The sequence below is a fragment of the Danio rerio genome, chromosome 19, assembly GCF_049306965.1.
Source record: "Danio rerio strain Tuebingen ecotype United States chromosome 19, GRCz12tu, whole genome shotgun sequence".
NCBI classification, from domain to species: Eukaryota; Metazoa; Chordata; class Actinopteri; order Cypriniformes; family Danionidae; genus Danio; species Danio rerio.
In genome coordinates this window covers 25,670,223-25,742,311 of record NC_133194.1, presented here as the reverse complement: position 1 = coordinate 25,742,311, position 72,089 = coordinate 25,670,223, and the positions used below count along the sequence as shown (strand labels likewise).

The window sequence follows — 72,089 nt, the reverse complement described above, 5'->3', positions numbered from 1 at the left end:
ATTTATTTTTTACTCAGTAACGCATATGATTTAAAATGTAGCGAAGTACAATACTTTAGGCAAATCATACTTAAGTAAAAGTAAAATTACAGATTTTAAACTCTACTCTAAAAAGTACAAATTCCCCCCAAAAAAACTAATTAAGTACAGTAACGTGAGTAAATGTAATTCGTTACTTTCCTCCTCTGTCTATGAATTATGACACAGCACAGCTGCCACTGTGTCAAGTAGTTTTCTAACGTTACTTGCCATTTTCACTAGCCACAATTTTGTTGTTGAGAAAATATATTTTATATGCTTAAATTTGACTTTTCATTATTGTACAATTTTTTTTATTTTACTTGATTTAGGACAATTAAAACGTATCTAATCACCCAAAGTATGATATACCAGCTAGTATAGATTAGTCAAGATAGTCAAGATTTGAGGTAGTTCAAAGCCTTTTATCAAAGATGATATAAAACCAAAACAACCCAGCTAACATAAGACCAACGGGCCACTGGCGGCCCGCCGGCGACAAAGTCGGCGGTCCACCGGCGGGCGCCGCCCGCGGTCCACCGTCAATTTGCTCATCGTTATTCCAGCGGCCCACCAGCGGCTGCCGCCGCTTTTCCGACGGTGGTCCGCCATCGCACCGCTGGTTTTAAATAAGTGTCTGCTGGCGGCCCACGGTCGGTCCACATGTCATTTTTAAATATTATATTAGCCTTTACAATTGTATTCAATATAAATATGTCCAATAATGAAATCAAGTACAAAATACTAATCATTATAACATTTATTTATAATACTGCATAACGAACATACATTAAACACTTAATGAAATGTTTCAAAAACACATAGCCTACGTTAACAAATATAAAAAAATAAATATAAAATACATACAAATATAATATAACAACATGCATACAACAGTTACATTTTACAGTGGTTTTATAAGTAATGTTAATGGTTTAAATGTGAACTAATATATGAACAATACCTGTACAGCATAATTTATGTACAGCATTTACTAATGCATTAATAAAATCAGTCATGCTTGTTACATCCATTCTTGTCTTAGGACAGCTTTGTAACATTTTTGTGATCTACTTCAAATACTAACTAACATTATGTTTGATAGGGTTTGAACTCTATTCACTAGTTCACACTTATTGATTGGGATCATTATGGGGCATCGGTAAGAATGCACATAATCCAGGAGTCCAGTCAGAGGTATTTAATGGGTTAATTTAAGTATGCATGTGTGTAGTTTACTCATAAGCTTGGCTGTGATACATCTGGCGACTCAAATGCCTTTCACGAGCCCTCTCACGAGTCCTCTGTAGCACTAGAGCGAAACTACAAGTTGCGGCAGTCTCTGGGGGCGGGACTAAGGCATAGCTGTCAATCAATTCTAAACTTCTATTAAATCCCTAAACATTTTCAACAATATACCTGTTGTATCACTAGACATTATTCATTAAAATAGATTACTTTTAAGCAATACAATAACAATGGTGCATATAAGATTAACTGAAAAAAGACACTTTAACTATTTATTTAATTACTTTTATGACTTATTATTTGAAAGCAATACATACTGTGTTGCTGCAGAGTGTAAAATAAATCTGCACTAAAATTTAGAACAAACAACATTTTAGCTCATTCATTATAAATTACAAAAGTAATTAAAGCAAATGTACATTTTGATATGTAAATGAATAGCACACGGATGTGGGGGTGAAAGTAAAGTATATTAAATATCATAACAGCTTTCATCATCAGAATCATTTTCTTTCTGCTGGTCTCTCTGAACCATGAAAGCTGGCCTTTGAGACCGAATGCTTTCAATGTGCCACAAATTGATAGCTGAGTCTGGATCAAAGTCTGTGATGGAAGCAGAGGATAGCTGCACCGTGAGAAGGTCTGACAATGTCTGACTTAGGAAACCAGCCTGCCAGTCACTTTTGACATTCTTTATGGCACTAAATCCCCGCTCAAAATCTGCTGTTGAAGCAGAGATGCAAAGGATGAGATCAATCCAATCAAAAGATGTTTTGTAGAGCACTGAAGTCCTGGTATAGCCTCGACTTTAGAACTGTCTATTGGACCAGGACTTCACCCACCTTTACACCAGATCTCAGCAGCACAGGTTCAAAGTGATGCGTAATGAGTGTATATGATATATATAAAATTATGTAGAATATTTTGTTTGAATTGGTCACTTTAAATATAAAAATTTTAACTCACTAGCATTTCTGCCTGCCTCTGGCCAGTATTGGAAGTTGGTAATCCGCATGGCACGCTGAATCTCATGACTGACATCTCCAAGCCATTGTCTTTGACAGCAGGTCTATCAGGTGGTCTTTGAACTTATTAGGTGTGGTCATCACATGGCTTTAGACTGACACCCTCATATCAGTTTGTTCCCAGCGTGGTCTTCAGTTTAGAAACAGGTCTACAAATGATGAACGAGAGAGAAAGCAAGAGTGAGAGACTTTAAAGGACTTAAGATATTAGTAGCAGTAGTTTTATTTTAAAATGATAAACATACACTTAACAAGTGATTAAATCATAAGAGTCTGTTTTATGGCAATACCTTGATTTGTATTTAAACATTAAATCCAAGGTATAGAGGACAGGCATTCATGGACTTCGGCCACAGTCACAGAGGAGTGCTGCATAGATTGGGACTGACTGCTGAGCTGGGTTAGAACATCACGAAGAAAGCAGGTGAATTTGATGACAGTGCCATCCTTCATAATATGGAGAAAACCTCTGGCTTTTGCCTTCTGCAATTCATTTCCAGCAACTTCAGGTGACTGTGTCTGACATAAATGCAAAGAATGTAATAAAAAATCATTACTAATCTACTACAATTAACAAACATTTTTTTTACCACAATGTATTAATTTCAGATCACAGTCCCCTTACCATGTCTATCGATCTCTCTCTTCCTAAACAATGTTACTCCTGGCGTCTCAATCCATATTTATCAAAGCAAGATAAATTCATAGAATACATTGATACTAAACTAAAAGACTTTATAGAAACCAGTGATAATGGGGAGGTCTCCGACTCCACACTGTGGGTAACCTTAAAAGCATATGTTATTTCTTGTGAATCTGTTTCTAAAAGAGAAAGAGAGAAACGACTTAAGGAAATACTGTACAAAGTATTCCTCCTACTCACGAATTGGCATATCTAACGTCGAAGTCGTTTAAAGATTATAATAAAATAATAAACTCAAATATGAATATAGTTGTATTCTGGATCACCAAATAAACAATCTTTATTTAAAAAGGAAGTAAAGATATTTTGAAACAGGTGATAAGCCTGATAAGCTTTTAGCGCGTCAGCTTGAAGGAATTCAAGCTTCCAGGTCCATCCATAGTATTAAGTTCAAACACGGCACCCTTTTAGTTAATTCCAGTAATATCAATGCCGAAGAATTCTACAGGGAGCTTCATACCTCCAATAACACGTCCACTCATAATAATTTATCAAACTTTTTGAATCTTTTGATATGGCTAAACTTAGTAACAATGCAAGGGCAGATTTAGGCTCTGATTTTACCAAGGAGGAGATAGATGCTGCCATAAAGTCATTTCCATCTGGTAAAGCGGCAGGGCCAGATGGATTCGGCCCTGAATTTTATAAGAAATTTAGTAATGTTGTCTCCCCTCTGCTCCTTAGGATGATACATAGTTTCAAAAAAGATAAGATTTTGCCCAGTACACTATACAAAGCTAACATTTCTATTTTTTTGAAGAAAAACAAAGATGAAACTGACCCAGCCAGTTATAAGCCAATTGCGCAACAAATATTGGATAGAAAAGTGATCACTTAAGTGTCAGGCATGCAACTTAATAAACATTTATCATCCATCATTCATCCCGACCAGACTGGATTTATCCCTGGAAGATTCTCTTTCTTTAATGTACATCGCCCTCTTAATACAATATTTGCCAATCATGCAAAAACAACAGGGGCGGCAATTTTATATTTTGACGCACAAAAAGCTTTTAATCAAGTTTAATGGCGTTATTTATATCATTACAAAGGTTTGGATTTGGTCAAACGTTTATGTCATGGGTTAGATTAATATACGCCAAGGCCATGAGTTCAGTTTTGACTAATACAGACAGATCACCTAAATTTCCTTTATGACGATCAGTACTACAGGGTTGCCCTCTCTCTCCTGCCCTTTTCGCTATTGCGATTGAGGCCCTAGCCCTAAGCATAAGATGTCACATAGAAATTACAGGCCTTCAAATGGGAAACAGAGAAGTTCTTATTAGCCTTTATGCAGATGACATTATACTGTATCTGTCAAACTCTGAGCATTCAGTCCCAACTCTTTTGAATCTTATCAATTCTGTTGGAAAAATATCAGGATATACAAATCAATCTGTCCAAAAGTATATTCATGCCCCTTTCTGACATTTATGACCCTGACTTCCTTGAAAGTATTCCATTTAAAACAGTTATTGATAATTTCACTTATCTTGGGCTGACAATTTCTAAAGATTCAAAATTAATATTCAAATTAAACTTCGTATAATTTCTTTCGAATCTTAAAAATAATATTAATAACTGGAAGATTTTACCCCTGCATGTCTATGATTGGTCGCATAAAATCAATTAAAATGGTTTCTCTTCTTAGATTTTTATGTCTTTGTCAAAACCTCCATATTTTCCTTACCGCAGCTTTTTTCAAAGGGTTGGATTCTTTAATAATGTCTTATATTTGGTACTATAAAACACACAGAGTGTCAAAAATCCATCCTCAAAAGCCTAGTTCTGCAGGGGGCTTGGGTATGCTAGTATTTAAACATTATTACTGGGCCGCTAACACTAGAGCTTTAATGTTCTGGCTGGAGGACGCACCAGTGACCCCTCTGAGGTTTAAGCTATACACTCTCACTAGTTTTGATTGTATGTTTTGTGACTATGATGTGTGTGTACGTTTTTGTCTTTGTGTTTATTTTGTCTCTTTTCTTTGTTGTTTTCTTTTATATTGTCTTTTGTTTGTCTAAAGTCCGAGCCAATGTTTGTTCTTGTTCTGTGTGTGTGTATATATATATATATATATATATATATATATAATGTAGCGGCTACGTGAAGTAACAGCTGAGAGGCTAAACCAGAGACATGTTTTGTGACGCAAACATCAAATGTACACAAGGCAAGAAGTCGTTCAAATGTCATCACTCGTTTATTTTCCAATATAAAACATACCTTGATCTTTTGACAGTGTAGACTTTGATTTGGGCTTAAGCTTGATTTCGTTTGAGCCTGTTTGTGTTTGTTTGGTCAACAAAGAGTACCGCGTCCCCGTTCACCCCCTCTCTCTCTCTCCTTCCTAAGTTGTGAATGAACAGGTGCCACCTATAAGCGCACTACGTAACCCGGTGACCCTCCACCACAATCACGTGACACGTTAACCATTTCATGTCTACTACAATCCAGCCCCTAATTATTACATAATAATTACATTAATATAAATAGAGACATGAAAACATTCAAAAGGGAAAATTCTTGATCCTTCTTGCTTCAAGGGAAAACAAAAAGTAAAGTGTTCATGTTATATCGTCTTCCGTTTCTTGTAGAAGACAGAGTTTTGTTATTGGTCTGTCGAGACAGCTGTATTTGGTCTTCACTTGTACATGACGGACAAATCCTCTTTTGTCAGGAAAGGTTTGAATTATACGTCCTAGCGGCCATGAGTTCCGAGGTGCTGTGTTGTCAACTAGAAGCACTATGTCTCCTACTTTCAAGTTGCGCTTGACTTTTAACCATTTTTGACGCTCTTGAAGCTGTGTTAGGTACTCCAGTACCCACCTTTTCCAGAACAAATCTGACATGTACTGTACCTGTCTCCATCGTTTACGAGCATATACTTCGTCCTTCTTAAATTGTCCTGGTGGTAAGGATGGAGAAGTCCTCAGAAGTAGCAGATGATTCGGTGTTAACGCTTCTAAATCCGTTTGGTCAGTGGATGCTTTGGTTATTGGACGACTATTAATAATAGCCTCCACTTCACACAATACCGTTTGAAGTCCTTCTTCATCCAGATTCTGCGACTTCAAGGTAGAATTTAGGATTTTTCTCACAGATCTAATTAATCTCTCCCAAACTCCACCATAATGTGATCCAGTAGGGGGATTAAATGTCCACTTGATACCTTTCTGCAGAAGAACATTGTTGATCTTACACTGATTCCATTCCTTTATGGCAACTCGTAGTTCTTGTTCGGCTCCAACAAAGTTCCTTCCATTATCTGATCGAATTTCCTGCACTTGACCACGTCGTGCAATGAAACGGCGAAGTGCATTTATAAAGGAATCAGTATCCAAGGAAGGTGCTACTTCGATATGTACTGCTCGAATGGCCAAACAAGTGAAAATAACTCCATATCTTTTCACTACACTTCTTCTGCTTTTTACATTAAAGGGTCCAAAGTAATCTACCCCTACACGTGTAAATGGTGGTTCATTGGGAGTGACTCTCTCCGATGGTAAATCTCCCATCTGTTGACATCCTGGAAGTGCATTCAATCTTCTACAAGTAACACACTTTGACAATACTCTTCTTATTGCAGTACTCACACCAGTAATCCAATATTTCTGCCGCAATTTCGACAGCATATAATTGCGGCCACCATGACCTACTTCTTTGTGGATATGTTGCAACAGAATTTCTGCAATGTGAGAATTTTTTGGCAGGATGATTGGATGTTTAGAATCTTCAGGCATTGATGCCCTACTTAAGCGTCCTCCAACCCGCAGAACATTGTCAAAAATGGGACAAAGTCGATAAAGATAGCTACTCTTCTTTATACTTTCACCGACTTTCAGACTAGCAATTTCATCAGAAAACGCCTTCTCTTGAGAATGTCTGATAATCTCCACTTCAGCCATCTCAAGCTCTTCTAGAGACAGGTACGGTTGTACAAGTTGGCTTTTGAAGTTCTCCATTTCTTTTTCCAAAGAGGTACTATGTTGTTCATTCAAATTTGAATCATCAAAAGCAGTTCTCAATTGTTTCCTCTTACGACTAAGGGACAAAAGTAGATTCTTAAATCTCAAAATCCAAGCTACTGCTTTCTTCAAGCGGAACCAAGAAGAAAAGTGATTGATTAATTGTGTGACAGCATCATCCTCTCCTCTGAGCTGTATAGAATTAATCTCAACGCCTTTTTTGATTTCAGAATCGTCATCTTTGAGCCTTTCAAGTTCATTGAGGTTAACAGGCCACTCACTTTCAGGAAGAAGAAGAAAGTCAGGACCTGCTGTCCATGTTTTGTTCTTAAGGAACACATCAACAGCTGATCCTCTGGAAGCAACATCTGCCGGATTTCTTGCTGAATCTATGTACCTCCACTGTGAAGCATGTGAAACCTTAAGAATCTCAGTCACCCGGTTGGCTACAAATACTCTGAATCGAGTAGTCTCATTCTTAATATACTTAAGAACAGAAGCACTGTCTGTCCAAAAGACAGAATCTTGGAGCTGCAAATGCAGTTCTTTCTTCCATAACACATCCATTCGGCTAGCCATGGTAGCAGCAATGAGCTCCATGCGAGGAATTGTAACACACTTCATTGGGGCTACTCTAGATTTCCCCATTATAAAAGTGCAATGAGATTGAAAATGTTCATTATGCAGCAACAAGTATGATACAGTTCCATATCCTTCTTCACTCGCATCCGAAAAATGATGTAACTGTGCCTTAACAATATCTCCAAAATCTGGAGGTTTCAAACATCTAGCAACTTCAAAGCACTCCAAATAATGAAGCTCTTGAAGCCAGCTGGTCCACCTTTGAGCAAATACATCAGGCAAAGCATCGTCCCATCCCAGATTAATTCTACAGAGTTCCTGTAAGATTTTCTTAGCTGACAATACCACAGGGCTAACAATTCCCAAAGGATCGTAGATGGAACTAATGGTAGATAATACACCTCTTCTGGTTAAAGGACTTTCTTTCAAAGCTACCTTGAACTTGAATACATCTGACTGGATGCACCACTGCACTCCCAACACTTTCTCTACTGAAGGAGAATCCCAATCCATTCTCAAGTTTTTCATTGACTTTGATCTCTCAGCTTCTGGAATAGCATCTAACACTTGAAGACTGTTGCTTATCCATTTTGTGAGCTTAAATCCACCCTTAGCGCATATGGATACAAGCTCCTGGTACAAGGTTTTTGCCTGTTCAACTGAAGCGACTGAAACAAGACAGTCGTCAACATAAAAGGAATGTAGAACAGCTTCTACTGTTTCCTTGCTGAATTGTTCCTTATGATCTTCTGCACATTTTCTAAGCGCAAAGTTTGCGCAACTAGGAGATGATGTAGCTCCAAAGAGGTGTACCAGCATCCTAAAGTCAACTGGATCTCGTCCCAAATCCCCATCTGGCCACCAAAGAAACCTTAATAAATCAACATCATCAGCAGGCACTTTTACTTGATGAAACATTGATTCAACATCTGCTGTAATTACTATTGGCTCCTTTCGAAATCTTGTTACTACTCCAACAAGCGAACTAGTGAGGTCTGGTCCTTGCAAAAGCTGAGCATTAAGTGATGCTTGTTGAAACCCTGCTCCACAATCGAACACCACACGGATTTTATTCTTGGTGGGGTGGTAAACACCATGATGTGGAAGATACCAAATTTTACCATCTCCACGAGTCATCTCCTCTACAGGCACTTTTTCTGCATAGCCTTTGAAGACCATATCACTCATGACAGCCTTATAGTCAGCAAAAAATGTAGAACACTTTTGAAATCTCTTCTTTAGATGTGAGGCACGTTGCTCTACAACTTTCCGATTGTTTGGCATATTGATATTTTCTCTCAAAGGCAAGCCAATTTCATAATGCCCATCAACAAGCTTGGCCGAATTTGATACCATATCCATAAATTTTTGATCCTCCTTTGAATAGCCAATTTGCTCCTCATTTTTGCATTCTGGAAAGTCCATTTTAAACTGCTGCTGCCACATATCTTCCAACTTCACCACTGAAATTCGGTTGACCGTGACATTTGGCTGTGCATCAACTGACATATGCTCACCATTTCCACCGAGCGGTCCATTCACTGTCCAGCCCAACATTGTCCTGATAGCATACGGCCCATTATCTACACTGCGGATTACATCCAGTGGTTCCAATGCTTTAGGAACATTTGTACCAATCAACAGCTCAATTCCTGCATCAATCTCAGGCAAATTGACATTCTTCAAATAAGGCCACCTTTGAATATCTCTTTGTCTGGGAATATTTCCTTTGTGAACAGGCATACTTTCCTGTGTGTAAACCTGATGCAAGTCACAGAATTCATCTCCATTCAAGCCAGCTACCTCCATTCCTGACAGAACATGAGTAGATACCACCTTTTCTTGCCCCATAGTTCTTAAAAGTATCCGAACTTTAGTTCCTGTGAGGTTGAGCTTCCTCATTAAACTCTCTGTGCAAAACACAGCTGTACTCCCTTGATCCAAAAAAGCATAAGCAGTAACAACTTTGCTTCCTTTTTTAGACTTTATCTGTACAGGAACTATTGGGAGTTTACAGTCCTGATCGCCAGCCCCAGTAAGACCACTAGATACTAATACACCATCTACTGCTGTTTTTGACTTCTTGTCTGTTATATCCTGTGTGTCTTTTTCTTTAGAAAAGATGTGCAGTACAGTAGGATGTCGAAGACCACAAACATTACAATGAAGACGTTTCCTACATGTCTTACTAATGTGCCCAATGCCCAAACAGCCAAAACAAACCTCACTTTCTTTTAAGAAGCCAATCTTCTCTTTGTGAGATTGTTTACCAAATTGAGGACACACTTCCAATGTGTGTGCACCATTACAGCAGAGACATCTTTTCTTATCCAACGTCACATCTTTTTTCTCTATACAACAGGAATCACTTTCTTTCTTTACAGCATCTACAGTGGTAGCAAAGCTGGTTCCTCTTATACCAGGACGAGAAAACAATTTAGATCTTTTCACATTTTTTCTCATTTCATTTGAGGGTACATCCTGTATATTTCCAAACACTGGGTCAGTTATAATTTTGACTTGATGTTCCAGAAATTTCACAACATCAGTGAATGAAGCTCTGCAATTACGTCTTTCTTGCAGTTCACAAACAACAGTTCTCCATTTGTCTCTGAGTCTGTATGGCAATTTTTTGATAATTATCATCATGTTAGAAGGCATGTCCAGATCACACATGTATTGCACCTCATTCATAACATTACTACAACCTCTAAGAAATAGAGTGTATTCTTGCAGTGCATCAACATCCTCAGTTTTAATTTGAGGCCATGATAGAGCTTTATTCATATAAGCAGATGCCACCTTCTGCTCATTGCCAAAATGCTCCTGTAACAAGACTTTAGCTCTAACATATCCCCTGTTCGGATCAATATATTGACAACTCTGTACCAACTCTCTTGGAAGACCCATAGTATATTGTTCAAGAAAATACAAGCGATCACTGTTGTTATCAGTCTTGCTTTCAACACTGTTTTCAAAGGCTCTTATGAATGCATGATACTGTAGAGGATCGCCATCAAACACTTCCAGATCTCTTTTGGGTAAGGATGATAAACATTGTTGTTTCAACAGTAATGATGTTATTTCATTTTGCTTTCTCATGATGCCCATTATGTTACCTTGTTCGTCAGAGTTTTGAACATGTGAATTCATAACATTTCTTTGCCCTCTATGCTCTTCAGTTTGGTGTCTAGATGATTGATGTTCCACTTGATAAGACTGCAAAGTTTGATGTTGTACAGTTTTCTTTTTAGGCTTTGCTCCAGTGTTCTCTCGATCTTGAAATAATTCACTTACACACCTTTGGGGTACAAATGCTTTAGCACTGGCATTAAGACCTAGCGTTTTCCTTTGTTTTTGCTCCAAACTGGAATGTTTCCCTCTTGAACGATCAGACTTTGAACTTGACACACTTTGAGATTTCAAGACATTTAATTTAGCCATTTGCACTTCAATTTCTTCTTGCAATATTAATTGTTCCTTCTTTTTTCGTAGTTGCTCCTGTTGATCCTCCAGCTCATGTTTATCTTTTAACATTTTTTGACGTGCCTTTAATGCAGCCAACTCAGACTCTGCTTTGAGACGAACTGAAGAAGTAGATGATACCAAAGGACCATTATCAGCAATTGAATTTTGATTTCTGGAAGTTTTACTGTCAATATTAGACACGCTGTCAGTGGGTTTTACATCATCTTGTATTTCATCTGATGTGGTAATAGATGTAACATAGACTGGGACCTGTGAATTAGAGCAATCTTCTTGCATTACTCCAGCATCAACTTCATCTGAGTTGTCTTCAATCTCCTCTGATCCACTTAACCAGCATTGAACAGCATCCTTAAATGTTTCACAATATTTCATGATACTCAAAAACCATTCATTTTGTTTTTCCTGTTCATCTTCTGGAAGTAGCGAAAGTACAGCATTATGATGTTCACTGGCATTTTCACAAAGTTGAAGAAGATTCTTAAACATGTGTTGCACTTTGGAGGCATTTTCCCTATTGTGCATCAAAGATTTAATCTCTGGTATGAGCCCTTTAATGTGATTCACTTTCTTCTTCCTTTCTTTTTGAAGACCCTCAATTTTATTTGACAAAGCCTTTGCAGTTAATTTAGTGTGCCTTTTACTGCCATCCACTTCCAAACCAGTGACGTCATCAACACCCGCTTCATTCATGTTTTTTTTTCCAGCAAGCCAACGATACTTCATTCAATAAAATCCTCCAATAACATCACAACGACGCACGAACTTCACAAACATCGCGGCATTACACCAACGAACAAACAGCCAACAACAAACTGCCAACACCAGAGCTCTGGACAAAACAACCGGAAACAAACAACAAACACCGCGAATATCCCCGATGGATAAACAAACGTAAACAACTGCGTCCAACCAAACTGCACAGCTGTGCGAGCGAAAGCCAAACAGGCTTACCTTCTTAGCGATGTTTGTGCCACAGAATAGGTTTCAGTTTGCGTTGCAATTCCTTCAGCTGTAGGATTCTCTCTCCAATCGTGCAGAATCTTACACTCTTTAGCGCGAAGTTCAATCATGCGTCAGATGATGCGTCGCCAGCAAATATTCTTTGTTGACATAATGTAGCGGCTACGTGAAGTAACAGCTGAGAGGCTAAACCAGAGACATGTTTTGTGACGCAAACATCAAATGTACACAAGGCAAGAAGTCGTTCAAATGTCATCACTCGTTTATTTTCCAATATAAAACATACCTTGATCTTTTGACAGTGTAGACTTTGATTTGGGCTTAAGCTTGATTTCGTTTGAGCCTGTTTGTGTTTGTTTGGTCAACAAAGAGTACCGCGTCCCCGTTCACCCCCTCTCTCTCTCTCCTTCCTAAGTTGTGAATGAACAGGTGCCACCTATAAGCGCACTACGTAACCCGGTGACCCTCCACCACAATCACGTGACACGTTAACCATTTCATGTCTACTACATATATATATATATATATATATATATATATATATATATATATATATATATATATATAAATGCTTAAAATAAAGTAATTAAAAAATATATAATATAAATATAAAACAAAAATTTTAAATAAACATTTTTAAACAAATGATTTAATTAAACTAATGGATTCGTGTTTTCAACCTCTCATCTGACAAATTCTTACATTTAGGAAATAATTCTATCATAACTGCCTACCTGTATTAGCCTACTATACTTGCTCTAGGTGGAGCACAAGTCCCTTGTATCCTCTCAAAATGTTATGAATGGCTCAAAGAAAATGTGAAACCCACTGTGCTCCTCCTATTCTTGTTGGCATCAGATGATTCATACCAATCTCATCATAGCTTTTCCTCAACTGTGCCCTGTTAAGAGTGCTCTTGTGATAGAAAGCATCCAGGCTGTTAAGCATTTCATCCACTTTCCTTGCAAGACTGTTTTAGGACATGGCATTACTATATGCCAGTTTCAACCGATGAGACATGCAGTGTATACCCAAAATGTAATCTCGGTCTCTGCGTATCTGGCTGACAGCACCTTTCTTAACCCCTGTCATGACGACAGCTCCGTCCATCCCAAAAGCTATCACTTTTTGTAGCCATTGCCCTTTCTCATCTTCTGTCCCAGACACAGTCTCCATTATTAAATGTATGGCCTCAGCAATGTGGCTGCTATCTGGTTTGTCCACCGATTGGATACCTACAAAACGCAGTTCCATTTTCCCTGCTACTGCCCACCTGACGTACTGTACACTAGCTCCTCTTCCAAAACACCACTGTCTGTTGAACCGTTGGACATTACTGACAAGAATTTTGTGGTGGTTAGAGCTTCTCTCAGTTTTTCTCTTTCGGCCTAGGCAATGTAATAGGTGCGCATGCTCAAGTGACGTCACTGTCTCCGTTCGGTCGCCTACTGCATGTGCTTGAAGTTTGGACTCGCTATTTACTCGCAATTTAGATCTTAATCATAAAATTCTTCCTCATTCGCTAAGTATTTGTCTCTCCTACTTAGGGTGAATAAACCCTTAACACATTTATACAAACAAAACTGCTTTAAACGGTCTGTCCCTCGAGCATCCGCCTGTTGTTTGTAGCTTTAGAATGCTAGCACCGCTGGTCAGCTAAAGCTACCGACCTCTTTTACCATACACTTTTGACTTACTGGCCTTGCTCTTTACACTATAAAATGTTGCTTGTGTCTCTGTCTTTGTGTGCAGGAGAAGCATCGATGGAGGTGTTGGAGCTGGAGCTGTAAGAAGTGGAGTCCCAGATCCGTGCGCTTACGGTGAGGCGGACGCGGCTGCAGGAACAACGGGCGTTGCTTGTTGTGCCTAACGCTAAGGCAGCCTCATCATCTAAGGTAAGTGGAAATTACAACCACATCACTCCCTCTACCTCAACCCCGCGTCCTTCTCTGTCTAGGCCCAGCGCACCCGGGGTGCGGCTCGGCCAGGCGCCGTTCACGCCGACACCCGGCTACCACGGCGCCTGGGTACAGCTGCGTAAGGTGCTTGCCAGATCCCGGGGCAGAACATCTCCTCCTACCGTGTTCGAGATCTCCACGGGGAACCGCTTCTCCCCTCTCCGCGAGACGGGTCCCGATGTGGCCATCATCGGTGTCTCGATCGTTCGTCATGTCCGTGCCGCCTCCTCAAAAGGTAATAAAGTACGTACTTTCTGCTTTCCTGGTGCCCGTATAAGAAATATTTCTACACAGATTCCAACTATCCTGGGCGCCACCATCTCTAAATTAGCAAATAATCGGTCATCCTTGGAACAAACTGTTCCACCGCAAATTAGTAGTGATGACTTCATGAATTTTTTCAGTGATAAAATAGAAGGCTTTAGACAAAAAAAAAAATAGGTGATGCCAAACTTTCTGCACCGCTTATACTCCAAATCCTGTAAATATTTCATTGAATCATAATAATAACCTACACTGCTTCAAAATCATAGAACAGGAAGAGCTAGATAAAATTATAAATAGCTCTAAACCAGCTACGTGTATGCTGGACTCAATTCCAACAAAATTACTGAAAGAGCTGCTACCTGCTATAGGAGAACCTCTTCTTAACATTATCAACTCTTCTTTATCTATAGGCCATGTTCCAAACTCTTACAAGCTAGCTGTTATTAAACCTATTATTAAGAAACCGCAACTAGACCCCAACAACTTAGCTAACTATAGGCCTATTTCAAATCTTCCATTTATGTCTAAAATACTAGAAAAAGTTGTTTCTACTCAATTATGCTCCTTTCTGCAGACGAACAATATTTTTGAAGTGTTTCAGTCAGGTTTCAGGGCTCATCACAGTACAGAAACCGCATTAGTGAAAATAACCAATGATTTACTCTTAGCTGCTGACCAAGGGTGCGTCTCGCTATTAGTTTTACTCGATCTTAGTGTGGCATTTGACACCATTGACCACAATATCCTCATAAATCGCTTAAAGTCTACAGGTGTCCAGGGACAGGCTCTACAATGGTTTAAGTCATACTTAACTGACCGTTACCAGTTTGTGTATACTAATGGACAGCCTTCACAAGTCAGCCCAGTAAAGTATGGGGTGCCTCAAGGATCAGTTTTAGGCCCTTTGCTGTTTACAATTTACATGCTAACTCTGGGAGACATTATTAGAAGACATGGGATCAGCTTTCACTGCTATGCAGATGATACTCAATTATATATTTCAACTAAACCTGACGAGACGTCCCAACTAACTGAGTGTATCAAAGACATTAAAGACTGGATGACCAACAATTTTCTTCTCTTAAACTCCGACAAAACAGAATTATTACTTATTGGGCCTAAATCTTGTACACAGCAGATCTCGCAACTCAATCTACAATTAGAGGGATACAAAGTTAGCTTTAGCTCTACTATAAAAGATCTGGGTGTCATATTAGACAGCAATCTAACTTTTGAAAACCATATATCCCATGTCACAAAAACTGCCTTCTTTCATCTGAGAAATATCGCTAAATTACGAAATATGCTATCCATCTCAGATGCAGAAAAACTAGTCCATGCTTTTATGACTTCGAGGCTGAATTTCTGCAATGCTCTATTTGCTGGCTGCTCAGCGCCTCTATTAACAAACTTCAATTAGTACAAAATGCAGCTGCCAGAGTTATTACCAGGTCTAGAAAATATAATCATAACACCCCAATTTTATCCTCCTTACACTTGCTGCCTGTTAAGTTTCGTATTGAATTTTAAATATTACTTCTCACCTATAAAGCTTTAAATAATCTAGCTCCTGTTTATCTAACCAACCTTCTATTTCGCTACAATCCAACTCGCTCTTTAAGATCTCAAAACTTAGGGCTTCTGGTAGTACCTAGAATAGCAAAATCGAGTAAAGGAGGTCGAGCCTTCTCTTTCATGGCTCCTTCACCCTGGAATAGCCTTCCTGATAACGTCCGAGGCTCAGACACACTCTCCCAGTTCAAAACTAGATGAAAGACCTATCTGTTTAGTAAAGCATACACTCAATGCATCACCTAGCGGGTTCCCCACAGGCTTCTGCATCTTGCTTATATACACTATGAACAGCAGCTACGCTAATTATTCTCTTTATTCTCTATTTTCACCTGGGGAAATTCATCCCAAGGTCCTCAGATTATGCAGAGTCACTGATTGGATCCAAGACCAGCGACAAGATGATCCCAAGGTTTTCATATCCGGGACCAGGCCGTATCCTGAGCTGCTGCTGCGCGGATGGTCATGGGGAGTGGAGAACATGAGTCTGATTCCAGCGACGCTCCAGGGACAGACGAGTCTTTGCTGAAGCCATCTTCCAGCCTCCACCGCGGTGACTGAAGCTCTGTACAAGACTTTTGGCCAGCGGAGAAATTAAAATGGTCGTGCCCAACTGAGTCTGGTTCTCTCAAGGTTTTTTTTTCTTCACTCCTATCAGGTGAAGTTTTTTCTCCCTCTCCGCTGTAGCCACTGGCTCGCATGGTTCAGGATTGGTAGAGGTATGCATCGATGAATTTGCTCTTCAGTGTTTGAACTCTCAGTAAGGATTTTAAATCACACTGAACTGAGCTAAACTGAACTGAACTTAAACACTAAAAACTGAACTACACTGTTCCAGTTACTATGACTATTTATGTGAAGCTGCTTTGACACGATCTACATTGTAAAAGCGCTATACAAATAAAGCTGAATTGAATTAAATTGAATAAACAAACTCCTTAGCTCTAATAGAGTTTCTGTAAGTACTTCCAACTTTCAGGCTCTTTTTCTCATCCATCCTAAAGCAAATACAAATTGACTAATATTAGACTAACCAAGCTTTGTTAGATTAAACTAGCTTTTACACCCTTTAAAAAATAAAATACTTACTCGCACATCCATACGTAGACAGCGTGTGCGTTCCAAAACAGTATCCTCATCTTCTCGAGTTCGGCAGACTTCATGACGAGGAGGGATTTCACTGCCACACTACTTTTAAGAGAAGCCGTCTTTGCCCAATTAGGATACTAAGAGTATGCCCGACGGACACTTCATGGTTCTTGATAGTTTCAAGTTTGAAATTATTTGTGCCAATCACAAAGGAAGCCACCTTCACCTTCTCACCGCCATACAGCCTACAGCCCGAGCAGTACATCATTTCCCTGTCAGGGTCATGCACTAGCTATTCCCGACCCAATTTCCATTTGTCGTTAAATTGTATTTTTGTTTTTGTTTCAACTTGTTGATCATTACCAAGTTTTCTTTTTGTGTTTCTCCTGGTTTAGTTACTCCCTTTATGCGGCGCCACATAACTAACGTTAACTACTCGTTCAGTTAACTTTGTGTGACGTTAAGTATTGCGCATGCGTGAACACTGCTCATGGGAATTGTAGTTTTGTAGTCTCACATTGCAACTCGTTTTTATGTCACTTTACTTTTAAGAAGACTACAATTTTAAAAAAAAATTCAACCTGCCAGAGTGGTTAGTTAGAGTGTCTGTCTAACCCGCCACCGCTGAAATCTACCTGTATTTGGGGGGTTGGTGGGTGTTAATGTAAAGCCCTGGTAACATATAATTTTAACCAATGCTTAAAGTCTGAGCGGAAACACGATTGGTGTGACAGCATGTAAAGAGATATTATTCAAAACCAAGGACTTGAGAAATTAATGGATCAAATATTTTTCCGGCTCTAAATGCATTGGCTTCTGTCTTTCAAGTGATGAATGAATGACTCAAACCCGAGATGAACAGATCAAATCCTTTTCCGGCTTTAGCACAGTTCTGCACTCACCAAGCAGCACTGAACACCCTTTCACTGCTGCTGCTACTGGCCAGGATGCACTACTGATCTGGCTAATTTAGCATGTTGTTTGTTAGGATTGTTTGTTCATCTTTTCAACAGTCAAGAACATTCCAACATTTCATCTTGCCTGTCAGCTAGCTGTACAATCAGATTTAGTGCTGTAACGTAATACGCAGTGTATGAGCGACTGCTGAAATGCCTTAACGGCTTGAATGACTGTTTTTATTGATCTGGCAGCTCTGTCATCATTTGCTTCACCTTTGCAGAAATGGATTTTAATATTGTAACAAACAATTGGATTACTTTCTCGCACTAATCGAAATGCATCACACGACTGTTCATTTACCGCGAACTAGCAACATTGTTAGGTCTAGCTGCAAACAATGCAGGGATTAACCTGGACCCGCCATGACTAGCTGCGGCAATGTGCCACTGGTGCTTTCCTCCTTTCATGTGCGACTCGACGGCTTTAAGCCCCATGGTCCCTAACAAAAAACTCTTTTTAAATAAAAATACAGAATACCTCAATAACCGCGTAATGACAGCATGCAGGTGCAGACGGACATAAGTGTCTGTAGCCGACCTACCTTAATAAGTTAATAAATCACGGAGACTGTCAATTCTCTCCTGTTTCACACATAATACATTGATCAGCTATTAGATGTTTTACGGTGGACCACTGTGCTTCCCTATAGTCATTAAGCACACCCGCTGAAAATTTAATACCTACAGCAACTTTACGGTAAATTTAAGACAATTTAACACCTTCATTTCCCGGATTTTAATTTAAGACTTTTTAAGTACCCGCGGGAACCCTGGTGCATGCACGAATAAACAAATCACTGTAACACTTTACAATAAGGTTCATTAGTTAATGCATTTACTAATATGAATTAATCATGAAAAACACATGCACAGCATTTATTAATCATATTTAAACATTTACTAATGCATAATTAACATCCAAGTCCATGCTTGTTAACATTAGTTAATGCACCATGAGTGAACATGAACTAACAATGAACTACTGTATTTTCATTAAGTAACGTTAACTAGCATGAACAAATACAGTAGTAAAGGTATTGTTTATTGTTAGTTTATGTTAGTAAATGCATTAATTAACATTAACTAAAAAACCTTATTGTAAAATGTGACCCAAATCACTTAATTCAAGTCGTTTGTTCTTTCTTTTAGGTGAGTTCGACTTCATGCAACACTGCATAGATTGTCTTAAAGTGGTGCATGCTGGTTAAAAATTTAGTCTTGAGTTGATACTGTATCAATGCCATGTGACTGTCACATGTGGCATCAAAGTACCAAGACAGATGACGGATTCAGCCAGTGCAGCTTCTGAAGAGCGACTGCAGAACCTGCGAGGACGACACCGATAGTTCATGATTGGCCGAGTTCACCGCATGAAAACAACCACGTGTGTTTCGGGTTTATTATTGGACAAATTTAGTTTCACAAATTTCAAAACAAACAATTAACTTTTCATACAGTCTCTATCTTGTACACATCATGTTTATTAAAAGACTACAAATGAAGCGCGGTTTCAGCCGGTGATCAACGAGATTAGCCAAGCGCAGGCAAAGCAGTGAAACTGGACAGCAGAAATAAGGGAAAATAAGAGAGTAATATAAACAAAAATGAATAGGCCTTCTACTTGTTTGAATATGCTAAAGCGGGGGTTGCATTTATGTACATTTATGGATATAAAGCTTTCCAATATATTTTAGTGTAAAACCCTAAACAAGGTGTTTTGATTAAGTCTTAAACAATGATTAAGATTGTTTTGGATAAAGAAAGCATTTTCAAAAGCCCTTTAATCCAAAAAGATTGAACACTTTTAGTAAACATTTCCCAGAAAGAGCAGGTACATCAATGTCACTTTTCAAACTTGTGGATAAATGGCTTGACAGGAAAAAAAAAGTATAATAATCTAAATCAATTTAAAATGTCTGTGCAGTGTCAATCCGTACAAAATTTCTAAACAGCATGCACTGCTTTAAGACAGATTTCGATTAATCTGCGCAGCACTGCATGAAGTCAAACACACCTATTGGCTTATGTCTTTATTATGAAGAACGAATGACTCAAACCGAGGACTCGAGAGATATATGGATCAAATCCTTTTCCGGCTCTAAATACATATGATTGGCTTCTGTCTTTTATGTGATGAAAAAATGACTCAAACTAAGGATTTAGGAGATGAACGAATCAAATCCTCTACCGGCTCTAAATGCATAGGATTGGCTTCTGTCTTTCACGTGATGAACGAATGACTCAAACCGAGGACTCGAAATAAACAGATCAAATCTTTTTCTGGCACAAAATACATATGATTGGTTTCTGTCTTTCATGTCATGAATGAATGACTCAAACCGAGGACTTTTTAAAAAATCTGTTTTAAGTTGAACATACAAACAAAATAGTACATACTTACAATATGTCATCTCAAGGTTGAGTAATAAAATAGGCAAACATAATGTGCATCTTAAGAACAAAAAAAAACTGTTTTTTTTTTTGTTTTATAAATTGCAATAAAATAAATGAAATAAAAATAAAAAAGAGGCTTTAAAAATTAAATGATAAAAATGCAGAAAATAGATAAGCTTAAGGGCCTTTTATCATTCACTTATTTTACAGATTTGCAAAGAAGTTTTATCTCATTCAACCACTGTTTACATAGGTGTAGTTTTTTTTAATAATTTATTTATAAGGATTTTTTATACATTTGCACAAAACAGAAAAAACAGTCAACAACAACAAAACAAAATATACAAAAAACATCCCCAACACAACTTTCCCTTTTGTGGCTTTAACAGAAGATAAACATAGCAGGTTACAGTGAGATGAAAGAGAAATGATTTTAAAAAATAATGAGGCGGTCATTATATGGGATTAAATATCCTCCTGCTCTAAAAATTGTATTGTACAAAATTGTCAAAGTATGTAAGAAAGAGAATCCATGTTTTAAAAAAAAAAAAAAATATATATATATATATATATATATATTTTTTTTTTATAAATTAGATTTTTTCAATCTGAATAAAATATATCACGTCTTTAATCCATCTACTATGTGTTAGGGCATCAGTTTTTTTTTTTTCCAATACAGAAGAATAAAACTCCTTGCCAATAGCATGGTAAAAGCTATTACTCTACATACTTCTTCTATAAGCACAATATTTTCAGGACTGGTTCCAAAAAATGCCAACAGGGGTTCAGGTTCTATAGGAAAACCATACATACAACTAAATGATTGAAAAATATTTTTCCAAAACCTCCCTAGATTTGGGCAGAATCAAAACATGTGGCCAGCTGTGGCATGTGAATTTGACCATCTACTGCAAGCTGGACTAATAGTAGGATAGATCCTAGACAACTTTAAATTGGTAAAATGTAACCTGTGAAGTATTTTAAATTGAATAAGGGCATGTCTAGTACAGTGTGATTATGAGTGTACTTTATTTAAAATACCATTCCATTCTGAATCGGTGAAGTCTCTGCTCAAGTCAAGCTGCCAAGAGGTTTTAATGTTCAAGACTTTGAAGATCTATTGTACAAATTAAAGAGTATATAAGAGAAATTAGTCTACAAATCTACATCAATTACTGAGGCAGCAGGAAATTCAGGAAAGGATGTAAATTTTGACTCAACAAAGCTTCATATTTGCAGAAATCTGAAAAAATTGATTTTGGACAGAGAAAAAATATGGGCACGCTCTTCAAAGAAGCAGAAAATATTATTAATGAATAAATCTTTCAGGCATTTAATCCCCTTCTCCTCCCACACCTGAAATGAGTCCATACATGATGGGGCAAATAAACAGTTAGGGGCAATAGGACCTGCAATAGAGAGAGCCTGAAAGCCAAAATGCTTTCTAAACTGTGGCCACATTTTTAGTGTATGTACAACTATTGGATTAAAAAAAGTCATGTAACCTTTGTGAAATTGGAAGTGATGCACATATCAAAGATTTAGGAGAAACTCTGGAACAAGCTATTTTACCCTGTACCCACAGCGGAATTGATACTGGGTCTCAAAAAGAAACCCAGTACACAATTCTTTAAATGTTGCTTTCCCAGTAGTAAAAAAAAAAAAAAAAAAAAAAAAAAATTGGCAGTGCCATGCCTCATTGGGATTTACCAGCATGCCATTTTCAGATCTCTCCATAGATGTTCAAAAGAATTTAGGTCTGGGCTCCATCTTAAACATTTACACTTCAGTCTCCAGTAATGCTATTATCACATTTCTGATGTCTTCTGCTATGACATTCAGAGCTGTCTTCAGCATTGATGAGACTGCCACACTGGACTTTATTTTTTTTATTTCAGTGCCAATAAATGGCATGAAGCTCAAAAAATACTCATTTTCAATTTTAGGAACTTCAGCCTCCAGCAAGTTTATTATTAAAGATGTGTTTATTCCATAACACAGGGGAGACTTCATCAGACTCTTCAGTTCCTCTATGGTTTTCCCAGATCGTTCACAGAGTTTCTGTAGACTCTGATCATCCAGACCAAACTCACTGTAGTACTTTGTCAACTCTTCTGCTATGATGTCTACATTCACAGAAATTGAAAGACCCGGGAGGTGAACATCAGTGATAGCGACAGACTGCTCTGTTACTCTTTCAATGTTTCTCTTAAGAGTATCCTTCCTTTGCTCAATAACCTCCTGTTTGACATTTAGCAAAGCTGACTTGAGCAGAATTCTCTTACACTTGAGAATCTCTTTCTCCATCATCTCCTGCAGCAGATTTAAATCATACTTTCCAAGGTCCCATCCAGAAATCAGGAACACAACAGGATATTCTATCCCAATCTTTCTCAGACCTATAAAAAGAGACATGACAGGGCATCAGTAACTAAGGCATAAATTTAGATATATTTTATAATTATCAGCATGCATATTATTATTACTATTCTTATTATAAAGTGGAGAAACTACTATCCTATCCCTATAGGATTTTCCCATAGGCTTTTCGAAGATTGCAAATAATAAGCTCTGTGTTCAAACACAGTTCATTACACTTACACGTTTTGTCCAGCCGGATAATCCACACACGAAAATACAATTATGAATATTGCTATTATTAATTTTGCCTTGTAAAATATATTCATGTTATTCACCTGATTTGACAGATCCCCCCACCTCAAATGCCCTCCTCCCCCATTCGCTGTTTACTTTCATTTTCTTCCACAATTCCCCAACTCTCTTTACTTTCAACTGCAACAACCCCGCTGCTCTTTACTTTTATCCATGACACCCCTCTGCCATCCCATGCCAAAGCCACTCCCCCTCCCCGCTCTTGACTTTCGTGCGTGATACCTCTACATCCAAGGGTCACATGCCGGATCCGTTACTCTGATCTGTTCCGGAACCTCGCAACACACAAGTTAAGCACTGGACAGTATAAAGTAGGAGCGAGTTTGAACCGTAATATGCCACGGTCACACTAGAGTTTGAGCATGCAAAATTCTGTCGTACGACACTGCGAAAAGGAGTGGGATTAAACAAGACGATTGGACATTAAAAAAGTGATTGGTCCATATTTTATGTTTTGATCTTTGACTGGCCTCATGCAATCACATGATGAGATTTTGCATGTCAGAGTTCACCAAGTGATCTGCAAAATTTTTGAACGAGCTTGCATTTGCAGTCTGTCACATTTGCATGCATATGAATGGAAGTGTGACTGTGGCTTTACTATGGTCCTCTTGTTTTTCTCTGTCATCAATCCTACTTTTATACTTTCGCTCCTCCTGTTGGACAAGAGACAGGTGGCACACACAGGTGATCCTCATCAGTACTTGTGTCACTTGCCACATTCTGAAAACAAAAGTATTTTGTCATATGAACTGAGCAACTAACCATTTTCGCAGTCTTCTCGGATGGAATCCAGTGTCTTTTTCTGGTCAAAGTTCTTCTTCTTCTTCTCAGCTGTAATGCTTGCATCAATTTTGGAGCGAACAAAGTAAAACTTCTTCCCCATCCTCATGATCCCTTTGGCCAGCTGAGTGTGGCATTCTCTGAATCGATCTGAAGCGATGATGATGAAAAAATCATAGCGCTCAAACTCAACCAACTCGAGATACTTATCGGCTTTGAAATTTGGTGTTCCAATGCCAGGAAGATCCCACAATTTCACATTTTCATATTTTGGATGAAAATAAACTTCCGGCTCTGCAGTGGTCACCACTGAACTGGTTTTAGCAGAGCCCTCGTCTTCATCTCCTAAACCCCTGAATGCATTGACAAATGTGGACTTTCCAGAACCAGATTCTCCTGTCACACCAATGTTAAGTACAAGAGAAGTCTCCTTAAAATAATTGCTGATTGTGCCAAATGCTGTTGGCAGATCTTGGGTGTATAAGATTTCTTTGATCTCCTTGAGCTTATCTTCTACTTTTATTTCATACAAATGTTCTAAAGCATCCACCTACAAAATTAAAACATTGATCAAGTGGTTTGGGATACAATTATATTAATTTATTTTTGCTTAATGCTGCCATAAGAAAGGGTATTTGGTAAATAAATAACATGAATTAGTGTGGGGTGAACTGGTGTAAATTGCAGATTATATAATCATTACTGTATTTACATTATTGTACTTGCACTTGAACAAAAGGGTTGTTGTCTTGGTATGAGGTATGAAATATCAAAAGAGCATAAATTAACCCATGCTTAAATACCCTTTTCATCAAAAAGATGTGACTTACCGGTAACAGCTGTGTTCCTTTTATTGCCTTAAAAAAAATATATTCACACAAGTTATCAAGTTTATTAAAAGAAACCTTCTGTGTATACTTGACATTTTTTGCATATTTATTTTTTAACTAATCTTCTGTTGATATTTTACAGTCCATCCGGAAAGTATTCATAAAAATAAAAAACCTGAAAAATCACACTGTAGAGAGGTAAGCATGATCGAACACCCAATAAAGGGGGAGAGCATGCTCAGAGCCCGGCGGCTAATCAGCAGGCCAATCAGAAATAATAAGCAACACCTGTTTATTCTAGTGATTGGGCCGGAGAGACACCCGTCTTAAGGAGAACGGGAGGAACAGTCGGGAGAGAGAGCTGAGCGACGGCCACACAGTGGGAGCTGTCATTTGTTGCACCTTAAAATAAAAAGATTGTTACTTATTTCAACGCCGACCCTGTCTTCTTCTTCCCACACAAAGAACCTTTGTTACACACACGTACATAAGTATTCACAGCTTTAGCAATGAAGCTCTAAATTGAGCTCAGGTACATTCTGTTTCCACTGATCATTCTTGAGATGATTTAGCAGCTTAATTGGAGTTTACCTGTGGTAAATTCAGTTAATTGGACATGATTTGAAAAGTCATACACCTGTCTATATAAGGCTCCTGGGTTGACAGTGCATGTCAAAGCACAAACCAACCATGAAGACAAAGGAATTGTCTGTAGACCTCAGAGACAGGATTGTTTGCTACAAAAAAAAATTCTGCTGCTCTGAAAGTTCTAATGAGCACAGTGGCCTCCACATCCATAAGTGGAAGATGTTTGGACTGTTCCTAGAGCTGCCGGCCATCTTAGCTGAGTGATCAGGGAAGAAGGGCCTTAATAGGGAAGGTGATCAATAACATGATGGTCACTCTGTCTGAGCTGCAGCGTTCTTCTGTGAAGAGAAGATAACCTTACAGAAGGACAACCATCTGTGAAGCAATTAATTAGTCGGGCCTGTATGGTAGAGTGGTCAGATGAAAGCCATTCCCTGCCTGAAATTTGCAAAAAGGTATCTAACGGACTCTAAGACCATAATAAACAAAATTCTCTGGTCTGATGAGACTAAAATTTAACTCTTTGGAGTGAATGCCAGGCCTTACATTTGGAGAAAATGCCACTGCTTATCACCAAGCTAACACCATCCCTACAGTGAAGCATGGTGGTAGCAGTATCATGCTGTGGGAATGTTTTTTAGTAGTAGGAACTGGAAGAATAGTCAGGATAGAGGGACAGATGAATGCAGCAATGTACAGAGACATCCTGAATGAAAACCTGCTTTAGAGTGCTATTGACCTCAGACTGGGGCGACGGTTCATCTTTCAGCAGTACAATAACCCAAAGTACACCGCCAAAATATCAATGGAGTGGCCTCACAACAATTTGGTGATTGTCCTTGAGTGGCCCAGCCCAGACCTGAATCCTATTGAACATCTCTGGAGAGATCTGAAAATGGCTGTACACCATCCTTTCCCATCCAACCTGATTGAGCTTGAGAGTACTGCAAAGAGGAATGGGCAAAAATTCCCAAAGACAAGTGTGCCAAGCTTGTGGCATCATATTCAAAATGACTTGAGGCTGTAATTACTGCCAAAGGTGCATCAACAAAGTATTGAGCAAAGTCTGTGAATACTTATGTACACGTGATTTTTCAGGTTTTTTATTTTTAATACACTTGCAACAATTTCAAAAAATATTTTTCACATCGTCATTATGGGCTATTGTGTGTAGAATTTTGAGGAAATATATGAATTTAATCAATTTTGGAATAAGGCTGTAACATAAAAAATGTGGAAAAAGTGAAGCGCTGTGAATACTTTCCGGATGCACTGTATGAGTGACAATCCTACCTTTCTGATGACACTGATGACATCGCTGTCTACACTGTAGCTCAGTTTTCCAATTGATGTACATTTAATCTCATACTCCGTGTCTGGACTGAGATCAGTCAAAGTAACTGTATCTTGGCTTTGCATCAGAGGCTGAGATTTCCATTCTGTCTCTGTTTTCATTTTGTACTGCAGCTTAGTCTCCACTGTATCTGGACATGGTGAAGGTACTTTTAAAACCACTTTGTCACCTCTGACCTTTTCAGCAATAGGACAGGCTGGCTTTGTTGGAGGTGTAAAACAAATGGCTTCATCACTTCCCTTTTCATACAGGAGAATGCAGGAACCTGGATTATTTTCCATTTCCTTTGAGGTAGCAATAAACTTGACTGGTTTGTGAACTTTTAAATTGATCATGCTTTTAAACAACTGCAAGTTGCTCCTCATTGTATTTTTGATTTCAGGGGTGAGCCATGTAGTTTGCGAGAAATCAGAGATGCTCCCATTTTTTTTCATTGATGAAGGACTCAGGTAGGTCTTTTGTTTCGAAATGAGCACATCCAACCTCTCAAAGGATGTGAAAGTGTAACAGAGCAAATTTTCAACTTCCAGATCCATCAAACTTTTATCTAGGTTGTCTTCTACCTTTGCTCCAGATTCATTCAGCTGTCTGAGCAACGTTTTAATGATGTTTGATTCATTTTCTTTCTCTTTCAGCCACTGTTCCAGGTCACTTCTTCTGAATGGAGATTCTTCATGCTCACACAGAAGATCAATCAGAGCTGAATCCTTTTCCATGTCCCCACGAATCTTTGGCAAAAGAATCCCAAGCTGTTTCATCAGACTCAACTTGTAGTTGTGACAGTTTTGCTTCATGTTTTTTACTTTGATATTAAATGCAGCAAAGGTCAAAGCAGGTGTGTCTTTCAGGAGATCTCCACATTTCATCTCAGTTGAATTTAGACTCTCAATTACTGATTCAAAGTTTTTGATTAGAGTTATGTTTATGTATCTTTGAAGTTTTGCAGCTCTTGAGTGTAGTTTGTCTAAGGGATAAAGCCACACTCTCAATGGAACGACCAGTTCTTTGTTCTCTCCCAACATTTTTGGGAGATCGGCATAAACCTTTAAAGCATCCTCAAAAGAGGTTGGATTAGATTGGAGCTGAAAATCACCATAAAATGTGCAACTGAATTTTTGGAATGCATTTTTCTGACTGTCATTAATGCTCAAGTCAATGTTAGCACCAACTGAAATGCCCTTTAGTTTATTCAAAGCAACTTGTACTTCTGCAGCTATGGTGCTTTCATTTTCATCTGATGAAACTTCTCTGTCAAACACAAAGCAAGCATCAGCCCCATACAGCACTGCTGTCACTACATGTGTTGCTGTGTCATTCTCAAAGACCTCATGGTGGGATATATTTCCAGAAGCCAAGTGATTCATGGTCAGTTCTTCAAATTTAGACGTTGAATGATAATGCAAGGTCAGTCTTTGCTGTTTGAAGGACATCTTAGTATCATTAAGATACTTGGCTGCTCCACTAACATGAAGGAGTCCACCTAAAAGACTAAACTCCAGACAGGAGTCAATGTTAAATATGCTAGATTTGTCTTCAATAGAGTCTGAAGTGGAGACTTTGAAATCTGTATTGATTTGAGGGCGAGTGTGAATGCTCTGCTGTAGCTGCTCTTTATCCCAAAGGGTGATACCTGTAGAATAAAGAACATATTTAAAATATACAGTCTATATATATATATATATATGTAATATATAAGTATTTTTATTAAGTATGCATGCATGTATTTGGAATTTTTTTTATTTATATTTAGATATAAAATATGTATGTAAAATAAATATCTATGTAAAGAATGTTTTGTAAAGTTTTTCATGTATGTATCATATATACGTAATAAATAAATAAATATAAAACACAAGTGTGTAGCTGTAATTGTCACTGGTGGGACACTAAGGCACGTCTTAAGGCAACGTACATATATATATAGTTGAAGTCAGAATTATTAGCCCCCCTGAATTACTAGCGCCCCTGTTTATTTTTTTCCCCAATTTCTATTTAATGGAGGCAGATTGTTTCAGCACATTTCTAACCATAAAAGTTTTAAAAAATTATTTCTATTAACTGATTTGTTTTAGCTTTTCCATGATGGCAGTAAATAATATTTGACTAGATATTTTTCAAAACACTTCTCTACAGCTTAAAGTGACATTTAAAGGCTAACTAGGTTAATAAGGTAAACTAGGCAGGTTAGGGTAATTAGGCAAGTTATTATTGATATATAATGGTCATATAATGATGGTTTGTTCTGTAGACTATCGAAAAAAAAATAGCTTAAAGGGGCTAATAATTTTGTCCCCCAAATTATTATTTTTTTTAATTAATAACTGTTTTTATTCTAACCGAAATAAAAGAAATAAGACTTTCTCCAGAAGAAAAATATTATCAGACATACTGTGAAAATTTCCCTGCTCTGTTAAAAATCATTTGGGAAATATTTAAAAAAGAAAAAAATATCAAAAAGGGCCAATAATTCTGACTTCAACTATATATATATATATATATATATATATATATATATATATATATATATATATATATATATATATATATATGCATGTGTGTGTGTGTGTGTGTGTAAAACAAAAGCCATTTTTTCCTTTCGTATTGAAATTCCAGAGACAGTTTATTCTGAAAGAGAGCCGAACTCAAACAAAAACAAAAAAGATGTTAATCCAAAACAAATTTAACAAAAAAGCGATTGAAAACTGATTGTCATTTTCTAATTGTCTGATTGTCAGACTCTAAATCAGAGTCTCCCTCAACTATTTTATAAAGAATCCTCTCTGCTTCAGTTCTGCCGCCTACAACATGCAATCATTATTTACATTAAGATGGTCCTGGTGTCCGCTATAGTGGACATTTAAAAAAAGGATGATATTTTGAAACACAAACAAGTTAACAGCTTTGAAAGCTAAATGTATTGCTCCTGACACTTTAATAATCAAATATATATGTAATAAATAAAAAAAAACTATTAAAAAGCTCAATTTTACATACTTCTTTCCTGCCCATAAAATGTGCTTTTTTGTATGTCAGCCATTTTGTATGCGGTGTAAGAAGTGGTTCCTAGCATGCCAGCCAATCAAATGACATATCACTAGAAAGCCCTGGTAGTCCTCTGCACAGTACAACAAAAATTAACAGAGTAGCTCAAAAATTATAATAATGATAAATAAATAAAAAAATTTTTATGAAAACGCAATTGCACTAAAGAGGACACAAGTCAATGGACGGGTTCTCAGGAGGATTTATACAGGACTTGACATTAACTTTTTTGATCACCAGCCTTGGTGGCTAGTAGAATTCTAATATTACTAGCCCTTCGCCATTTTATCTAGCCACAATTATTTTATATGCATGAATTTGACTTTGACATGCTAAAATTACTTGATTTAGATGTTGTGTTGTCCACATGCCTCCTCATTTGCATGAGCTTGCTCAATGTGCATAAGCCAATGGGTTGTGTTGCAATGCAATTAGTTTTTATTCTACATGACTTTTTTTAGGTCTCAAAATTAAAAATTTACCCAATTTCTCTCTGACCACACCAAAAAGAAAAAATTAATTCTTTGCCACAAATTTTAAATGTGTCAAAACAAGCTAAATGTACCTGCACATGTACTTTTTGTTCAACAAAACTTTTTTTATTTTTTTTTAAATGACGTTTTAAAAAGATCTATTGTCCTGTATCTAAAATATGCACAGTAATCTGGCCTGGCCAGATTAGCAGTTACTACACATAAACAGGGAGTTATTCTCTTGTTAAAGCAATGTTATTGTAAAGAATGATAATTAAACTATATTAACAAAAATAACTGTAATCAAAATAAAGCTGGTGAAAACATACCGTGTGTGATAGTAAAATGATGATCACTTTCACACACTTAATATTAGGCCTGTTAATTTGTTCAAAGAATAATTCAAACAAAAGCAGTTACTGCTGTTGCTTACAAAAGGATGTATGTATATATATTTTTTTCAATCTTAAGCTCTAGAAAGCAGCAGAACTGAGGGTGCACAAGCATTTTGTCTATTCTAGAGAGAATCTACCAAAGCAGTTGCGTTTACTCTACACACGGTTTATTTTCGCAAGTAAACGGTTCTATATTCTATATTTGCGTCTATATTAACCATGTGCATGTTATCATCCTTTCATTATCACACACGGTATGTTTCACCTGCTTTCTTTTTGCTTAGTTATTTTTGTTAATATGGTTTAATGATATTTTTTTACAATAACATTGGTTTAATGGGAGATTACTCCCCGTTTAAGTGTAGTTTACTGCTGATCTGGGACCTTTTGCCAGGACCGATTACTGTGCATATTTTAGATACATGACAATAATTCTTTTTTTTAAAGATTTTATGTTTTTTTAAAGAAAAGTTTTGTTGAATTAAAAAGTGCAACTATACAGTAATATTTTCTTTGTTTTGACACATTAAAACATTGTAAATACTTATTTGTTGTGGTCAGAGATAAATTTGGTAAATCCTTAATTTTGAGCCCTGCAAAGTCGTGAAATAAAAACTGATTGCATTGCGACACAACCCATTTGCTCATGCACTCAGAGCAAGCTAATACACAACACACACAAGAAGTTAAATGAATGAGGAGGCATGTTGCGGACATAACACAACATCTAAATCAAGTCATCTCGGCATTTCAAAGTCAAATTTATGCATATAAAATATGTTTCCCAACAAAAGAAGTGTGGCTAGTGAAAATGTAGAGTGGCTAGTAATGTTAGAAATCTACTAGCCACAGTGGCTGGTGATCAAAAAAGTTGTGTGTGTGTGTGTGTGTGTGTGTGTGTGTGTGTGTGTGTATATATATATATATATATATACATATATATATATATATATATATATATATATATATATATATATATATATATATATATATATATATATATATATATATAGCAGTCCAAAATCAGTTTTTTATTTTATTCTGTGTTATTTCTCTGTCACATGGTATTTGTTGTGCATACCTGGTACTAGTGCATCTTTTCTGCAGTCATACAGCATCCCAAGTTGGAAGGGTCTACCAAGAGCAGCAGTTTCAATTACATTCACGCCCACTGAATCCATACTAAATTAGAGAAAGAAAAATACCTAAATATAATATTGGACAATGGTATTGTTAATTAATTTGTAACTTTCACAACATATATTTTTGCATTTACAGGAATTCTGAAGTCTGGTGCATATGTTTTGCCTACAGCACCACGCTGTGGCCGTTTACTGAATGCATGAGTCACACAGAGGCGTAGTTGGCACGCTTGTTGTTTTGCTGTTTGCTGAAGCGACGGGTATTCTGAGAAAAATACTTTGAACCCATAGCAAATAGCAGTCAGGCAGTTTGGCAGAGATAATATTGTCAAATCAAAGTCTAGTGAATTGGTAGATTAAATCTTAGAATGATTAAATGAACGCTTGGTTTTGAAAAGTTGTGGGCTATTAATAAACCTTTTTAATACATGAAAGAAATAACAGAAAAATACAAAATGCTACACATAATACAACTTATAGCTTATATTTTGTAAAAGTTTGCATAAAACATATATTTGAATAATAAGAAAAAGTTGGGTTCTTTAACACTTAGTCAATGTGCCTAGATTTACTTTTGGTACATAAATAAAATCGATCTGGAACTTTATTATTCTACAAAGATTGCTTTGGTTATTAAAGTAGTTTGTTTTCAATTTTTACAACTTTGATATTGGACTGCCCTATAGCTACTCTGCATCTCTGTCATATATTTATTTTCTTGAACGGCCACGCATGACCCTGTCACAATTAGCAACATGCTAACTAGCCAAACCAAGAAATTGTGTTGAACAACCATGACTCCCAATTCCTTAGATTACAGGATAAAAAAGTAAATACAATTGAACAACCTTACCTTTATGCGTGATACAAAACAAATAGAAGTACAGTTGTATTTTGTACAAACATGAAATAGTCTTTCACAATGAAGTCTTTAAGCAACTTTACCAATGGGTAAAAATGGATTTCAAGCAAACCGAAAGCAATCTTACTGGTGAAACCAGAAATTTCAGCGCTTTAATCCAGCCAATGTATGAAGCAGATTCAGTCATGATATTTAAGTTTATTATTCAAATGACTTAACAAATACAAAACAGGCAAAGTTACTGTAAATAAATTGTCAAAAATGCTAAAATCATGAAGAATTTAGTCATCAAGTGCAGCACTGCAATTTGATAGCCTACTTAGAGGAAATTTACTGTATTTTTGATTTCTGTTTTTTAAACTTTTTTTAGACACTGAAGGGGATCGTTCTTCAAGTCTATGGACATATCCAGATAGATTTAACTTCTTTGTATTTTATTAACTTGTATTGTATTAATTTGTATTAACTTCTACAATATTGTACTGCCTAAATAAAATTTTAGCAATATTGTACTACCTATATAAAATGATTGCAATATATTTCTTTTAAAAATTTAAAAGCGCACATTTTTTACAATATTTAAAGCAAATTCATTTCATTTGGATCTGAAAGCTGCAAAATGTACAATATAAACAGTTTGCTAAACTTAACAATTCTAATAATTACTGTAATACCCTTCAATCAAATCTTTAAAAACAGCAGTTACATCATTACATATAATGCTTGTTTTTATTGCTCTTCAAATTTAACAGAAATTCTGTGTTAAAAATTAGACTGAATACCACAAAATCAGCCAACTGCCAACTTCCTAATTTATACTTCAGTCTCTAGTGAAGCCATTAAAACATTCCTAGCATCTTCTGCTATTTCATTCAGAGCTTTCTTCAGCATTCCTGAGACGGTCAAATAAGAAAGTCCTCCTGCCACCACAGAGCCAATAATGGGTATGAAGCTCACAAGTAACTCAACAGCATCTTCTGATATAAGAACAGAGGCAGCGCCCAGCAAGGTTAATATTGAACTTGGGTTGATCCCGTGATGCAGAGGAGACTTCATCAGACTCTTCAGTTCCTCTACGGTTTTCCCTGATCGTTCACAGAGTTTCTGCAGGGATGGATCATCCAGACCAAATGCACTGTAGTACTTTCTCAGCTCTTCTGCTATGATGGCTATATCTGCACTGATGGAAAGACCAGGAAGGGGGAAAAGAGCAACACAAGCAGACAGAAAGGCAACTTTTCTGATGTTTTCCTCAAGAGCTTTCTTCTTCTTCTCATTAATCTCCAGTGTGATATTTGGCAAAGCCAACATCAGTACACGTCTCTTATGCTGTGGAAGCTCTTTCTCCATTCTATCCTGCAGCAGATTTAAATCATACTTGCTGAGCTCCCAGCCTGAGATCAGGAATACAATGGGATCTTCTATACCGATCTTTCTCAGACCTATCAAAGACAGAATATACTATTAAAGAAGTAACATGTCATGATGATGTATAAACAAAAGTCTCAAAATAATTCAAGTTATTGCTGTTTCTACATGAGAATAATAGCCTTGTTCAATACAATGATTTTTGAAACAATATGTATTTCTCTACATTGCTCATAAAAAACAAATAAACTAACCATTTATACAGTCCTTGCGGATGGAATCCAGTGTCTTTTTCTGGTCAAAGTTCTTCTTCTTCTTCTCAGCTGTAATGCTTGCATCAATCTTGGAGCGAACAAAGTAAAACTTCTTCCCCATCCTCATGATCTCTTTGGCCAGCTGAGTGTGGCATTCTCTAAATCTATCTGAAGCGATGATAATGAAAAAATCATAGCGCTCAAACTCAACCAACTCGAGATACTCATCGGCTTTAAAATTTGGTGTTCCAATGCCAGGAAGGTCCCACACTTTCACATTGTGGTATTTCGGGTGAATATAAACTTCAGGCTCCATAGTGGTTTCTACAGGGCCAGTTTCAGCAGAGCCCTCATCTTCATCTCCTAAACCCCTGAATGCATTGACAAATGTGGACTTTCCAGAACCAGACTCTCCAGTCACACCAATGTTAAGTTCAACGAGATCTTGCTGTTTGAGATACTCTTTTATAGTGTTTACAGCTGATGGGAGATCCTGTGTAGATATTGAATCTTTAATATCATCCAGGTCCTCCTGGGTTATTACACAATAGTCTTCAAATGTAGCCATCTAAAGAAAAATCTCATTATTAACTGAAGAGGTAAAAGCCATAAAAACTAGCCATAAGAGAAAAAATCATTGATTTATTAAATTTTTTTCAGGATGTCGTAACAGGATGTTTCATATTTATAAACGGTATTTTATCCATTCATTCATTCTTTTCATCTTAGTCCCTTTATTAATAAGGGGTCACCAGAACGGAATAAACTGCCAACTTATTCAGCATTTTTTTTTTTTTTTTTTTGCAGTCGATGCCCTTACAGCTGCAACCCATCACTGGGAAACATCCAATCATCCATCCACACACTCATTCACACACATACACTACGGACAATTTAGCTTACCCAATTCACCTATATCGCATGTCTTTGGACTTGTGGGGGAAACCGGAGCACCCAGAGGAAATCCACACAAACACAGGGAGAACATGCAACTTTCACACAGAAATGCCAACTGATCCAGCCGAGGCTCGAACCAGCGACCTTCTTGCTGTGAGGCGATTGAACTGTATTTTATTATTTGGTAAATGATTCACCCTGCTGGCTTTATTAAAAACTGGACAGTTTCAATTTACTAGAACTTCTATGTGAAGCTTCTTAGACAAAATATACATTGTAAAAGCGCTAAAGAAATAAAGATAAATTGAATTGAATTTATCATATTTCAGTCATATCACTTCATGTCAGACTTTTATATATATTCAAACTAAACGACCTTTGTCACTGCAGCTTAAAAGAGCCCTTTTGACCTATGTTCCATGGTTCAAGATATCATCTTATTAAAATATTGTTTAATTGGATGAAATTATTGTTGCTAATGTAACTAAGTAAACATAGTTTCCCCTATGCAATCTTGCTGTTAAGCTTTGAAACAGGAGAGGAAGCTATTAGAAATTAGCAATCCAGGAAGAAGTTTCCTGAATTGCATATTGTGAAACTGTAAAACAAATTAAATTTTGAAGTAAAGCCACATTCAAAAAAAAAAAAAAAAAAAACTGAATATATCAAAAGTGTCAAAATCACACATTTTCATTGTTAGATTTAATTGTTTGGGCGTCTAGAAGACTACAGCTTCAGGCAAATATATTTCACTTGCTGAAAACAGATTTTATATATGTCTACATTTGCACTCAATGGCTAATTGCATTCTATCAACTTACAGTAAATGTTTTATTTATATTCATGATGATACAAATGATCCTTTCATTGCTGGCAACTGCACTTCTGAAATCAGTTTTTCAGAAGCAGAATAATATTGACAAAAATAAAAATATATTGAATAAAGACAAGTTTCTTACCAAAATCTTCAGTGCAACCCACTCAAAACGAATCTGAATATAGAAAGATTATTGCACAAACTGAAATTTTTGACTGGACAGAAGACAGAAAACAAAAACAAAAAACGGAAGAGCAGAGCAAGATCCGCCCAAAGATACTTTCACTTTCACTGACAATTCGTCACAAGAGTCCCAATAATTTCTCGGAGGTTCTGCGCATGCACCAGTATTTACGTTTAAGCAAATAAACGTGCATTTTTAGCTTGGATGCAAATGTAGATGTAAATGAAAAAAAAAAAAAAAAAAGATCCTGAAACCCGGAAATTAAATGTAATCTACAACAATAACCAACACATTTTAAACAAATTTCCCAACGAATAGTTAAAACAAAAACATTACAATCATTAATACCTATTTGGTTTTAATACAAATATGAAACCGTCTGAAATAATTTATGTACACTGATATGGTCATTTTTTTCCCAAAGATGAATTGCAGCTGGAAGGGCATCCGCTGCGTAAAACATGTGCTGGATAAGTTGGCGGTTCATTTGGCTGTGGCGACCCTGGATTAATATAGGGACTAAGCTGACAAGAAAATGAATGAATGATATGGTCATTTAACACTATTGTACAAATAAACAAGACTTTTTAATTTTCAATATACAGGTTTTTTTTTTCTGGAACCTGCAGATGCTCTTTACAGGAGATTATGCGATGATGGTGATGTTTTGAAATCCTACATTGTCCTACAATAATTTGGCAATGTCTGCCTTAAAAATTAAGACGTGATTCATGTCCTCAATATAGTCTTTGTTTTTATTTCCTTCACAATTGTAAAATTTAGGTAGCCTATCAACAAGTTTAGTATAACCATAATGTGAATATCTATGAAGATTTATATCCATACCATACCCATATTACATATATATTCAAAGTTTAGACTAGTTTATGTATGTGTTTGAGTAAATGTGTATATGTTAGTGTAATGGTCTGGTATCATCTTTTCAATTTCAAATAATATATTTAATTTTACTACAAGACGACAGTTGGTCATATTAACACATTTCCATTAGTTGTGACTAAAAATAATTGAACCTTCAACATATTACATTGCCTTTGCATTGCAAGAGATGAAACATTTGCTTTAAATGTCCACCAGAGGTCTCTGGTAGTCTGTGTTTGCTAGAACACACTATCACTTGAGTATTGGTAGTCTCAGGTGGTGTTCTGTGCATTTACTGAAAATATGACACAATGACCTTTAGAAAGCTGTTGTTAAATGGAGAGTCTGACCATAAATTAGTGTGACGGAGGAGAAATGGGGTCAAAGCCTGTGACAGCCTCACCGAAAGATAATTGTGGAAGAGATGTGGCTTTTATTTGAAAATAAAGTTCACATCAAGGTCTGGATTTATCCTCAGAATATGTAGACCCATTTGCTGTCTGCTTTCCTTTGCATGGAGAACTTATGAGGTAGCTAATGTATGAGTCAAAGCTGATTTGACGTTTGATAATTGCAAACTTATAGGCACCATATGAAAAAAGCAATTTTGATTCATTTGACATTGCAGATTCGTAAATTTACAGTATAAAACAAAACAAAAAACAGAGGTAACTCAAAACATTTGAGGAAACCGATTGCACCAAACTATATAAGTTCAAAAACAAATCCCAATGAGTACTGTGAATTCAATCCATTTGAGTAAACAAAGCAGTTTGAGCACTTACGTTGAAAGATCAATCAGGGATTTATTAGCTCATTTCAAGGAATCGGACCTAGAAGAATGAATCAGAATAAAAGATTCACATTTTGTCTACCATTTGTCCACCAAACAGAAGACATTGTGTTTTGACAGGCACTTTTTTTTCCAGTGGTGTCAGTACAGTGTATCTGCTACTACGTCGTTGGGTGGGTGTGGCCTATTTGTGAATTTGCATAGGTTACGGATCATGTGCAGATTGTGAAACAGCTGTTTATTTGTGATACCTGCATACTATCGCAGGGCTTTCGTGTCCAATGCCTTATGTAGTACTTTAAAATAGCTGTGCTGATCACAGGTGTTTTATGTGAAGTTAGTGTATTTTATATTTAAAAAAGTAACTTAAGATACCTCTCAGATTAAGTTAATATGGTTTAACTTAAGATACCTTTACTGATCCCAGGGGTCTTATGTCAAACACTTTATATATCATATACAGTAACATCAGATACCTGTCCTGATCTCAGTTGTTTTGTGTCTCTGATAGTTATTCTATTATTTACAGTAACATCCATTCTATTTTGTTCTTCTTGGCCGCCAGAGGCAGTGCGTACACTGGATATCATCCCATTGCAGACGCACAGGTTGAGTCTAACCATATTTTCACACCGAAAGCAGCGAGAGCGTCAAAGTAGGCAGAAGTCATTCATTTTCAATGAGAGCCGGCGGTGATAAGCAGCCAGGAGCAGCATGGTGCATCTTCGCCGGTGTGGGCGTCGAGGAGAGTTAAAATCAAGTCAACTTTATGGTAATGAGCTATGACGTGATTCGGCGGCAAGCAATCAGAATGAAGAAGTTCACCGCTTGAGAGATGTTCAGAGAACACAGACCTGTGAACTTTGGTTCCGACCACAGTTGTTCCCAAGGGTTTGATTATTGAGGTCACCAGATTTTCAATTATTTACAATGCTTTCTTACAGGAACATGCATTAAATAAGTTACTGGCGAGTTACTAATGTGCATTAATGTTATATATATTTATCTTTTAAAAAGCGGGAATCTCATGCGACAGTACAAAACAGTATTGCTACTTCAGGATATTTCAGATACATATGGACACATTGGATAATTAAGTGGAGCAAAGCCAAACCACACGCAACTTGATCCTCCATTGTAAAATGAATTTGATAAAAAATGTGCAACATTTTCACACTAGAAAGCCTGTTTTATGCGAGAATGTAACTGATACTGTATGCTGCAACGGCCCCTTTAAATACGAGATCAATGTAGCGAATTTTGACGCTCTGGTCTTGATACAGCACCATCAGCAGCCCCACCAACTTTATTTAGGGGGATGGTTCAACCATCTGCTCTCACTATTCCACCATCAAAGGATTATATTGAGGAACTACATAAATGTTGGGCTAATTCAAAATCACTGACCCACCATACGAATGCAAGCAGTGCATTGGTTGCGATGCAACATGCAGATACTTTTGGGCTGGGTCAAATGCCCAAGGTGGATCCTATCATTGCTTTTTTTTCTTTCTCCGGATGAGGTTGTGAAACCTAATGTCCGCTGCCCAAGGCCTCAGTGTCGTATTACAGATGATCTTCTTATACAGGCATATAACACAGCAGTGCGTATGGGTCACATTTGCAACTCTCTCTCTCAACTTGTATTAGCAATGTCTCTGCAATCAGCTGCGAGAGACACTATAGTCCAAGACTTCAGTGATGCTACGTTACAGTCAATGGCTTTCATGTCAAGAGAATTCGGTAGGCTTATGTCAACACTCACACAAAAACGATGACAGGTCTGGCTTGCTCAATCACCTCTGTCTGAGTCCCGTAGGAAGGCCTTGAGAGACCTACCAGTAGTTCCTGGACAGATTTTTAGCCCAGCAGCTCAACAGACAATAGAACATATTGTACAGGCCAATCAGACCAGCAAGCAATATGCAGACCTGAGGAGAGGTTCATCAACTTGCCTGCAGTACAGGCAGACCCCTAGGTGCAATGAAGCACCACAATTTCAAACTCCTACAAACCCAGCAGATGTCCGTAGAAGCCAGCCTTAGCACTTGGAAAGGTTTCATGGGGTAGACTGTTCTGTTCAGCGACCTCGAAGACAGGGCTGACATTCTTTCAGGCCCCAAGGGGAGAGCACCAATCAAGCAGCCTTCCAGGAATGATAAAGTCCAGAGATATAGGACCTGAAGGTCTGCGGTCGTCTGTTGGATGCTTTTCTCATAAGCAGCTCAAGTACTGGGAGACAACAACCTCAGACACTTTGTCAACTTTTATTCAGGGGTAGAAGTTGCAGTTCCGACGACGGCCTCCCTTTTTCAGAGGGGTCAGAATAACTAGTCTCAGACCCCAACAGCATAAATGCCTTAAAACTAGAAATCAAAAAACTACTACAGAAAGAGGCGATCAAGCCAGTAAAATGGTCAGAAAGGATCAATAGGTTCTATTCAATATACTTTGTCGTCCTAAAAAAAGACAGTGGAATGAAACCTATACTCTATCTTTTATGTCTCTCAAAAAGTTTCTGAAGGTTTTACAGTTTTGCATGTTGCACGTAACAGATGCTCTCCAGTCCGTCAGACAAGGGAATTGATTCACCACAATAGACTTAAAGGATGCTTACTTCCATATTCCGATCATCTCACAGCACAGACCATTCCCACGCTTTGCATTCCAAGAACAGGTGTATCAGTTCCAGGTATTTCCATTCAGGCAGTCTCAATCAGCAAGGGTCTTCACCAGGTGTGTGGCAGCAGCACTTGCCCCAATGCAAGCCAAAGGGTTACAAATACTTCCATATGTGGACAACTGATATGACTTTGCTCCGAATCTGTTAGGCGGGCATGTTCTTGTAAGGTCTGACAAAACTTCAGTTATTTATCACATCAACCATCAAGGGGCACAAAGTCCAGCCAGCCTCTTCGAGTGTCACAGAAACAGTTCAACTAGGCCTTTCCTCGGTTGACAAGCCTCAGAGCAATGCGGTGGCAGATTTCCTGTCACGTCACAAGCCTCCAGAGCGGGAGTGAAAACTCAACCCAGAGGCGGTGAAGATGAGATGGCAGCAGTTTGGCAGGGCAGAAGTGGACCTTTTTTATCAGCAGCATCAACCCAGTGCCCTCTCTGGTTTTCTCTGTCAGAGAAGTCCAGCCCCCTAGGCAGGATGCTCTAGCACATGACTGGCCACATCAGCTTCTGTATGCCTTCCCTCCAATACCACTGATATTAGCAACCATTCACAGAGTGCTTCAAGGGTACCACTGGGTTCTGTTAGTAGCACCAAACTGGCCGGGGAGGCCTTGGTTCCCAATGATGCACAGGCTCATAGAAAGGGAACCCTGGAGCCTTCCGAGGTGGAGGGACCTCCTCCACCAGTTGTGGGGTCAGATTTGCCATCCGAATCCGGATCTCCTTCAGTTTTGCACTTGGCCTCTGAGGGGCCAGGATCACTTTTGAGAGTCTGTGATCAGGAGGTGCAAAACACTATAATGAACTCTTAAGCTCCTTCCACCAGGAGTGCTTACGCTTATAGGTGGAAGTTCTTCTTAAATTGATGTAAAGAGGAAAACGTATCCACAGAAGATTGCCCTGTTCCCTTGGTGTTACGTTTTTTGTAATCTCTGCTTGTAAACAATCGAGCAGCTTCCACACTGAAAGTTTATATAGCTGCAATTTCAGTGCATCGTGTTAGAGTAGATGGTCACACATTGGGGATCTAATACCTTGATAACTCAGTTTCTAAGAGGAGTACAGCGATTACAACCTCCTCAAACAATTCGAGTACAATCATGGGATTTGAGTTTAGTCTTAAAAATCCCTTACACTACCTCCATTTGAACCGCTGGAGTAGATATCTGTGCCAGGCTAAATTTTTTAATCCCGCTCCCACCAGGTTTTAGTCCGAACTCGACCGCTCCCGCAGCTTATAACAAGCTGTTTGTATAAACACACACACACATAGACACACAGCTCAAAGCAAGTTACACACAGACAGCATCAGGCCCTCTCTCATTCACGCATATATACACAAACACACAGACAGCACCAACCTTTCTCTCATTCACACACACACACACACACACACACACACACACATACTTACATACTCACACATATTGACAGCAACAAACAAGCTAAACAAAGCATCACACTCTCTCATTCACACATATACATACGTGTGCTCGGTTGCTCGGATGTCGAGAGTGATATTGTTAAACCGCCCGTTACCGTTCAATTTACACCAGTTACCGACCGCTCCCACGCTTTTTTCAGAAATGTATTCCTGCGCCGCAAGAAGTCTGATCGGGTACTGCGAAAATGCAGACCTCTGTCCTTTTGGGACCTTCAGTGATTGAGTTTTGACTGTGATCTTGTTGGAGAATTTGGTTGAAGACACAGAGATTGCGTTGTGTGAGGCAGTTTGAAGTGGAAGGTTGAGATGTTGTTGAAACTTATTGGAGTTATAATTAGGGATGGCTGACGTGAAACTGACGTTTCGACACAGTGTCGAGATCCCGAAGCGCAAGTGTTTCGAAACACTGCACTGAAGCATGATTCGAAACACCCAGGTCATGTTACTAAAGCGATTCAAATCATTGAGCAGTTCAGAAGCGTTTCGAGACAAGGTGAATCTGCGTTTGACTGAAAGGGTCAGAAAACACATTTGTTTCATATGGCCTAGTGCAGTGGTTCCCAACTTGGGTTGCTTAAGCTCCCCCTCGCTGGAGCTCAGCTCTCCTCAAATGGCTCTGCAGCGAGCACCACTTGTCAAAACGCGGTGTTTAGTGATTATTTATATTAACCCTCATTTGTGTAATAAACAAACGAGTTGAGGATTAAAAGACGTGAAAGAGAAACTATTAAAGAGACAGCGCGCTATAATCCTGCTGCCACCTGTTTTTGTGATTATTAATCAAACAACGAGAAAACCCTCGCTGCTCTTGACTGAAGGATTGCTGTAGCTAAAGTGTTTTTCTTACAGTGAAGATGCTTAAAGCACAGTTTGTTTCATATTTTTATTCTATTGTATTTATTTCTCTTTCCTTTGCAGGGTGGAAAATAACTGTACAGTATGTATACACTTGAAGTCAGAATTATTAGCCCTCCTGAATATTAGCAACCCTATTCCTCCACAATTTCTGTTTCATGGAAATATTTTTTTAACTTATTTCTGAACATAATAGTTTTGATTTCTCATTTCTAATTACTGATTTCTTTTATCTTTGCTATAATTACAGCACATAATATTTGACTAGATATTTTTCAAAATACAAGCATTCAGATTAAAGTCCAATTCAAAGGCTTAGTGTAATTAGGCAAGTCATTGTATGACAGTAGTTTCTTCTGCAGACAATCAAAAATATATATTGCTTAAGATTATATATTGCCTAATAATATTGACCTTAAATTGGTTTCAAAATATTTAAACCTGTCTTTATTCTAGCTAAAATAAAACAAATAGAAGAAAAAATATTTTAGGAAATACTGTTAAAATTCCTTGCTCTGTTAAACATAATTTGGGAAATATTTATAAAAAAAAAAAATCTCAGGAGCACTAATAATTTTGACTTCAACTGATAATCGTTTTGAATAATCGTGATCACAATTATGACCAAAATAATCGTGATTATGATTTTTCCCAAAAGCGAGCAGCCCTACTATTATACAGTTGTATAATATGTATTTTTAAGTACAAAAAAATCTAAACACATGCTTAAAATTCCAACATAATAGTAAAAATAATTAAAATAAATAACTTTAAATAATTATTTAAATTTTGCTCACTCACGCAATGTGCTTGTCAACGTGTTGTAAAGGCAAAATCAAAACAAAAATGGCAGAGAAACGTAAATGCAGTGATTCTTCAGAGGTGAAGAAAAAGATATACATATATATATACATAGTATATACATACATATACACAGTACATATGTGTGTGCGTGCGTGTGTATTTATATGGTGGGGGGGCTCCAATGTTTGTATATGTTCATGTGGGGGGGCCCCAAAGTAAAAGGTTGGGAACCACTGGCCTAGTGGACCAAGCACGTGCATGTTGTTACTGTGCTTCAAATAATTTTTGGGTTCAAATCCCGACTTCTACAAATACTCCAAAATCATGATTTTATGTATTTTAATCATGTTACTGTTTTATGGTGTAGTCTAGATATAGCTGCTGATACGGCATCAATTTAGCACAATTTAACACTGTAAAACAATAATTAGTATTTTTACAGTACTGTGGTGGTTTGGTTTGGGGTTTTGGGTAGTCATTAATAAAATACAATGGAAATTTTAATTAATAATATAAATAATTCTAGTTAACTTCTGGCCAGAACTGTATGTGGTCTAACAACAACCCTGTTTTATGGCAAAGTGATTATTTGGATGTCTGACCAATGTTAAAACTAAACATTACAAGAAAAAAGCATTTCGAACTGATATTAAAACAGTTCAAAACAACTGTATGAGCCTGGATTCAAACCCACTTACCCTGCATGGTAGTCAGAAACCCTAACCACTCCACTGAGTCACTTGAAGGTTTATTTCAACAAAGTGGGGTTTAATACCTCAATTTGCTAAACTGTTATTTGTTGAAGCTGTTCCAGGTCAATACATTAAAAAATGACCACTAGGTGTCACTGCAGAGTGGGAAACGTTTCAAAGCTTCGTCACAATTGCTTCGACTGTTTCAGTGTTTCATGAAGCCTCACTTTGCCCACCACTAGTTATAGTTTGAGATGTAGTTATTGTTGTTTTTATAGTAGTAGTAGTAGTAGTAGTAGTAGTAGTAGTAGTTGTTGTTGTTGTTGTTGTTGTTGTTGTTGTTGTTGTTGTTGTAGCAGTAGCAACTGATTCGGAGCAGTGTGTTCTTCAAATCGAAGATGGCTGTAGTGAAAAACCCTGGCTTTTTATAGTGGGTTAGGACTGGCCTGATTGGTGATCATACGTAGCTAATGCAGAACCAGCCATGTTCAATCATAATCTAGTGATCCTCTCGAAATTAGTTTATAAATAAACTTCGATAACCCCAATCACTCCATACATAATACACATTTATGCACATACACCTATGCATTTACACACATGATACACTCCATACATATACACACGTTACATTCTATACATATACACACATGATACACTTCATACAAATACACACATGATACACTCCATACAAATACACACAGATGATACACTCTATACACATATGCATATATTACACTGCATACGTATACAAACTTAGTACACTCGACATATACACACGATAAACTTTATACAAATGTACACATGATACACTCCATACATACAGTGTATGCATACATGAAACACTCTATACATATGTGTATCGCATGATACACTCCATACATACACACACTCCATACTTATGCACAATTGATACACTTCATACACACATGTCAGGGTCTGTATAGAACCCACGTCTCTGGCGTGAGAGAGTCACTTAACCACTGAGCTACTGGGAGTTGATAACCCCAAACACTTTTAACATACACACACATGATACACTCCATACATACGCAGACGACAAACTCTGTACATATGCACACGATACATTCTATACATATAGGTGATACACTGCATACACATGATAGACTCTAAAAAAATCACACATGATACAATCTATACATATACACACACATAATTCATTCTATACATACACACACACGATACACTCCATACAAATTCACACATGATACACTCTGTGCATATGCAAACATGAGACACTCCTTGCATATTCATGCACACATGACACACACACACACACACACGGTACACAATATACACTATATACATATGGACAAATGATACACTCCATACAGATGGACACAAGGTACACTCCATGCATATGCATGCACACCTGATACGATCCATGCTTATGCATGCACACATGATAAACTTTATACATATGATACACAAGATGCACTCCATATTCATGATACACATATTACATTCTATAAATACACACACATGATACACTCCATACAAATATACTCAGATGATACACTCCACACACTCTATACATATGCACACATGATACACTCAGTACGTAAATGTCAGGGTCTGGGATAGATCCCGGGTCTCTGGCGTGAAAGGTGAGTCACTGAGCTATTGGGAGTTGATAACCCCAAACACTTTATACATTCACACACATGGTAAACTCTATTTATATGCACACTCCATTCATATGCACACATAATACACTCCATACATAAACAAAGATGACAAACTCCATATAAATAATACACTTTATACATGTGCACTCATGATACTCCTCATAGATATGTACACAGGATACACTCCATACAAGTATACAAGTATACACATGATACAGTCTATACATACACACACTATACATATACACACATAATACAGCCCATATATATGCACACATGATACACTCCATACTTATACACACATTACACTCTATACATATGCATGCACAACTGATACACTCCATGCATATGCTTTCACACAAGATACGCTCCATAGACATGATACACTTTATACATATACACAGACATGATACACTCCATACAAATACACACAGATGACACTTCATACATGTCAGGGTCTGGGATAGAACCCCGGTCTCTGGTGTTAAAGGTGAGTCAAATACACCATACAAATACACACATGATTCACTCCATGCATATACAAAGATGATACACTCCATACACATACGCACAAGATACAATCTATACGTATACAAACTTGGTACACTGTACATATACACAAGTGCTGTCAATCGATTAAAAAGAATTAACTAATAAATTGCACATTTTTTGTAATTAATCGAGATTAATCATGATTAAAATACTGACATTTGTAATTCTGTATATTCAAATGTAAAATGTAAATTGATGTAAACTCAAGACAAAGAAACTAATTAAATTCGAAATACATTTTTTTTGTTTAATTTGTAACAGATTTCCTCATTTAAACTACATAACAAAAAAAAACTTAAATATTGTCAAACTTAACTGTTGGCTTAAAAGGCATGTAAGTCCCGTTTGAATTTTAAAACAATAAATGCCAATAAAAACAAACAAACAAAAAAAGATTTCCATGCTGGATTTTAGGAGGACTGCAAAAAATCCAAAATATTGGCACTGGAAAAACTATTATTAGTAGATTATGAGTAGAAAATAATTTGCTTAGTCCTCCTTTACTTTCAGTCAGTTGCTGAGACAGTCTGTTGACATAATCTGGGGACAATGTGGCCCTTTTCTTTTGGATGATGTGACCTGAGAGTAAGAACAGTCTCTCACAGGGCACAGTGGTAGCAGGAGTTGACAGATACTTGTGTGGTATTAGTGCCAGCCTAGCATGCGTTGCTTCTCTCTTTGACCACCACTGTAGTGGACAACCCTCCATTTGCATTTTGGGCTCTGCTTTGTAGCGGTTCAGACATTGTTCTATGGACTCTTCTACTTCATCTGATTCTGAATCGGAAGTAAATAACAAGACGGAGATTCTTCTCTTATTTGGTGTCTGTTGGTCTGTTGTCTCTTTAGACTCTTGTTTTCCAAGAGTTTCTGTCATTAACAGCTTGCTTACTGAAGTCCACACCTCATTCCTTTCATCTTTGGAAAGACACTTCAGGTCTTTAAACCTTGGGTCAATTACAGTAGCGATCTTCAGCCATGTGAGATTAGTGCTGTCTTTCCTTTTAGATAGGTCTGAGGTAAAATCCTTTTTGAATTTAACTACATAGGCTGGATCATCCTCTGTCCGTTCCATAATTTTGAACAAGTGGCACATAGCTGGCAATACCACTGAACAGGAGATGAACTGCTCTCCTCTTAGCAGTTCAGTTATGTGTCTGCAATAGAAAACACAAGATGTTGGTAGAGCTGCACACTTAATCGTATAAAAATCGCGATCTCGATTCGACCCCCTAGACAATCTTAATCCAGCATTTCTACAATTCAGTCAATCTAATTTTCAAGTACAGGAGAGAAGCAATAGTGGCCGCACAAGTCTTCACATTGTTTTACATACGTTGTTCAGCAACATGGACACCTCCAAATGGTGTTGAAAGAGTCACATGCTGTATTCATAAGATATAATTCGCCCCAAAAATGTAATTTCTGTCTTCATGTAATGTATTTGTGACTGTAAAATCACACGTGATGTGAGCTGACAGTTAGCTGTTACCACAGAGAGGGCAGGCGCGCCTCTGAATGAAGTCTACTTTAGTAAACAGAAGCTGCATAGGCTGTGAATAACAGGTAATAAAGTTGTAAAAAAAAATTCAGTTTGTGGCAGAGTGATCGTTTGGGAGCCGCGCAAGGAGTGAACCGCTCTTAGCAGTGAAAATGAAACTAAAAGTGAAAGTGCACACAGTGTTGCCAGATAGCTGACTAATTACAGCCCAAAAAGTATCCAAAACCCGCCGAAATGCAACAATACCCACCCAGTCTTCTATATTCATGAAAATCACGTGCAGAAAATGACTGATTGTAAGCATATGTCTCAAACACAATAATTAAACATCAGAATTATCATCAGCATTAATGACCAGGACAAATCTAAAGTCTGTTCAAATCCACCATTTCAAGACTATACAAAATTTAGCATCTTAACCAACAGTACAGACACACAAAGCCTATTGCTGTTTGAGAATATCAATAATAATAGCCCTCTCATATTAACCTTTATTTTACATCTAAAATATCCTGAAAAAAACGTGATCTTTATTTCAGGCAAAAAAAATCGTGATTCTCATTTTAGCCAGAATTGCGCAGCTCTAGATGTTGGTATCAATTGCAAACAAACTTATTTTGTGCCAGTATGTAACATGTGCACTTACACACACACTGCACTCTCACACTCACTCATACTCACTTACACACACTTGGGAGAGATATATCTAGAACTCAGTTGCATATTATGTTGCTCTATCATAATATATTATTGTATTTCATTTACATGACATTGTTCAACACCAAATTTATTTCCTCTAAGGCTTTTTTAATATTGTTTTACACTAATCTTATCTTAACTTATTTTTATTTTATGCCGCATGCCTTGAAAGCGGACACGCACACACACACTCACACACAAACGCACGAGTTGGCAGCGGACAGCATGCTCGCACACAACGCACGCGTTGATAGTGGATAGCGCTCGCATACACACACACACACACACACACACACACACACACACACACACACACACACACACACACATACAGAGAGAGAGAGAGAGAGAGAGAGAGAGAGAGAGAGAGAGAGAGAGATTGGGGGATAGTGTAACAAGACAAGAGACAGAGAAAATAATATTAACCTACCTGCAGGTTTCAAGTAGTTCCTCCAGCTTTTGCAGTTTGGAGAGCTCCTGTGCAGTGAACATGGCAACATTGCTCCTTTGCTGAGCCAGGGTAGTGGTCAGTGAAGATTTGTTTAGCTGAATTCGCTTAACCATCTCCAGGGTAGAATTCCATCTTGTTGTAACGTCCTGAAAAAGAGATTCTTGTTTCTGTCCTCATCCCACTTGCTGCTGCATCAGTCCATGAGTGTTGTATGGACTGTGCTTAAAGTGTCCAACAATCTTACGACATTCAACTAGGACACTTTCAAATCCACTGCTGTGAATAGAAACCACACACTCCACACATTCCATACATTTGCACACATGATACACTCTATACATATACACACGATACACATATTACATTCTATACATATAAGCACATGAGACACTCCATACAAATGCACACACGATACACTCTATACATTTTGCACTCATGATACAATCCATAAATGAGCACACTTCATAAATATACACAGATGATACGCTCCATACACAATACATTCCCTACACTCTATACATACACACATGATACACTCCATACAATCTGTACATATGCATACATGATACACTCCATATATTATCACACATGATACACTCCATACATTCTGTACATATGCATACATAATACACTCCATATATTAGCACACTTGATACCCTCCATACACTCATGATACTTTCCATACATAAGCACACATGATAAGCCAAACACTTTTCATACATACACATGATACATTCCATATAAATGCACACATTATACACTCCATACAAATATACAAATACACATCATCTGTGTATATTCCATACATATACACACACATGATAAACTCCATACAAATACACACATGAAACACTCTGTACATATACACATATGATACACTCCATACATATACAGTCCATACACATGCACACATGATACTCCATACATATACATACATACATACACTTCATACGTTTACACACATGATACACTCCTGCCAGCATCTGGGATAGATCTCGGGTCTCTGACGACTTGAACTTGAAGTTACTGGGAGTTGAACATGATACATTCTATACAAATACACTCCATACATTTGCACTCATGATACACTCCATAAATGAGCACACTTCATAAATATACACAGATGATACGCTCCATACACATGATACATTCCATACACTCCATACATACACACGATACACTCCATTTATATGCACATGAAACACTCTATACATATGCACACGATTCACTCCATACATACACACGATACACTCCATACAAATACACACATGGTACACTCCATACGTATACACAGATGATCCATTCTATACAAATACATATAGTCTCTCTATACATATACACTCCTGTCAGGCTCTAGAACCCAACAGAACCTGAGTCTCTGGCGTGTGAGGTGAATCATGTTTCCACCTGAGCTACTGGAAGTTGATAACCCCCACTCTATGCATACACACATTGTCACAATCAGATGAATCAATGGACAAAGTCTGGTGATTTCAACTGCAAGTGATTTAATAAGTAATCAAAATAACAAGGTGAAGATCAATGGTGCAACTAGAACCAGAACAAGGGAAATGCAGACACAGCACAGATCAGATCAGAAAGTTCAGACAAACTGACAAGGATTCTGGCAAAACACAGAGACAACATGAACACACACAAGTAATGAACTGACAATAAGGAGCTGGATCCAGCTCTTAATATAGAAGTGCTGAGTATGCACAGTTGCGACTGCTAATTAGAACAGCTGATCCAAGTCCATATGATAACCATACAAACACAACCTGACATGTGAAAGGCACAACAACCTCACGTGACAATAACAAACAAGACAGAAAGAGCGCATGCACCTGCAACCATGACACAAATATGATGCACTCTATATGCATGACACTCCATACATATGCACTCATGATACACTGCATACAAATACACACCATACATATAAACTTTGTACACACACACACACACACACACACACACACACATATATATATATATATATATATATATATATATATATATATATATATATATATATATATATATACACACACACACACACACACACACACACACACACACACACACACACACACACACACACACACACACACACACACACACACACTAGTTTAATCTGTTTTAGTTCCTTGTTTGTTTGTTTATTTGATATTTTATTCCTTTGATTTTTTTATTTTTTGGTTCTCTGTCACTGCACAATAGATCATTAAAACTGCACTTGGATCCTACACCCTTTTTGTTCCTGTTTTTATCTGCCAAACGTGACAGAACGACGAACTCCCGATGGATCCAGCAGATGATCGTATTGTGCAGTAAAACAAGGTAACCGCTCTTTAGAGCGATACATCAAGGAGTTTTCTTCCACAACTACCCATGCTGCAGCACACTTGGCCTGCCGGTACCTGTCAGCTGCCTCGGGCGACCTACAAGCCAACGAGGCCCTGTTGGACTCCTTCATCCCTTACTTCAGGTGTCCACCAAGACTGCCGCCTTGACATGCACCACAGACCATTCTTAAAAACTGCAAATGTATTTGATTTATACTGACAGTAAGGGTCAGTTTTTGTCACCATAGATTATAGTGCAAGTTAAATCTACATTTTGGTTGTAGTTTAGACACATTTTGAAGAGTGTTCGGCTAACCCATTGCTTTAATAGCATGCCATGAGTTTTCTTTAAATTACTAATTTCTTCTGTATACATGGAGAGGCTGGAAGGGCATCCACTGTGTAAAAACATATGCTGGATAAGTTGGCAGGTTATTCCGCTGTGGCGACCCCAGATTAATAAAGAGACTAAGCCGAAAAGAAAAGGAATGAATGAATTTTACATGGAGGTTCAATGCTGAAATTTGTCACAAAAGAAGATGAGGTGGCATCCAGCACTGCTCCAAAGGCACTAACAGCTGTGCAGATACAGACACAGGATGCAGCACTAAAAACTGTCCATCTTTTCAAGTACAGAGAGGGTTTTAGATAGGGTTTTATTCCTTACCTTTTGTAAATGTTTGAATTTAAGTATGCTTCTGCAGAAGACATGTCAATGTTTGTTTTTTGTAAACTATTGTTTTAAATTGCAAATAATTGAATGTTTAAGTATAATTTTGAGTGTTTATATGTATATAAATAAAGAAACATGTTTATTACTACATATGTTTGTGTGTTTTTGGTCCTCTGTGGGGGCACTGCAGTAAAATTTTACATAGGGCACCTTTTTGGCCAGCAGCGGCCCTGCTTCTGCTTTTGCTGAGGACTTACGTTTCCCTTACCGTGCTGGTCTTGGGGAAGCACGCTGCTCCTGATTGGCTGGTGACAAGCTTCGGTGACATCTTTGGGATTTACTCACGGTGGGATTGAGTTTGTGGTGTCCCAATCATCTGGCAGCCCATTGTCCGGGCAGGGCAAAAGGCAGCAGCGACCACAGCTAGTGCAAGCAAGCTAATGCACAAAAGCAATGTTTTACTGCTGCAGGGCGTTTTTAAGTGGCCTGGTTTGATGCATCCCTATGGCACTGTCTTCCAATGAATGCTTACCATGGAAGGCGGGGCCACACCCTGTACCGGCGTACCAAGGGTCAATCACTAACAGACAGCTTGTTAATTTTATGTGGTGAAACCTTTTGTAGGTTTGTAACTAAAGCTGCGGTTCCACTAAACTTTTCCTCCAATAGACTTCCATTCATACGCACGCGAACGCGTCAAACCGGAAACGCAAGGTTATGCTTCAAGTTTCCGATGTTGCTGCAGAGCAAAGTTCAAGCTTGGTGAACTCTGACTTGAGAAATCGCATCACTTGACTGCATGAGACCAATCGAGTATCAAAACATGACCTCTCTGGACAGAAATTTAAAACAAGGAGCATTCGCTTGCTTTAATGTCTAATAATCTTGTTTAATCCCACCCTTTTTCACAGCGTCGTACGACAAAATTTCGCACAAACGCAAACTCTAGTGTGTCCACAGCTTATCTTACATCAAATGTTACAAGATGAACAATGTTTGTACAACTAGTTTTTTTTTCCATTTACACCATAGGATTGCAATTTTTTGGAGCTGTTGTTTTGTGCCAGACATTATACATTTTAAACACATACTGTCAAGGGTGTCTGTAAAAAGCACCCAAAAGCAGAGTTCAATTCAATAGGTTTTTAATTAAGCAAATAGAAAAAGACTCAGTGACTTGCTGAGATTCAGAACAGATCTGGGATTAAAGTAAAAATAAACTGAAGAATGGACCACAGGCAAGTCACAACATAGAATAAAATCCACCAAAAATTAGTAGCACTACATGATAAAGAAAATCAGGAGTGGGCTACGTTTCAGTCAAAAAAAATGAAGCAAGTCTTTGGTCCAGGCCTGGTAATACAGGAAAAGGGCATTGGCAAGGCAGAGCATCAATTCTCCAGCAGGCCAGCCCAAATCCAAAAAGGTTCCAGAGAACTGGACAGAGAACACAGAGATTAAACAAGCAACAGACAAACTAGAAAGCTGCATGGAACCCAACACTCTGGCTAGAGGGGAAGCGAAACACCCTCAGATATAGAACCAGCAATCAGCAGGAACGAAGGGCAGGTGGCAGTAAACAAGTGAGGCTACTAATTGGAGACAAATCTGAAAGTTGTCAGAAAGAAAAGATAGAAAACGCTGTCAGAAACGAAAGAGAAAGCAAAGTTCAAATCCAGATTGACATGTACAGAAGGTTTTATCTGCTATAAGGATTAAAACAACACATTGATTAACCTGCTTGGTTAGAATAAACACAGTATATTAGGGAAAACTATTTCATATTATTCAAAGATACATCTGCTTTAGTTTTAATACAAGATTGTCTTTAATTCATTAACATTAACTCCATAGATCCTTTCAATCTTAACAAAAGTTTAAATCTGGCAGGATGTCCTATATGACGAGCACATGACCCAGGAGTCATGAACAAGAGTCTCGTAAGGCAATTAGCAAGGTTTCCTGTTGCAAATTCTGTAAAGCCCCATTGTAAAGTAATTCAATAATTTACAAAATTTTGTAGAGGGTTCCTTGAAAATAGGCGGCCAAAATATTGGTCAAAATAGTCAAGTCAATTGGCTCTCTGTTATCGTGAGTGGTACTCTATAAGCTCTCGAGCCAGTTCTAAATGACTGAATGTAGATCTGCTATATATCATTGAGTTCCATCACAGTAAAACCCAATAAATGAAGAGAACTCAAACCAAGAGAGTACTGTAAAACTCTATAAGTTAAGGCAACTCAAACTGTTTGAGGAAACTGATTGCTACAAACCATTTGAGTTAAAAAAACTAATCCATATGAGAACTGTGAAATTAGTTTTAAGTTGAAATAATGAGGTATTTAATTAGCTCATTACCTTCAACACTGAGTTCAAAACTCTTTTCAAATGAGTCGAATTAACTTTCAGTAAATTTTGAGTTAATTACACTCATTTAATTTGATAAAGTTGACTGTTTACAGTGTAGGGCTTGATAAAAAGATAGCTATTTTGACCATATATGTAAAGTGTGTAATATATTTTTACTTGTATGAACACTTTACAGTTGTTTTTGTGATTGTAAATCATTGTCCTATAAAGCTGTTGTGCTTCAAAATAAGATATTAGCATTTGAGGACAGTCAGGTATTAAAAATAGCATTTTTTGACCAGATTTAGTGTATTGTAATAAATATACACTGTTCACAGTTTCCTGTTGAAAAATTTACTGTAAATCAATTATCACAATAAAAAATACCCTATTTATGGGACTTCCGGTTTGGCAATGTGAGAAGACGACGCCTATCAACAGAGCTCCCGATCATTTCTGATAATATAACTTTAAATAGTGGCATTTAAATAATCTAAAACGTTTTTTTAAGTGTTAAAACGGTGCTTAACACGAACGTGTCGAGACTACATGATGAGCAAGAATAAATCAGCCGCAAATGCCCCGCCAACGACGAGAACCAGCGTGGCTAGCAAATTAGCCACGATGGCTACCGCGGCCAAATCCGAAGAAACCCAAGAAGACGATAACGGCATAACAATGAGCCAACTCGTAGCAGAACTAACAAAGCAACGAACCTCGATAAAAGAAGACATCTCAGCTCTGATTCAAGAATCAATAGTGTCTCTTCAGACATCGGTCAATGCCTTGACGGAAACGATGGCGAGTTTCCAGTCTCGCTTAAGCGCCACAGAGACACTCGCGAGCGAAAACTTTTCAGCGCTGGCTGCGGCCGAAAAAACTATTAAAGCCCTGAAAGAGCAAAACACGACACTATTGGATCGAGTGGACGACTTGGAAAACCGGTCGCCGAGAGCAAATCTCAGGATTTTAAATATCCCGGAGAACAGCGAGAAAGGTCAGCCGACTGTTAAATTTGTGTCCGAGATGCTAATGGAAATCATGGGTGAAGAAGTCTTCGAAAAACCTCCAGAATTGGAACGAGCACACCGTTCGCTCGGTCCAAAACCACAGGATGGCCGACCTCCTCGACCACTTGTCGTGTGTTTTCACAGATTTCAAGAGAAAGAAAAAGCATTAAGATGGGCCAGGCAGAATGAGGTAAAATACAAGGGCTCGACTTTGAGGATTTATCCTGACATCTCCGCCGATCTCGCCAGAAAGCGTGCCATGTTCAAAGATGTCAAACAACTGCTGTATCAAAAAAAGGTACGATTCCAGTTACTGCATCCTGCACGGCTACGAGTTCATTATGAAGAACAAACATTCCTTTTCGATACGCCAGAGAAAGCGCAGCAATTTTTCGACCAGCGGATTGCTACACATAATAACTCTTGACTTCACAAACACTGTGAACTGATGAAGGATCACGTTGACTTTCAGACACTGAACTTGTAAGATACATAATATATTTAACTGGGCTGCTATGCAGATTGTTTAATATAAATAGATATCCGCGTTGAACAATTCCGCAGTAAGTTGAGATATGTTTTATCTAACTTTATTATTAAGGGAAACTGTCTTATTATTATTTAAGATCTGCAGATACTTTATTTTTATTTATTTTTATTATGCAGCACTGTATTTATTAACAGTACTTAAACACATTTATTTGTAAGTTTGATTGGTCACTTTATGCCTAACTTATATTACTTTGGGAGCTTTGAGGAGAATAGAAGCACATAGACTTGGAATATCGGGAGCAGAGAGAAGTTTGTGAACTGCGGTTTGTCATTGTTCAAAGGGCAAATCTAGATTGTATTATAGTTTTTGTTGTTTACCAAGGTTCAACCACGTTATCTCGTTATTTTTATTATAAGTTTTTTTTTTTTTTTTCTCCCCAACTCCCCAACCCACACCCAATATACAAAGTTTGGGTACATAGCTGTTGAATAAAAATGGCAAACACAGGCGATAAAGAAAACACAAAAAGTTCAGCAGTACGCTTTGTTAGCTGGAATGTTAGAGGGTTAAACGGACCAGTGAAAAGAACTCGCATATTTACACATATTAAAAAATTAAAAACAGAAATAGCCTGTCTACAGGAAACTCACTTGCGTATTGAAGACCATAATCGACTTAGGAAAAATTGGGTTGGTCAGATTTATCACTCCAGCTTTAATCACAGAACAAGGGGAGCTGCAATCATAATCCACAAAAAAATACAATTCATTGCATCTGAAACTATTTCAGACCCTCAAGGACGATATATTATTGTATCCGGGCACCTTTTTGAGGTACCAGTTGTCTTGGTCAGTGTCTACGCACCCAACTGGGATGACGTTAACTTTGTGAAAAAACTTTTTTCCTTGTTACCAGATTTAAACTCTTTCCATCTCATACTTGGTGGAGATCTGAATTGTGTAATGGATACAACTATGGACCGTTCCAACCCTAAAATTGTACCTCTTTTAAAAATGTCTCAAATATTTGCCGGATATATGAATCAGATTGGCTGCATAGATCCATGGAGGTTTTTATTTCCAGATAAAAAGGTATTCTCATGTTTTTCACATGTTCACCAGACGTATTCGTGGATAGATTATTTTTTGCTGATAAAAGACTTATCCCGGCAATAAAAAACATAGAATACTCAACTATTATTGAATCCGATCATGCCCCTGTAATTTTTGATATTTGTTTTTCATATAACTATACAACAAGACCAGTATGGAAGCTAAACACAACCTTACTCTCAGACTCAAACTTTTGCAAATTCATATCTCGTGCAATTGACAATTTTTTAATAAATAATAAATCAGACTCGATATCACCGTCACTATTATGGGAAACGTTTAAGGCGGTAATAAGGGGAGAAATAATATCATACTCAACCTCGCGTAATAAGGAGAGGAAACAAACTGAGGAGAAACTTATTGAATCAATACAGAAAATCGACCGCCAGTATGCTGATACCCCAACACCCGAACTGTATAGAGAAAAACTTAGTTTAAAGACAAAATATGAATTATTATCAACTGAAAAAACAGAACGTAACTTATTTTTTGCACGTGCTAGATTTTATGAACACGGCGATAAAGCAGGCCGTCTTCTCGCCCAACAATTAAAAAGTAAATCGGCATCTCGGCTCATCCCAAAGATTAAGAATACAAAACAAGACATTACAGTAGACCCACAAGAAATAAATAATATTTTTTATAAATATTACTCTGACCTGTACACCTCAGAATTCCCACAAGAAGACAGTCCCATGTCAACATTTTTATCTAATATTAATCTACCCACTGTTAAAATGGATCAAAGAAAGAACATGGATGAACCTTTACAACTTCAAGAAGTGGAAAATTCAATTAAAGCTATGCAGAGTAGTAAAACCCCTGGACCAGATGGATTTCCCATTGAGTTTTACAAAAAATTTTCCTCACAAATATGCCCTTTACTGTTAAATATGTTTAACCACTCGTTTGAACAAACCAAATTACCTCCAACCCTTACACAGGCCCATATTACAGTTCTCCTGAAACCAGATAAAGATGCCCTTTACTGTAGCTCTTATAGACCCATTTCCTTACTAAATGTTGACGTCAAAATTCTATCTAAATTGTTAGCCTCAAGAATAGAGAACATAATACCAGAAATAATTTAACAAAACCAGACAGGCTTTATAAAGGGACGCCACTCATTCATTAACATCAGAAACCTCCTCAATGTTGTGCACTCTCCTGCATCAGAGGATAGTTCTGAAGTGATTATCTCTCTAGATGCAGAGAAGGCATTCGACAGAGTCGAGTGGAAATACTTATTTGCTGTAATGCACAAATTCGAATTCGGCTCAAAATTTATTTCTTGGATGCGCTTGCTTTATCATCAACCAAAAGCAGCCGTACTCACTAATAAAATAGTGTCTCAATATTTCTCCTTGTCTAGAGGAACACGACAAGGATGCCCCCTTAGCCCTTTGCTATTTATTTTGGCTATAGAACCATTGTCAACAATACTCAAATCATCACAATCCATCAGGGGTATTAAAAGAATGGGTGTAGAGTATAAAGTCTCTTTGTATGCTGATGATCTGTTATTATATATAACTGACCCACTATCATGCATCTCTGAAATTGATAAAATATTAAAAGAATTCGGCAATTTTTCAGGTTATAAATTAAACTTCTCTAAAAGTATATGCTTCCCTATAAATAATATGGCAGTTAAAATTGCAGATACTGACTTACCCTTCTGTTTCTCCAAATCGGGATTTAAATACTTAGGAATTAATATTACCCGTTCATACACAGATTTATTCAAAGCAAATTATAGTCCTATACTTAAAAAACTAGAATTAGATTTCCAAAGATGGAATGTTATTTATTTGTCTTTAGCAGGTAAAGTCAATTGTGTTAAAATGAATGTACTACCCAGATTATTGTACTTATTTCAAAGCCTCCCAATTTTCTTGCCAAAATCTTTTTTTCAGTCGACCAATAGACTACTGTCTTCCTTTATATGGGGTGGCAAAAAGCCAAGAATACGCAGAGACTTTCTCGAAAGACCTAAAGGAGATGGAGGACTGGCTCTTCCAAATCTGTTAAACTACTATTGGGCAGCAAATTTACAGAAAATAATCTATTGGTTAAAGTTCCCACATACAGAATGGTGTAAAGCAGAAGCTAAGTCTTGCAAATCAACTTCCCTACCAGCACTTATTACAATGAAGACACCTTTCTCACCATCACAATATTCTTCGAGTCCAGTGGTAATTTCGACCCTCAAAATATATAATCAATTTAGACAAGCACTTCAATTCCAAGACTTTTCTTTAGAAACCCCCATATGCAATAATCATCTTTTTCCAGCAGCCAACCTAGATGCTACTTTTAAGAAATGGCAGGACCTGGGCATACTTACATGTAGAGATTTTTTCATTGATAATATTTTTGCCAATTTCAATGACATGAGTAAAAAATTTAATCTTCAAAAATCAGACTTTTTTCGATACCTCCAGGTTCGCCACTTTGTTCAGACCCAGTGCTCTGTATTCCCTCAAATGCCTGCTGAATCTGGACTGGATCTAATTTTAAAGACCCCTGTACACCCCAAAGGTCTCATTTCCAAAATGTATAACCTTATTATGACATTCCATAACACAACATTAGAGAAGATTAAAATGGAATGGATAGAAGAACTAGGAATTAACATTTCTGAAGAAACTTGGGATAAAGCAGTTAAAATTATAAACAAGACTTCATCATGTGCACGTCTTAATCTGATTCAGATGAAAATTCTTTACCGTATTCACTACAGCAAAACCAAACTGGCCAAAATCTACCCCAATATAGATGAAACATGCGATCGTTGCAACTCATGCAAGGCAGACCTGACCCATATGTTCTGGTCATGTGACAAACTGAGACGATTTTGGTCTTCAATATTTGAAATTTTAAACTCAGCCTTCAATTTAAGAATTCAACCAAATCCGGAAATGGCTATTTTTGGAGTAACAAATGAGGACATCCATTTAGCTAAAGAAATAGAAAACGCCTTTGCCTTTGTAACATTAATAGCTAGAAGAAGAATTCTTATGGAGTGGAAATCACCAATGCCACCTAAACTGTCACTTTGGCTTAGTGATGTAATGCTATTTTTGAAAACAGAAAAAATTAAATATTTTCTCAGAGGATCAACCAAAAAATTTTTCAAAACATGGGACCCTCTAATAATTCATATTGAGACTAATGTACTCCTCCAACCATAAATTCCCAACCCCACCCCCACCCACCTTTTTATTTTATTTTATTTTTTTTATTTAATTTACTTATTTATTTATTTTTTCATTTATTTATTTTTTCTGTAAATTTATTTTATTTTCATTTTTATTATTATTAATATATATATATTTTTTTTATTTAATGCATTTCCTTTTCATCAATTTATTTATTTATTTATTTATTTTTTTTTTTTTTTTTTATTATGTCAATTTGTCTTTTCTTTTTTTCAATTTATGTATGGTTCAAAAAAAAAAAAAAAAAAACGAAAATACCTTTGTAATTGAATACCTTTAATGTACTGTATGTCAGGGTTGGTGAGGGGAAATGGGGAAAAAGGAGCGAGGACTCAAGTGCAGAATAAATGGGAGTTTATTAAATAATAAAAATAAAATAAAATGCAAAATAAACTACCCCGAGGGGGAAAACATTAACAAAACAAATACATACAAACAGGACTGGGCAGGCTGGCAACGATGATAACTGGAAACATGACAAGACAAGGGTTTAAACAACAACATGTGATGACGAACTGGCAAAGGACTGAAAACATGAGGGGGATTATAAAGCAGAAAGTAAATTGACACACAGGTGAACACAATTAACTAATGATGGGTTAACAAGGAGGGTGGGACTAGACAATAGACGGGAGAGCGCATGACACAGAGAGACAATACAAGCCATGCGCTCACATAACACAACACTGAAGCACACGACAAAAGCACGTGACCACAATGTAAACACCGAGCCACGTGCTTTGACAAAAGACGCAAGACACGAGCACACGATGAATGAAAGCACTCACCTTGCGCTCACACATGCAGCGTGCATGCTTCATCCCAGCGCCGACCAAAACCGAAACCAACAAGACTGAGACGCTGGGAATGAAACACCACACTGCTGACAAACGAAAACACAAACACGAGTACAAGAGCGCACGCGTCTGAGGGACGCAGAGTGCGCGCGCGGCCGCGTCAAGCAGAAGCGCGCACACTCTGCGTACACCCACGACGGCGCGCGCGCACACAAAGACAGAAACAGGACCAGACCTGAGTAGTATCAGAGCTCTGCCACCAAAACAAGAATTTACAAGACCAAAGTGGCAGAACCCTGACACTAGCCCCCCCCAAAAGGGACGCCACCTGGCGTCCCTAAAGGGAACATCCAACAAGGTACAAGACAGACAAGAAACACTACAAGACAACAAAACAGGCAACATCAACAGACACAAGACAGGGAGGTGAACAGGCAAAACGACATGAAGGGGGGGAGGGAGGGAAGCCAAGCCAGACCCAAAACGACAAACAAGGGAGGGATGGGAGGGCAAGACAAGGGAGGATCAGTCCAGGGTGGAACCGGAGGAACTGTCCAGGGTGGGTCCAGCGGGTCGAGAGCCCTAGCAGGGAACCAGGGTGGAGCCGGAGGGTCCGTCCAGGGTGGAGGAAAGGAACACCAGGGAGGGGCAGGAGGGACGACCCAGGGAGTGTCTATGAGGGGAAACAAGACCAGAGGTCTGTGGGGGGCCGGCAGGGCAAGGAGCCGGGCTGGGACCGGCAGGGCTAGACGTCTGGTAGGTGCCAGCAGGGAAAGGAGCTGGGCTGGGGCCGGCAGGGCTAGACGTCTGGGTGGTGCCGGCAGGGAAAGACGTCTGGGTGGTGCCGGCAGGGCAAGGAGCCGGGCTGGGGCCGGCAGGGCAAGACGTCTGGTTGGGGCCGGCAGGGCAAAAAGCAGGGCTGGGGCCGGCAGGGCTAAACGTCTGGTAGGTGCCGGCAGGGAAAGGAGCCGGGCTGGGGCCGGCAGGGCTAGACGTCTGGGTGGTGCCGGCAGGGAAAGACGTCTGGGTGGTGCCGGCAGGGCAAGGAGCCGGGCTGGGGCCGGCTGGGCAAGACGTCTGGGTGGTGCCGGCAGGGCAAGGAGCCGGGCTGGGGCCGGCAGGGCTAAACGTCTGGTAGGTGCCGGCAGGGCAAGGAGCCGGGCTGGGGCCGGCAGGGAAAGACGTCTGGGTGGTGCCGGCAGGGCAAGGAGCCGGGCTGGGGCCGGCAGGGAAAGACGTCTGGGTGGTGCCGGCAGGGCAAGGAGCCAGACTGGGACCGGCACTGAGCGGTGCTCAGGGGCTGGAGCCGACACTGGAGGGCGCTCAGGGGCTGGAGCCGACACTGGAGGGCGCTCAGGGGCTGGAGCCGACACTGGAGGGCGCTCAGGGGCTGGAGCCGACACTGGAGGGCGCTCAGGGGCTGGAGCCGACACTGGAGGGCGCTCAGGGGCTGGAGCCGACACTGGAGGGCGCTCAGGGGCTGGAGCCGACACTGGAGGGCGCTCAGGGGCTGGAGCAACCCTCGCAGAAGAGGCCTTTCTCTTCCGCCTCCGCTTTTGGGTGCGGGTTAACCCTTGGGGGGAGGACATGGACTGGGAGATGGTGCTGGTGGTGGTGGTGAGAGGGGTCCATTCCCCCTCCAGGATCTCCCTCTCCATCCTCAGACAGGAATAGTCCACCACCTCCCAATACGTCCATGTCCCGATATCACCCAGCTCCTCCCAATCGAATGGCTCATCCAATCCAGCCAGAAAGATGTGGATGAGGGTGGTCTCACTGAACCCAAGCCCCCGGACTGCCTCGAGAAGATCCTCGGCGTAGATGCCAAAGGGGCGATGGTTCTGCCTGTGAGACAGTCCTCTGGCTGGGGGTTGGTCGATGGGTCCTTCTTGCTGGGAGCAAGCTGGGCGCAGAAATAGTCCCATTTCCGCTGAGTCCTCTAATTTGGCCAGTTCGTTCTGTCAGGGTTGGTGAGGGGAAATGGGGAAAAAGGAGCGAGGACTCAAGTGCAGAATAAATGGGAGTTTATTAAATAATAAAAATAAAATAAAATGCAAAATAAACTACCCCGAGGGGGAAAACATTAACAAAACAAATACATACAAACAGGACTGGGCAGGCTGGCAACGATGATAACTGGAAACATGACAAGACAAGGGTTTAAACAACAACATGTGATGACGAACTGGCAAAGGACTGAAAACATGAGGGGGATTATAAAGCAAAAAGTAAATTGACACACAGGTGAACACAATTAACTAATGATGGGTTAACAAGGAGGGTGGGACTAGACAATAGACGGGAGAGCGCATGACACAGAGAGACAATACAAGCCATGCGCTCACATAACACAACACTGAAGCACACGACAAAAGCACGTGACCACAATGTAAACACCGAGCCATGTGCTTTGACAAAAGACGCAAGACACGAGCACACGATGAATGAAAGCACTCACCTTGCGCTCACACACGCAGCGTGCATGCTTCATCCCAGCGCCGACCAAAACCGAAACCAACAAGACTGAGACGCTGGGAATGAAACACCACACTGCTGACAAACGAAAACACAAACACGAGTACAAGAGCGCACGCGTCTGAGGGACGCAGAGTGCGCGCGCGGCCGCGTCAAGCAGAAGCGCGCACACTCTGCGTACACCCACGACGGCGCGCGCGCACACAAAGACAGAAACAGGACCAGACCTGAGTAGTATCAGAGCTCTGCCACCAAAACAAGAATTTACAAGACCAAAGTGGCAGAACCCTGACACTGTACCTTTTGTCAAAAACACAATAAAAAAAAAAAAAATACCCTATTTATGTTTACTGCACCTTTTATCTTGCTGTATATTTTAGTATTGTGTATCTTTACTGTAAATGCAATTTTCACATTGCAATTTTACAATGCGGAAACATACCACATAACTGTCCTACAGTAAAACACAGTTCATATTACAGTTAAATACTGTATTTTTAAATTTTCAAAAGAGTGTGCATTTTATTTACTAGTGTGCATTTTATTTACTATGTGAACACTTTACAGTAATTTCCGTGATTAAAAAACATAAAGCTATTGAGTTTTAAAACATATTTGGCATTTAAGGACGTTCATATTTGACATTCAATTTAAATCAATTAAATTCATCTTTATTTATATAGCACTTGTATAATGTAGATTGTGTCAAAACAGCTTAACATAGAAGTTCTAGTAAATTGAAAATGTCACTACAGTTTTCAGAGTTGAAGTTCAGTTCAGTTCATTTCAGTGCGGTTTAATTTTCACTGCTGAAAGTCCAAACAATAAGGACCAAATCCATTGATGTGCAGCTCCACAAGTCCCAAACCAAGCAAGCCAGTGGCGAGAAACTGTCAGGGTTCTGCCACTCTGGTCATGTAAATTCTTGTTTTGGTGGCAGAATCCGGACACTAGTCATGTCTAGTCCTGTCCTTCTGTGCTCGGCTCACGTTTTCTTGGGTCGAGCACGTGTTTCTGTCATTGTGTTTGTCTCCGTGTGTGCGCGCGCCTCCGTGGGTGTGCGCAGAGCGTGAGCGCTCCTGCTTGATGCAGCCGCACGGGCTCTGCGTCCCTCCGACACGCGCGCGCTTGTACTCGTGTTTGTGTTTTCGTCTGTCTGCAGGGTGGTGTTTCATTTCCAGCGTCTCAGTCTTGTTGGTTTCGGTTTTGGTCGCCGCTGGGATAAAGCATGCACGCTGCGTGTGTGAGCGCACGGTGAGTGTTTTTATTCATCGTGTGCTCGTGTCTTGCATCTTTCAAAGCACGTGGCTATGTGTTTACATTGTGGCCACGTGCTTTTGTCGTGTGCTTTAGGTTGCGTCCGAAACCACATACTTCCATACTATATAGTACGCCAAAATCAGTATGCGAGCCGAGTAGTATGTCCGAATTCATAGAATTCGAAAATCAGTATGCGAGTACACCGATGACTTACTACTTCCGGTGAGATTCCGGAGTGCGTATCCCATGATGCCCCGCAAGCAAATTTATAAATGGAAGTAAAGCGACGCAACTGACGCAGGTAGGTCACGTGACGGATGTAGTACGTCTGAATTCCATTCATACTTTTCACATTCATACTGGATAGAACATACTTTTCTAACGCCCGAGTAGTACGGTTAAATTCAAATGCAGTATCTACTGAGTAGTAGGCGGTTTCGGACGCAGCCTTAGTGTTGTGCTTGTCTTGTCATGAACATGCGGTTAATGAGTTCTCTCATTGGCTGCATGTTCTTGTCCTGTTTTATGTGAGCGCATGGCTTGTGTTATCTCTCTGTGTCATGCGCTCTCCCGTCTATTGTCTAGTCCCACCCTCCTTGTTAACTCATTATTAGTTTGTCATGTTCACTTGTGTGTCAGTTTACTTTTTGCTTTATAATCCCCTCATGTTTTCTGTTCTGTGCCAGTTCGTCATCAGATGTCATTGTCTTGTCCTGTTCTCCAGTTTGCCAGCCTGCCCGGTCTAGTTTGTTGGTTTGTTTGTTTATTTGTTTTATTAATATTTTCCCCCTCGGGGTAGTTTGTTTTGCTTTTTATTTTTTTATCAATAAATACCCATTATTTCTTTGCACTTGAGTCCTCGCTCCTTTTCCCCTCACCGACCGTGACAGAAATAAAACTTCACCAATGGACGAAAGTGTAGGAAAAAGCCTTGAGAGAAACCAGGCTCAGTTGGGCACAACCATTTCTCCTCTGGCCAAACTTCTTGGCTGCTGTCCAGGCGCCGGAGGCTGGAGAACTCTATGGTTGAGAAGCTGCAGGTGTAGTCACCAGCGGGTGTTCAGGCTGCCCCACGGGATCAATGCAGAGACTCGTCTGTTAGTGAATCTTTCTGGAATCTCATGCTTTCCGCTTCTCCATGGCCGCCACAGCATCTGCTCAGGATATGGCCTGGTCCAGGATTTTGGAGACCTCTAGAAGTCCTCTATGGTTGGCATTATCTCTTCACACGTCTTAGATCATGTTTTTATTGTAATATTTTTTAATGTCAAATAATTTTTTTGTAATAAAAAATGGGGTTGCGCTGTCGCCCCACAGCAAGAGGGTCGCTAATTCGAGCCTCGGCTGGGTCAGTTGAAATTTCTCTGTAGGTTTTGAATGTTCTCCTTGTGTCCGTGGAGGTATCCTCTAGGTGCTCCAGTTTCCCCCATAGTCCAAAGACATGCGCTATGAGTGAATTGGGTAAAATTGTCCATAGTGTATGTTTGTGAATTAGTGTCTATTGGTGTTTTCCAGTGATGGGTTGCAGCTGGAAGGGCATCCGCTGTGTAAAACATATGCTGGATAGGTTGACAGTTCATTCCGCTGTGGCAACCCCTGATTAATGAAGGCACTAAGCCAAAAAATATTTATAAATGAATAAAAAAAAAGGTGTACATTATATCTGTGAACTACATAAACACTTTACAGTTTGTTTTGTGATTAAAAGTTATTGTGTTATAAAGCATTGAGCTTTAAAATATGATATTAGCATTTAAGGATAACTCTGTTGTTAAAATATTGCACCCTTTTTTGTATTCATGCTTGATTTACTATTACAGAAGGGCACATTTTATTTTATTAACTCTAGGGGAGGATTGTTTTTTTAATGGTGGCTGAATTCCAACCTTCTGTTAAGGATGGTTTGATGCTTTTCCCAGTTCTGATTATGAGAAAGAACAAACAGAGAAAGAGGGAAAATATAATCAGCGTGGCTTCGTCAGCATTGCCCTTATCTGCTGTTTGAACACCATTATATTCAACCTTGCATGATTCATTAGAATGTTCTAAGTTTCGGTATGAACAGTTTTTTTAAGGGAGCGTTAAAAGATTGTTGGATAGGTATCTCACTAAAACAACTCTGAAAGCCTATCACTTTCTCCTCTCACTTACAAACGCACGCGTGTGAATTTGTACGCTGTGTTCCAAGAAAGACTCGTTAGAATGTTCTGTCGTGCATCAGCACTATTTCCCAACTATGTGTGCAGCGTGACACACGTAACATCATGACATCTTATACATGTCAGAAAGATCAGTTACATTTCCTGCAGCAGCTGCACTGTACCCACCAACTCAAATAAACACAATGTATTTGCAGGCTGATAATAATATTATGAAAGTAACACACACACACACACACACATACACACAGAGAAAAACACATGAAGAAAATGCAGATTATTTATTTATTTATGTTTAGTTTTATTTATTTATGATTATTTCTTTACATAGAAACGTTATACTACTATACTACTTCTACTATTACTACTACTACTAATAATAATAAGTATTATTATTATTGTGATTATGTACTTAGTTTTCATAATGTTTTATTGCAATAATCCTTTTATTTGCCATTTTATTTGCTCATTTAGAGTATGTAACTTGAATTATGGACATTTGTGACAAAAATTATTGAACATTAAGATTTCATCATCTCAGTGCTGGAAAAAAATAAACTTTCTAATGATGTGTATAATAATACTTGGCTGAAATAAAGCTATTTGAAAATCTGGAATTTGAAGATTCGACAGAAATCTAAATGATGAGAAAATCATCTTTAAATTTGTCCAAATTATGTTCTTAACCATGCATATTTCTATTTAAAAAAAAAAAAGGTTTTGACATAATCACATAAGGAAATTTACAAAATGTCTTCATGGAACTTGATCTTTACTTAATTTTCTTATGTCATTTAAGAAAAATTGCAAATCTCTTTATACAATGTATTTTGGCTACTGCCAAAACTGTACCCATGCAACAGCAGTCTGGTCTTGTGGCCCAGCCAGGGTCATATTTAATTGTTTTAGTATACAGACAATGCTATCGGAATTATTCCCAATCAGACAGAAAAACAACAAATGTTTAGTACTCTGAAATCTGGACCATATTAAGTGGTCATTCAATAACAAGCAATTTCAGACACCAGAAAGTATCCAAAATTACCCCTGATTGCTCTATAGTGCACACTGTAGAAAGAAATATATGTTTCACTGTAAAAAAAAAAAGTTGACTCAACTTAAAATTGTAAGGTATCAAACTTCAGGACATTTTTTAGTTGACTGAACTTTTAACCCATTTACTGCACTTCACTCGATGTCCTGAAATTTGTTGCCTTAAAATGTTAAGTTGATTCAACTTTCTTTTTTTTTTCTTTACAGTGAAAAATATATTGACAGACCATTGTAAAGACTACCTATGCTAACGACTGCCATAATGAACATGATTATGATTATTAAAAGACAGCTTGAAGACATAAACAAATTATATTGTAAAAGTCCTTAATTGAGTTTTGTGTTTTATCTATCTCCTGTCTGTGCATGTCCAGATTTCTGCACTTGCAGTCATGTCCATAGACAGTCATAAATTGCATATAATTTGTTTAATCATATAGCTCATACAGCTCTGCTTTTCTGTGCTGTAGTTCCCTCTGTTGCATTAACTGAAAAAAAAATGAATGAATGGATGAATGGATGAATGAATGTATGAATGAATGAATTATTGATGTTTTCTAAAGAAATGTGATGTAACACTACAAGTCATCCTTATATCCCCATAGGAGTTATTTTTTGTTTTCCTGTGATTGCAAATACAAAAAAAAAGCCAGGATGAAGTGTGGCCAAGTACTGGATGTTCTTTCTTTCTTTTTTTTCAGTTAGTTTGAGGTGCACTATTAGCACAAGTTAATCAATTACTAACTGTTTTCATTGTAAATTATTTGTAAAATGATGCTGAAGTACAAATTACAAAATGTTCAAAGAAAAGTCTAAACTTCTTTTCTTTTATATTTATTTTTTATTTAGTCAGCTTTCACAAATCTCCCCTTTTTGTTCTAAATGTTACTCCAGGGAGGCATGTTAAAGGTATATTTAACATAAAATTGAAAATTCATCATTTACTCACCCTTCTCTTAACAAAACCCGTTTAAGTTTCTTTTTGGAAACTGGTACAGCTTCCGTAGACTTTCAAAGTATTTGTTTTTCTTACCATGGAATGTATGTCAATGATTCCCGGTTTTATATATTTTTTTTGTTTCAGAAAAAGAAACTCGGTGGGTGCATTGAAAAAAAAATATTCAAAAATGATTCCTTGCATTTACTAAATTTAAGTTAAGTGGATGTAAACAATTTATTTGGACTGAATTTGAACAAACAAGTAATGTTGAAAATTACAAAATTATTATTTTTTTAAATCAACATATAAATAGTTTGCAACAATTTTATTGAGTTAATATATATATATATATATATATATATATATATATATATATATATATATATATATATATATATATATATATATATATATATATATATATATATATATATTAACTCAACAAAATTGTTGCAAACTATTTATATGTTGAATACAGTTAAAGTCAGAATTATTAGCCCCCCTGAATTATTAGCACCCCTGTTTATTTTTCCCCCAATTTCTGTTTAATGGAGGGCATATTTTTTTCAACATACTTCTAATCATAATAGTTTTAATAACTCATCTCTAATAACTGATTTATTTTATCTTTGTCATGATGACAGTAAATAATATTTAGCTAGATATTTTTTAAGACACTTCTATACAGCTAAAAGTGACATTTAAAGGCTTAACTGGGTTAGTTAGGTGAACTAGGCAGATTAGAGTAATTAGGCAAGTTATTGTGTAACGATGGTTTGTTCTGTAGACTATCGGAAAATAAATTAGCCTTAAGAGGCTAATAATTTTGTCCCAAAAAGTTTTTTAAAAAATTAATTACTATTTTTATTCTAGCCGAAGTAATACAAATAAGACTTTTTCCAGAAGATAAAATATTATCAGACATAATGTGAAAACTTCCTTGCTATGTTTAACATAATTTGAGAAATATTTCAAAAAGAAGAAAAAAATGAAAAGGGGGCTAATAAATCTGACTTCATATACACACACACACACACACACACACACACACACACACACACACACACACACACACACACACACACACACACACACTGTAAAATATCAATAAATTAGCAGCTTTATTTTATGATTAATGTTTTTATTTTTCCCTTTTATTAATGCTTTTGAATGTCAGTATGAAACTTTGATGTTTACCTTTAAAAGTTGGAAAAAGATACTTTTATTAACATTTTTAGTAGTTGATTGTGATATATGGTTTGTTGGTGTTACAGTACAAAAACCTGATAATAGGCTGACAGTACATTTTCTGTTATTTCACAGATTTATTTATCTATTATTTCTTATACATTATATTATTTCAATTTCAACTATTTAAATGCTAATAAAAGTCACTTTGTTAAACTGAGACTAGAGACTAGAGTTGAATTTTCAACATCAAAAGTCGACAGAGCAGAGTTCAAGGTCCCAAGGTCCCATCACATTCCTAAATAAGCAAAGGTCAAGGTCAAGGTCAAAATTATAAGCCACTTTAAGCTATATTTGTTTTCGATAGTCTACAGAGCAAACCATCGTTATACAATAATTTGCCTAATTACCCTATCCTGCCAAGTTAACCAAATTAACTTAGTCAAGTCTTTAAATGTCACTTTAAGCTGTATAGAAGTGTCTTGAAAAATATCTAGTCAAATATTATTTATTGTCATCACGGCAAAGATAAAATAAATCAATTATTAGATGAGTTATTAAAACTATTATGATTAGAAATGTGTTGAAAAAAAACTTCTTTCCATTAAAAAAAAAATGGGGAAAGAAAAAAAAACAGGGAGGCTAATAATTCAGATTTTTAACTGCATATAAATATTATACAGTATGTTCCTCAAATGACCATAGAGAGGTGCTATTGCGGTCTATACTGGCTGAAACTTGAGGTCTACATTGTGTCCATTAAAAAGATTTCTGCTGAACTAACAATCACACTTCCTAATTAACAAGCATTGATTTGAATAAGTCTCTTTTAATAAACTTGCTTAAGTCATGTAAAGGTTTAAGTGTATTGTTTTGATTAATGAGGTGTACAGGATGCGTCAGGGATGTCGGCACACCAGGCCAAAGGATCAGAGTTGGTGGAGAACAAGGGAAATAACAGGCGATAACCCTCTATCCTGTGCTAAAGTGAATGACGTGAGAGAGTTCACGCAAAGTCACACTTATTCCCTTGCCGATAACCTTTGTGTGAGAAGGGATGGGAAATCTCTGGTGTGAAATCACCAGCTGAAGAGCTTCTGGAAAGTGCAAGGTCTGCTTGCCACTCACACACATAAGACTGTATAAACATTTGCTAAAAGGGATAGTTTACCCAAAAATGAAAAACATCCTTACCGTTTACTCACCTTTTTCTGATGAACTCAAAAGATAGATATTGTGCAGATTATTATATCTATGATCTTGTAAAGAATGTTGGAAACTCGTAGTCATTAATATGTCTAATAGCAAACAATAGAAGTAAAAAGGACATTTACCAACAATCCTTAAAATATCTTTTTCTGTGTTCATCAGAAGAAAGAATCCTAAATGGTTCAATAAACGATGGCAGACATTTCATTTTTGGGGGAACTACCTTTAGTAAGAACTTCACTGGATAATTTCACATTAATTGATTTTTCCAAATTATTCATTCATTTATTTTCCTTGGCTTAGTCTCTATTTCTGAGGTCAGCACAGCGTAATGAACCGCCAAATAAAGCAGCATATGTTTTATGCAGTGGATGCCCTTCGCGACCCAGCACTGGAAAACACTCATCCACACTCATTCACACACACACTCATACACTACGGCCAGTTTAGTTTATTCAATTTACCTATAGTGCATGCCTTTGAACTCTGGGGGAAATGGGAGCAGCCAGAGTAAACCATGTGAACATGAAGAAAACATGTAAACTCCACACAGAAATGCCAACTGACCCAGCCGGGACTCGAACCAGCTACCTTCTTGCTAAAAGGCAACAGTGCTAGCCACTGTGCCTCATATAATTTCTCCTATTGTTGGTAAAAATCAAATTCATTGCTTTTGGGTTGTTTGCTTTTGTTTGTTTTTAATTACGTTATCTACATAGCATTATTAACTTTACTGTAGTTTTCAAAACATTTGTACTATATATGTTTGCAGGGTGGTGTACTAATTTTCTGACCATGAAAATCAACTGCAAAATGATATTTAAGCATGATTTTTGTTTAAAAAAAGGAAGACAAAAACAACAAAACATTAGAGAATCATTTTTAGAAATAATGCAAT

General features: G+C 37.9%; 2 protein-coding genes and 2 long non-coding RNA genes across 4 annotated transcripts; all 4 read right to left on the bottom strand.

The window, feature by feature from the left end:
• Nucleotides 1-765: 765 nt before the first annotated feature.
• On the bottom strand, nucleotides 766-3,558 carry LOC137488438 (uncharacterized). The gene is made up of 2 exons (XR_011007468.2): nucleotides 2,582-3,558; nucleotides 766-2,440 (listed from the first exon to the last, which is right to left on the bottom strand). It is a non-coding gene; the product is annotated as an uncharacterized lncRNA (long non-coding RNA).
• A 16,594-nt stretch (nucleotides 3,559-20,152) lies between these two features.
• On the bottom strand, nucleotides 20,153-32,511 carry si:dkey-79i2.4. The gene is made up of 6 exons (XM_073931672.1): nucleotides 32,372-32,511; nucleotides 31,458-31,558; nucleotides 26,406-28,096; nucleotides 24,525-24,551; nucleotides 23,677-24,244; nucleotides 20,153-22,637 (listed from the first exon to the last, which is right to left on the bottom strand). The coding sequence occupies exons 2-6, from the start codon at nucleotides 31,555-31,557 to the stop codon at nucleotides 22,018-22,020; spliced, it is 3,006 nt and encodes a 1,001-aa protein (XP_073787773.1). The 5' UTR covers nucleotide 31,558; nucleotides 32,372-32,511; the 3' UTR covers nucleotides 20,153-22,017.
• A 47-nt stretch (nucleotides 32,512-32,558) lies between these two features.
• Nucleotides 32,559-35,994, bottom strand: irgf1 (immunity-related GTPase family, f1). Its single transcript, NM_001320423.1, has 3 exons — nucleotides 35,859-35,994; nucleotides 34,003-34,570; nucleotides 32,559-33,822 (listed from the first exon to the last, which is right to left on the bottom strand). The coding sequence occupies exons 2-3, from the start codon at nucleotides 34,568-34,570 to the stop codon at nucleotides 33,194-33,196; spliced, it is 1,197 nt and encodes a 398-aa protein (NP_001307352.1). The 5' UTR covers nucleotides 35,859-35,994; the 3' UTR covers nucleotides 32,559-33,193.
• Nucleotides 35,995-53,053: 17,059 nt separating this feature from the next.
• On the bottom strand, nucleotides 53,054-64,927 carry LOC141379206 (uncharacterized). Its single transcript, XR_012395313.1, has 2 exons — nucleotides 63,719-64,927; nucleotides 53,054-54,662 (listed from the first exon to the last, which is right to left on the bottom strand). It is a non-coding gene; the product is annotated as an uncharacterized lncRNA (long non-coding RNA).
• Nucleotides 64,928-72,089: the final 7,162 nt, after the last annotated feature.

Bases quoted from the DNA above. Each gene is read 5' to 3' on its own strand.
- si:dkey-79i2.4 (XM_073931672.1), bottom strand. From the start codon at position 31,557: ATGGATTCAGTGGGCGTGAATGTAATTGAAACTGCTGCTCTTGGTAGA. The intron at 28,097-31,457 runs GTATGCACAACA...TTTATTCTACAG, and splicing joins AAAAGATGCACTAGTACCAG to GTATCACCCTTTGGGATAAA. The intron at 22,638-23,676 runs GTTAGTTGCTCA...CTCTTTTTATAG, and splicing joins CCGAGAAGACTGCGAAAATG to GTCTGAGAAAGATTGGGATA.
- irgf1 (NM_001320423.1), bottom strand. From the start codon at position 34,570: ATGGCTACATTTGAAGACTATTGTGTAATAACCCAGGAGGACCTGGAT. The intron at 33,823-34,002 runs GTTAGTTTATTT...TGTCTTTGATAG, and splicing joins CCGCAAGGACTGTATAAATG to GTCTGAGAAAGATCGGTATA.